This window comes from Cupressus sempervirens, chromosome 9 (genome assembly GCF_028749045.1).
Source record: "Cupressus sempervirens isolate cs-2001-9-10 chromosome 9, ASM2874904v1, whole genome shotgun sequence".
NCBI lineage: Eukaryota > Viridiplantae > Streptophyta > Pinopsida > Cupressales > Cupressaceae > Cupressus > Cupressus sempervirens.
In genome coordinates this window covers 27,302,247-27,374,335 of record NC_143126.1, presented here as the reverse complement: position 1 = coordinate 27,374,335, position 72,089 = coordinate 27,302,247, and the positions used below count along the sequence as shown (strand labels likewise).

At 33.2% G+C, this 72,089-nt stretch overlaps 2 pseudogenes; both read left to right on the top strand.

Annotated features, from left to right (window-relative positions):
* Nucleotides 1–31,249: 31,249 nt before the first annotated feature.
* LOC149537458 (L-type lectin-domain containing receptor kinase IX.1-like) lies at nucleotides 31,250–46,443 on the top strand (annotated as a pseudogene).
* Nucleotides 46,444–66,423: 19,980 nt separating this feature from the next.
* The window catches only part of LOC149537457 (L-type lectin-domain containing receptor kinase IX.1-like), an 11,379-nt pseudogene continuing 5,713 nt past the window's right edge, over nucleotides 66,424–72,089 (top strand).

The following is a 72,089-nucleotide window of genomic DNA, read 5'->3' as shown; positions in this document are numbered from 1 at the left end:
CTCGTAAAAAATCACAGTAAGATAGAACAATTTCTCAGTATGAATATTAGGATTGTAGTCTTTCAAACTAGGGCTAAAACTTTCAACCTTTCGAGACGAAAGAACAAGGTTTGAATGCTATGACCAATCAAGACAAAGAAACTACCAAGAATACATTAGGTAAATCACATTGAAACTATTTTAAGCACTACACACATTGATGACTTACAGTGTTAAAAACACTTGTCCAAAAGTAAAGGAAAATATTGCAAAACACACACAATATTGAACAGAAAATGACAACATAAAGAAAGCCCTAAAAATTACATACCTTTTGTTGTGATTGATTGTGCAATGTGCCTATCAATGCCTCTATGAGGCAATGAACAACCATTGCATAGTCTTCAACCATCAATTTTTTTTTTATCAAATATTATTTGTTGATATTGTAACATGATGCATTACAGATCACAAAATATACAATTGCTGAAAATTTCAAAATAAATTATTATGTTATCATTTTTTTGAAATTTATTCAATGGTGCAATTTTTAGGGAGGATAGCCACGTCCATAAACTAAAAGGAATTATTTCTTAGAATTTGATTTTAAAAATATTTGCATCAAAACTTTAGAATAGAAATTATACTTGTCATCTCAATTAATTAGAAGGGTGTCTAATGAAAACATTAGTTCCCTCAAGGGACTACTAAAGTTAAGTTCCAATATAAATGATTATTACAATGACTTCATATTGTTAGTTTCTCCCTCCCCTAAAAAGCTAACAAGACCTTTTCACTAGCCAATAAAGGTCCTAATTTTTATGAAGTTCTAAAATTTTCTATATTTATTAAAATATAAATATACTATTTATTTAGAAACTTATTAGTTATCGTGAAAAATAGTTAGAGAAAAAATTATTATTATTATAATATAATGTGCCAAGACCTGGATGAAGCAACTTGATTTAGCAAAAGATTTTCGAACGTCTCTGCACTTTGACTTTCCCCTAACTTCAATTTCTTTCTTGTTTCATTTTTATTTTTTTCTTGTTTCATTTTTTGAGGGATGGAAAAACTAAAGATTCAGATATCCATAACTAAAATTTGACCTTGAAATCAAAATAAAACATTTTCCTAAAAAAATTTGATGATTTCTACTAAATTTTCCTTATTACTCTAAGACTTGAAAAAAAATATAACTTTTCCCTAAATTTTTCTGCAACAAATACCAAATTTTGAACCATCAAATGGGCTCTTATAATACACAACATTACGTTGAAAGCATCCTATTGCTGACCACTCATGAGGTACCATTATACAAGTCTTGATATGCCCCAGTTAACCAGATGTCTTCGTAGCTCTATTGCCTTGGGCATTTTTAAGTTAATATTAAAGTTAATGATAATGCCTCGTTGGGGTTTGAAAATTTGCAACATTTCTTTTGCTAAGAATTCATTACATTTTGAAACATCTTTGTGAATATGCTTAAAATCCCCTTTATGCCTTTACATTCATGTAATTTCTAGGAGCACTATTTTCTTCCATGATGAGTAGAAATCTTGCTACATTGAAATTGACTCTCCTTATATTTTGCACTTTTTCATGGCTTTATTTTAATGAATTTAGATCTTTCCACAGGTAGAGCTTCACATATAAGCTTTGAACATCGTAGTTCAACTGACATGACAAATCCAAGCCATTTATGGGAGATCTCAAGAAATAGAGATGGCGTGTAAAAAAAGGTTGCAAATCTGCCAGATTTTATTTGGAGCATGTCTGGAATTTGATGGCAGCAATGACGGTCTTTCGCTTTTGTATTGTATATGATTTTTCTCAAAATTTGTATTAACATGGAGAAGAGTGCAGAAAGTAGACACACGTTAGGATGTGGACAAATGAAAACAGTGACAAGCAATCTAACGGTACACAACCCCTCTATGGTGATAAGTATTGAACAGGGAAGAATTTCACAAGGAAAAGGTGGTAATCAAATTTGTGAGGTTGTGATGTGTAAAGGAGAATTTCTTTTGAATGCATCAGATCCTTTCCATGGTCGTCATTTTCTTAACAAGGTTGGTGATTGTTGGATTGAACAATCAGCTTCTCAACTTCATATAGGAAATGCCTACAGCATAAATATTGCAACTGGCAAATATACATGGTTTGAAAATATTATATTCTTAATGAGATGTGATTAAAGTATAATGTGACGATCTTGTAGTGGTGGACATTTCTTCGAGTATGCAAGCATGTAATTCAAGGTTGGGTACCATTGAAGGGGGCTTCTTATAAAACACAACAGAAGTAGCTTGTTTTTTTTGGGGAATATTTTTAAGCTAGTGGTACCATGATTTATGCTGCTTAAAATTTGAGCTCCAAAATTAAGGAAGGTGTGCATTAAAAATAAGTTTAAAAGTTAAATTTCCTTTAAAACTACATTTTAATTAAAAATCTAAAATCTAGATATTTGACAAGTAGAAAAAAGCATTCCTAAGCTGCTAACTCTACCCCCTTTTCACCTGCATCCTAAAAATTAGGGGCTTCTACTTTTTAGGAGAAGATTCTAAATAATCTCATAGCAAAATTATATTTTTCTCATGGGACTAGGCCCTGCATGGGACCACAGCCTAATTGTTTAACATAAGCACCACAATCAATTATACTTTTTTGACATGTAAATAAATTTATGTTTTTGTAATGTTGGTTTAAGTAGAAAAACAATATTATAGTTAAGCTATATTTTTATATTAAAAAATGGCTAAAATGGGGGCTCACTCATAGACCAAAAATAGGCTGAAAATCAGCTAGAAGTCATTTCCATCAGATTAACCAACCCCCTTAATAAAAAAAATCTAGAAGCTAACATATTTCTATATCTAAAACTTGTCCTCAAGGTCCTTGTTCTTCTTGTTAAGATCAGTGATGGTTTCCTCTAACCTGGATAAATCATCCTTAACTAGAGGATGTTTATAAATAATTTCATGAGGCACAAAATTATACCCCACCTAGTTATCACCTCCCATAGGATTCTCAACATGAGTGTCCATATTTTTCTCAATCCCCTAGCTTTAAGTTTCCATGTTCAAGTTCCTAATAGGAGAGGTGACCATCCCCTAATCTTCGATTTTATGTCCCATATTAGACTCAGGGGTATTGGTCTCAATATTAAATGTATTTGACATACAGGATGGCATAAGACTATCTTGACCCCCGACCCTAGCATCTTGAACTTTTTCTTCACTACCCATATCCTCTTCTTCCTATTCCCCAAAATTTCTCCTTGTAGCTTTCCTTTTAGGTCTAGGATGACCTTTTATCTTGGTGTTCTTAGTAGATTATGAACTAATGGATTTCTCTTGGCTTGGAGGGGTAGAAGGCTTCTTGTCTCTCAATCTCTTGTTAGACCTATGGGATCCCAAGTTATTAGTAGCTCCAAAAATTCCAAAATCAAGGACATCTAACTGTTCCATTTTAATCTTCTTAATAGTGGCAGAGGGCTCCTTATAATCAAGGGTTTTATCAAAAAGGAAAGAATTTTGGGGAGCAATAGTGATTTTGAGAGGGGATGGGGCAAGAATTTGCACCCAAGGGTTAAGGCCTTTGTGAAATTGAAAGAGCTGAAATATTAGGGCTTCCTAGTAAATGATATACTTCTTACCCACTTCTCTTTTCTTATGCACATTCTAAATATATTCTTCAATGGAGTGTAATAATAGGTAGCGAAAATAAATATTTTACCTATTCCTAAAGTGGTTGAGGATACAAAAATGATAATAGTATATCACCTTAAACCTATCTTTATGACTAATGTACCTCATAATCACATGATAGACCATATCCCAAGGATTTAGAAGTTTCAAACGAGCAACCCCACCACAAATGCATTCAGGAGCCTCATAAGGTCTAAAGAATTTCCTCCACCTTGCTTCATTTGTAACCCTTGCATATTTTCTCTATTTTTTTCCTTCCAAGATGAGCCCAATGCCATTCAAAATGAATTCCTCATTGAGTTCAAATGAAATTCCATTCATAGTCACCCATCAATCCTTCCAAGAATCAACAAACTTCCTAGAGATCCTCTCATCATGACCTTGAATGCATTCCATAATAGGAATCAAACCCCCTTTTCGTGGACAAGTCCATGCAACTTATTCCTTTCTAATTACTTCCTCAATTCTTGGTGGATAAATATGAGCATTTTTGCTCTCCATGGCTTTGTCATCTCCAAGCTCGATCACCAAATCTTCCAAAACTTCCATCATATCCTCAACTAAGTAACCACAAAAATTAGGTGAAATGCATAGAGACTTGAGAAAAACACCTTTTCTCAAATGAGAGAAAACCAAAATGATATTAAGGTCCTTAATCTTATGGTAACATTTGGGTTTTTCATAATAAAAAAATGAATAAATAATATTCTCTACTAGACACGTCATAACCTTTCCATATCTATGCAAAAAATAATATATAAAAGGCCATTAAAAATTAGAAAGTCCCATCCTTTGGAATTGTAAAATATCCCTCCATATCATACCTTGGGTTATGAACCTTCCCTTACCACAAATAAGCATAATTAGAGTACTTATAGAAAAGATAACCCAGTTCGGAATCATAATAATAGCATCTTCCTTGTAAGGCACCAAAGTAATCCCATCACCCACAATCCACTCATTTGAATTGATCATCATTATATTTAATGCTTTTCCTTTTACACAAGTGATAAAATCATCATCCAAAGACTATACTCTCTTTCCCAAAATTGGTGGTTTATGACCCCATGCACATACACTACTAGGCTATCAGCTGCTTAGTTACCCTTGCAGTACTCATGCTAGATAGTGGTATCAATAAATATATTTAGTAATATTTGAGAACATCTATTTAATCTATGTTTGTCTTGTTATTAAAAGCTCAATTTTTTGACATATTATTTAATATTTATATTTAAATGAAACTTCTCTATGTGACCTTCATCTCATTCAAAAAATAAGATAACTTATTCATTCATTACTACATCTTATAAATATATCTCTTCATATTTTATTTATAAGAATTGTGTATTATTTAGTTATAAACTTTAATTAAAATACATTTTAAAACACAATTCTATTAGACATTTTCTTTTACACCATGTTTTCATCAATAACATCCCACAAATAATGGTCAATTAGCAAATCTTTCATCTTTAGTTTCTACCCCTTAAAATCCTCAAAAAAAAGTTCTCTACCTTTGTGTCTCCTTAGTGATTTTTCCATCTCCATTATTTTCTTAAATTTCAAATTTCTCTTTTTGCATGTTCCATGCAATATATATTAGCACAAAAACCCTTCTCCAAAAAAACTAGAACTAAAAGCATGAAATTCTAATACTACTTGTAAAGAGTAAACATGTGAAATATGCTTCCTAAACTAATCATAAGAGAGAGATTATGAAAATCCATAGTCTTTACATAGGAAATGTCTTTTGGAAGAAAAAAATCATCTACTAAAATCTATGCATTATATATATGATTACAACAAACTTATAGGTCTTTACTAGATCATGATATCAACAATCTTTAAGGAGTGATTTTAACAACATTATAGTAACAACTACATACCTAAAAAATCAATATAGTAAAATTTAATATCTCTTAACCTTGATATATAATGAAGACCAATACAAGATATCACAAGTATTATTGTAAACAAACTAATGATACCATGGGCTTAAATTGGATGTCTCATTTGATTTTTTATTTTTATAAATTTATGTTGGATGTTGCAATCACATTTTTTTAATTTGTAAATGAAAATATTTTAAGTTACCAAATACTCCACAAATCCAAATCAATGAACAAAATGAGTTATCAAAGGCACATGACTTATGTGCAAATGGTCTAACAAGTGTATGAACATTAGTGGAAATCTCACCCATGAAGTGTTTTGATGTTTTATCTAAAATAGTTTCCCATGTTATAATCACTTCAATTATTTTAGATCTCATAATCTCAAATTTAGGTTTGCATTTTAATAAATAAGTTAATATTACAAAATTTATTCACCTTATTTTTAATACTACTCCATACAATCTATGGAAGGGAATAGATGATATAATAGAAGGGGGTTAAAGGTCCTATTTGTAACTTCTTCATTACTAGGATGTGTGAGATCAATTAGTCGATTAAGAAATTGATGTAATATGAATTCTCCAAATTCATCTCTTGAAAAATATTTAAATTTATAAAAAATACAAGATGATGATTCTATTGTAAAGAATTATGATACAATTATTCTATTTTGAGGTATTTTTTCATTCAAGTAGATATTAAATTAGAAGAGTGAGACAAATTAATCTCATTACTTTAGTATTTACCAAATAAAGAAATTTAATCATTATCATTAATGATAGTTATATAGAAATAAAAATTAAAAAACAAATTTCTACCACTCCTTAAGAGGAAATGAAAATAACTTTTATAGAAAATGGTTTTAGATATGACTATTATGTACAAATAAGGTTTTAAATAAGGAGGGCCTAAAGGAAAAATGGAAACCAAATCCATTTTCAAAGATTTTTTTCCAATTCCTATAAAAAAAGTGTAATAAAGCTTTGGCTTATCGAATAATGTTGCATGTGGAGTATATAAATAGGAAAAAGGGTTAAGATTCCACTAGAAGCAACTGTCTTTTCTCTACAATCTATAAAATAATCCTTGAAAAAAAAAACATACCCCATAATTTTCAACCAATGAATCCATAAAAAAGTTATTATGATATATCCATATATTAAACTATCTTTCATCCTTAGTGAGAAAGTTTGAAATATGTTCTCTAGAAGTGGTAGGCAGAAAAACAAGGTAGGGAAAATCTTTTTGTGAATTTGACCACCAAGCACTCATTTCAAGTTATATTTTTCATTAAAGATAGTAATGTAGAAGGGAATATGTATTTTAACCAGGTGGATGTTGACTCCTCTAATTGTGGGATCAGCCCACTGCTATTTCTAGGGATTGTAAGTCCATAAAATGGTGTGACAAAAATAAAAAAATGTGGAGATGTCCAAGGTGAGTGGGTCTTCTTCTTTGAATTCTTCTTAGATAGGTGAAGTTGTGATGCCCTAATGAAATATTTTTTGTGAAGAATGCTCCTATTCCTAGGGGTGGGGTGGTTGTTGTTAAAATGGAAGAAGGTACCTCTAGTAATGTTTAGGACCCTTTTATGGATTGTTCCCATTCTAAAATGAAAAATATCTTTCTTGAAAAATAATCTTTGGGAAGGTTGGAGGTTGTAGACATGGTATTATCCTTCTCAAAAGTAGGTTTTGACCTCCTAGGCTCTAAAATTTTTAGTTGTTGTTTCTTATCTACATAAATGGTGCATTTGTTTAAAATTTTCTCTTAGGAAAGACTGTTTATGTATTCTTTCCTCTAATCCTTGGTTTTATTGGAAAGTCCTTCTCTAACTCTATAAATGAAATCTTGATTTTGACCTAGTGATCCATCTTAATTGTATAGTTCATACCCAGGTTTGTCTCCCAAGCCTTCCCCTTGAATTCAAGGATGAGGGTGTTATTGAAGGAATTTCTATCTTTTTTGATGAATTATTTGGTGTGGATTATTGGTCCAGACAATGCTAGTTATACAAAGAGGGGGGTGAATCAATATAACACTGGTCTATTTAAATTTTACCTTTTACCTTTCCATGATATGCTTACCTATAGTTTAACCATTTAAAAGATGAATGTAATGAAATGACAAAAAAATGGCATTCACATATAACACCGATATATCACATGGAAAGCTAATTTGGGCAAAAACCACAGTGTGAGAAGATGTTTACAATTTTATTTGCCTTTCTAGAGTGCACCAAGTCAAGAGCTTATCCTTGTAACAAGATCACAATGACACTATCATTTGTCACTCGATTAAGGGATTTAAGAAAGACCTATTAGAGAATTTTCTCTATTAAAGGTAGCCTATTTAGAGGACTTAGAACATAAATGAACATATACTCAGTTTAGGAATTTAATAATAAAATATTTTTAGAGTCCACCCTCAACATGATTTACTATTGTAATTGTAACATAAAAAAATAAAGATTGATCTATGACAAATTATTACTTATCTTAGCTTTTTCAGATCAATTTTATGCCCATACACTAGTGTGAAATTTTCTCATCTCTCTTCATCACTACAAATCAAACTTTATCACTCGTGTGCTCAACTCTTCTTATCTTGAACACCTCTACTAACTATGTGTTAGGATTGCTATGCTTCATTCAATACACTTTTATTTAACTCTTTATACCTTTACCTTTCTCTTCTTCTTTTCTTCTTTGATTAAAATAATTTAATACCTTCTCAAATGTGCAATCCTTTGTTTCATTAAAAAGTAAACAACTATATATGATTCATATTAAATCATCTTAAAACATTATTATGAGAAATAAAAAATTGAATTATCATTATCTCTATGATTTCTCTTACCTTCGTCATGCAATGTTCTTGTAGGTTGCATGTGTCAGGCACTCAGAACTAACAAATAAAATTTACAGGTTATTTTTAACTTCTCCAATCTTCCATTGAAAAGAATTAAAATTTGAATTATCTCACCTATATTTCTAAAGGATCTTGATGTAATGGATCCTTCTCCATTCTCCAAGGTTTCACATCAATTGTACATACCCTTGTGACATGTCTACTCATGTGTTGTCTACCTTGTCCTTTGACCTTGATGCTACCTCAATCTTACTAGTTATCCTTGTGGACTTCATTTCATCCTATCTTTTTTGGTAACCAATATCTATCACATACCTATCTACCTATTTAAACTTCTACTTAAACTCACTTTAAACTTATCTTATCTTGTCTAAATATGTTGTAACTAGACCATTTATCTTCATCTATCCACTTTCTCTATACTCTAGGCCTTCTTTGAATGAGAAAACCCTTCCTTATTTCACTAGTTTCCTTTCCCATACCAATTGATACTTCAGTTATTCATTGACATCAATGACAAATACATTCTAACTAGTCTTATCAATAAGCTCCATTGGTCTCTAATCTCATTAGGAGGTTCCTTTGGTTGATAATCCCTATTTAGGAGGCTCCTTTGGTTGATAATCCTTCCTTGGAGATTGATATTTTGACAAGCTCAAGGGTCTAGGAAGTTCTAATAATAGATGTTGAAGAAGGAGATGTTAGGAAGATTGGTCTCGAGGAAGTTCAAAGTTCTATCCACATGGTGCTACCAAGTCTAGTTTCTTCAATGTAGGGGCAATGACTAAGAAAGTTGCTATGTCTTTTTGAAAGGGGTTAGAGAATTTTTACTTATATTTTCAGGAGCCTCTACCTTCATTCATAATGAAAACCAATTTGTTTTTATTTTTGAGAAAAGCTTGAAAATGGTAGATAGAGCTCAAAGTCAATGGCTAGATGTTAATAGGATAGAGAAGAAATTCATGGCCTCCAATTTTAATATGGTCTCTAAGATTAAGGCCAAACCTAATGTGGGAGGGAAGAAGTTGTTGGAGTTGATGAAAGCCAACTCCGAAAATGCCCAAGATCACCTACATGCGAAAACCTGTCAAAGAGAAGCCAAGAAGAGGAAGAGCATGGAGCAAGGGAAAAATCCTAAACGGACATGAAAGACAATATGTGCAAACAAAAGAAGAAAATGTATTTACAATATGCACAATGCCTTATGATATGGTATTATACAATGAGAGAGAGGTCACGTATAAAGACCTCAAGGAAGCTTGTAGAACAAGCTGGAAGGTGGAAGAAGATAAGGATGACAACTCAGCACATATCCACAAAAAGTGGAACATGCTAGAAGGGAACAAACTCCCATGTTGTTAACAACTAACCACTACATGCATTAAATACAAAATATTAAATAAATGCATTTACCTAAGTAAGCTTAAGTAATAGAATAAATAATTAATAAATTAATTATTTACTCTAACACCCCCCCTTAAGTGCAACTTAGGGAAATGCCTTAAGCTCACAAAACTAAGATGAAATGAAAAATGGGTCCCGACAACGAGGCCATGTTAGGTACCCATGAACAATGCAACCTCTGTAAATGGGGAAAGAGAGAAAACCACGTGGGAAAAACCCTTCCCCAAAAGAGGTAAGAACCTAGTGAAGAACTGAAGAAGCCTCCAACTAGGGAAAAGTCCCCTAAAATAGGAACGAGGAGTCATCATGAAGAGCATCACTGAAGCATGAAGAAGCCACAAATCTGCCAAACTACTGATGTAAAGAACCTCCATGGAAGAAGAAGGCATGAACTGAGCATGTCTATATGGTAGATGATCCATCTCACCAAAATGCATAGGTAGCCAGCCACTGCAATCGCCTTGTATATAGGATCAACCACTGAATACATAGTTCACACTATTGAACCATCGAACCATGGATGCATTAGAACAACTGCATAAACCCCCCTTAATGCATATGGGGTGTGATGATAGGCAACTGAGAAGGTGGGCCAAAGTCTCCTGTAGACGAACCAAGAATGACGAGAGAGGGAAAGAGGTACAGACACCTATAAAGACACGATCAAACTGACTCTACATGGGGCTAATGTCATGGAAGGGACACTCACTTGAAAAAGGGAGAATGCCTAAAATAGCAAACAACTAGCCCCCCCATGGTGCTTTATGAAAATAGTGCATGTACAACTGACTCAAAACAACGTTCATGACTCCTAGAATGCAAAAGTGGTACTTTATCTCAGTGGGATAAAAAAAGTGCTTCAAAATGATAGCTACAATGACTAGAACTAAAAACAAGCTGATACAAAGCATAGTACATCCTAAAACAAAGGAAACCATGCTAGGAAAATGATCCTCGGGCCTAAAACACTCAAGATATCCACCATATAGAAAAAATACCAAAACTATGATAGAAAGAGCATGGGTTAAAAACTAAGAAAATGACTATATTTTTGAAAAGGTGATAGAACCAGCTTTCCAAAAATATAAAGTTTTCAAAAAATTGACATGGGATGCAAAAGATATGCTTGCTGGAGTCAAAAACATAACTTCAAACATTAACTTAAAAAAAGTCAATAAAAAAGCATCACAACTTAAAAATACCTACACCAAATTCTCCGTCTTGGAACTAGCTTTCCAGTGCTTCTTTTAGATCAGAAAAATACCTTCGTATGCTCAAGTTATGGCAAAAAAACCACAAGTAGCTCCAAAACAAAATCAGGAGAGGTGCATGCAAGGTCTGATGACATCATGCTGACATCATGATGATGTCAAAAAAATACTACAAAAAATTTGACGGCCTGTCAGCCATCACAGCACAAAAAGGTGCCACGTGGCATATGTCTAACGTGGTAGGTTCCACGTGGCAAAGTGTCGTGTGGTAGCCCTATCACACGTCTCATGTGAAATGGGCAAAAGGGCCATGTGGGCTGTGACTGTACTACAGACACAGACTGGGCAGTTGACCTATTGGGTGGCAGACTGGATAGGTGGAGGTGGCCGTAGTGGCGGAGGGACTAGGGTGTGGCGGTGGGTTGGAGAGGAGGCTAAGCGACGAAAACTAGCAGACCGGTAGAGACAATGAACACAGGCAGAGACCTAGCGGAGGCTGCCAGAGACGAGCAACGCGAACAGGCGGGGAGCCGACGGATGTGAAACCATCGATCGAGTAGGGCACCATGTGTAGAAGAAGCGACGTTGCAACTGTTGGGATGCTCTGTTAGTGATGGAGCGCTGGAGGCGCATAGGTGGTGTCAGGGTGGCCCGTCGGTGGTGTCCTGGTGGAGCACCCTGAATTATATTTTTTTAAAATTTTGATGATGTCAAATTGTCCATAAAGTTGTATGGAACCTCTCGAAATGAAAATTTTTTGGCCTCTCGGAGCTCTGTCTCCAAAAACGAAAAGCTTTATATGAATCCTGACTACAAATGACCTTTTGAATCTAATGGTGATGTCTATTTGGCCCTAATGTGCTCTAAAAATTCACTGATCCCCTAATTTAAAGAAAAAATGCAGAAACAAATTAGGGTTTGTGACTTCAAATCACGGCTTCAAAAATCTTCAACCAAGTAGCAGCAGGAAGGCTCTGATACCATGTTGGAGTTGATGAAAGCCAACTCTAAAGACACCCAAGATCACCTGCATGCGAAAACCTATCAAAGAGAAGCCAAGAAGAGGAAGAGCATGGAGCAAGGGAAAAACTCTAAACGGACATGAGAGAAAATATGTGCAAACACAAGAAGAAAATGTATTTACAATATGCACAATGCCTTATGATATGTTATTATACAATGAGAGAGAGGTCACTTATAAAGACCTCAAGGAAGCTTGTAGAACAAGCTAGAAGGTGGTAGAAGATAAGGATGACAACTCATCACATATCCACAAAAAGTGTAACATGCTAGAAGGGAACAAACTTCCGTGTTGTCAACAACTAACCACTACATGCATGAAATAAATGCATTTACCTAAGTAAGCTTAAGTAATAGAATAAATAATTAATAAATTAATTATTTACTCTAATAGAAGCCTGGCTTGGGAAGGGGAAAAAATAAACTAGATAAATGGAAAGTAAAACTAATATTATGGATGGAAAACAATTCGTCATCTAGGAGAGCTTTACTATATGTTATAAATGAAGATTATGTCTTGGAACATAGGAGGCTTGAGTGCTTATCGCAAGAAAGACATTATAAGAAATATGGTTCAAGATCATACACCAGGTATAAATCTAGTTCAAGAAACAAGGATGCCAAGTAAAAACATGGAAATACTTTCTTTTTCCAAAAATGATAAAGTGTTGTGTTGTAGTTCCTAAAGAAGTTCAAAAGGAGTAGCTTTCTTTTGGAACAAGGCTATTGATTAAATGACCCACTCCCACCATGCTAAGGAGATAGTCTCAAGTCCCAAACAAGATATCAATCGAACATCAAAAATACTCTCTAAGTCTAGGAAGTCCTAAAAGTAATCTGACTCAAAGGTTCCTAGATACAATTGACATCTAGACCCAAAGGCACACAAAGACATGTAGGGAATCTACTATGTAAGAAGGCAAGTGTCATCACACGAATCATGCTAGAGTCACCCTGGTAGTCTCTTAGGACCTCGGCCCCTTAGTGATCCCTATGCGGCCACTAGCATCCTCCCATATTGACAAGGCATACTATGAATGTAAGGTGACAACTAAGCGTTCTCTCTACTCCCACCCTAGTATGTACTAGCACTCAAGGCATGGGCGAGAAAATACAAAGACTCTTATTAGGTTCATTTTATTCCCATTTATTGTAGTGTTCTCACTTATTAAACAACTTATAATGGGTTACCCTAGGAACCACTTAGGGCCCTAACCTCCATTGCGAGCCACTTCTTGACATTACATATAGATAACCTACCCTAAGCTCATGAAATCACAAATTAAAGAATCATATAAAATCACCTCAGTCCTATACAAGTGACTGGAAAGCATCAAAAGATAATTCACAATAACACATCAGTTATCTACGAGCAATTGGAAAGCATCCCAAAAATAACTAATCAAAGACTCAAAATGGTTAAGTTGAATATGTCATACCATGACATCACCAAGAACAAATCATACCAAACACCTTAGTCCTATAAAAGTGACTGGAAAGCAATCCAATTACAACTAATCAAAGACTTAAAAAGGTTATATTAGATAGGTCACAACATTCACCTCAGTTTCACAAAGAACACTAGAAAGCAATAACAATTAATAGATCAACACACATCATAGAGCATACCAAACACATTACCATAGTTGAGTATAAAAGATTGAGATCAAACATCATCATGACATCACAAACACACAACTCCCAAGCCTCTGGTAACATCCTAAGACTAGTTAGAGCTAAGTCAACCCAAACCCAAAACATAGACAACATACAGATAACAAAGTGTAGGTTTCATAGCTTGGTTTGATTTTGAAGACACATGGTTGAGTTAAAAGTAAGGTTTTTGTTTTTGTTTTCAATGTATGTTTCCAATAGATAAAACTCACAGTTTACCCTTATAAATTAACCCATTCTTATATTCGAATAAAAAGCATGATTATCTCTGTTTAATTTTAAGTCAATCTTTCAAAAATAATATGACGGTAATTATTTATTTAAATTATTAAAATAATAATTATTTGAATTTTAAATAAATAAATTATAATTTAATTTAAAACCAATATCATTAATTAATAATAAAATAAATTCAACACTTCATTACATAATTTTCATTATTAATTAAACTTAATTAAACCAAATTTAATTAAATTAATTAATAATTTATATTAAAAGAACTATATTACATGTATCAATAATTTATTAAATGATTAAATATTAATAAAATTTATTAATAAAAGTATTAATAAATAATGATATAAATTTAATAAAAATTAAATACAATTAACTTTTATTAAAAAAAAACAATTTTAAAATAAAAATTGTAATGCATTAATCCTTGTGTTTAAGGCCTGCACGACTGACAAGCTTTCTGTCGTAGTAGGGTACTATGGCGTCAACAGTACCTACTGTTGCAGTAGTACTGTTGTCATGGTAGTACATCATCATCACAGAAGGGGAGAAGGGAAAACGGGGGGTGGGAGGTGGTGGCCTCCGCCCACCCAAAAATTATTATTATTTTTATTTTATTTTATATTAAAACAAAACCATGCCCCACCCCCCTTTCAAATTTGATTTTAATAAAATGTATTAATATAATTACATAGTGATTATAAATTACTATATAATTATATTATATTATTATTATTATAATACATATTTCTTTTTACAGAATTTCTTATCAATATTCTGATAGGAAAATTATGGTAAACCATTCAAATTCTCAAACTAAAAGTTCTATTTATTTCAAACCCTTGATTCAATACAAATTCATTTCATCTACGGATCGAGGATTTCTAAGATATTTTGATCTCTACGTATACAGAAGATATTGACATGCATATCAATAATTTACAATATTTGAAATATTCAAGGATTCATCATAGAGAAATTCGAATTTACAATCCACAATCATGAAGAAGACATGAAAAGAAATAGCATAATTAAATGTGCGAATGACTCACAAGAATATACCTGGATTTTGATGCTAACATGCAACACCCAAAAAGATTTGTAAGAGAAAATCTCTAAAATCTTTTCTCTCCAAAACCTTCTCTTTCCCAAAATTCTCCTTCTAAAATTCATGGTCCTTTCGAAAACTCCCATCCTTGAAAATGAACCTTCAATTGGTGATAAGGATTTCTCTCCTAAGTGTGGGGCACTAATTGTGCAATCACCCGAGAGGACTCCTTGCTCACCAAAAATTAATTCTTTATTATCTTTTCTTTATCTTTCCTTTTTCTTTCCCATGCACATTTATTGAATTATTAAAATTACCTTGTTTAATTTTTACTTGACTTCCTTTTTAATTAATTTATCAAATTTAATCTCATGCACACATCATGCAATCATGAAACTTTTAATAAATTAATTTCCTTTCCCACTTCTTAAATTATTTTCAATGTTTAATTGATAAAATATTTATAAACTTAAATAATAATAATATGTTAGCATGTATTTAAAAATGAACTCTAAATATATTATTATTAATTTAAATAAATATTATCACATTCTAAAATTAAAATTGTATATTTAAATTTAATTCTTTTTTTATTTAATTGAGTTTCCAATTAATTAAATATTAAAATATTGTAATAATTTCCCATTAAATTAAATCATTAATTTAATCTTTTAATTAGATTTAATTAATAGAAAATTCACCAAGGACTCATAAGAAAAAGTACGAAAACCCATCACAGAAAAACACATACAAAATTAGACTAAAGGGTTATAATCACAAATTAACATCATTCAACACATTCAGAAGGTAGTCAACTTCGATACTTGTCCTAATTTTCTAGGACAAATGGCTTAAAGGTTTAGGATTTGGACTTAAGAATTTATCTCCCCTCTCTTACCATTGAGATAATGTGATAGGGTATGCTCATCCTAGCAATTTCTGAAAGTCAATACCTAGGACCTGCAACCTACATAAAATCTTCGCATGTACAAACACAATATTCTAAGCTAAACAGGAAATGGTAGGAAGTGATGCATCATGTAGATCCCGACTAGCAGGTGACTAAGACTCCCTTCCTTAACCACGTCAAAAATGCCATACATAAAGAAAACACACACACACACACACACACACACACACACACACACACACACACACACACACACACACACACACACACACAATGTAGTATGGGGTAAGTATCCATAAGAAAACACATGATAATCCATCTAACTAATTATCATCAAATAACTGAAATCATGGTAATAATCATCATGCATACATGAAGTATAGAGTACCAAGTAATCTCATCATAAATCAACTGAATCTAAAACAATATCGGATAATATCAAAACAATGCTACTAATCATCAAGCATAAACTGGCCTAAAAGAGTTCAACAATAATAATAAAATGCAAACTAGGGGCAGGTACTACACAAGGGGTTGGATGAAGTATGGATTGTTTGTGTACAAAATGTATAGCAGTATTACAGTGACAATTTAGTGTTTTTCAAGTTTTGTAAGTTTTATTGGATCGGAGGAAGTGTGGTAACCATTAGTAATTCTAGTTAAACTTCTTTCTAGATTCTATTCAGTGTTCGATTGCAATATTTAGTTTTGGTAGATTGTTAGTTAAATTATTTTAGTTTTTGCTAGTTTGTTGTCCTGAACTAGGAAATTGGCCAAGATGGAGTCATAGGGCCTCTTCCTACCATAGAATTTATGGAAAATCACTCCACATGTAAATATTTCTCAGCGAAGGAGGAGCCCTAGGAAGCAAGGATGGAGTTTTTAAAGTGATGCCCTAGGTGAGCCACAGTTACATGGCTAGGGATCACAGTAGATTACAGAGGTGATAGCATGGATTGAATATTTGAATTTCTTCAATCAAAGCTTGGAGTATCTTAGAGGAATGTGTGGTGAAGCCCCAACTGCAATGGGAGGAAAAAGGTAAAGGTTCCACAAAGGGGAAAACTTCCTTTTATCAATCAAGCTTCAAATGCCTTGTAAACCCTAATTTTTAGGCTTAATTATAGGTCATACTATACTTATTGGTTGGAAATCCAAGGCCACCAAAATCTATTAGTACTCTAAAAAGGATGTCTAGATCAAGGATTTTTTCACCCCCTTGTTAAAGATTTTTGCAAGATATTTGGGATGTTTATCAAATGGAGGGCTAATTGCTTGTATCGATATTTGCAAGCAATTTTGTATGGTTCTTGGAACTTGCTTAGGGTTTCAATGCAACATTTGTTTGTAAGACTTGGAAAATATTCTAATGTCTTCTTGGATGTCAAAATTTACTTTTGGAATGGAAGTTGAGAGGTTGTGGATGATTTAGTAGTTGTTCTGAAGAAAGAAAGATGGGTCGTAACAAGCCTAAAAAGTAGTGGAAGAGTTTATGTTTTACCTAATTTGTATTCACTAGTTGAAGTGACTCGGACCTCATAGTTAGGTCCCTAAGGAGAATACAATAGCTGGAAACCCTATTAGGTCAAGAGAAAGACTGAAGGAGACCCTAGGAGAAATTAGGGAAGGACAAAGACTAGTTGTTACATCACATATTTAGGGGACACTTATATGGAAGAGTGTGGGTTTTATATGGCAGGAAATCCTTGTCTATCAATAGCACATTACACTATATAATTAACATTTAAATTATATTAAATATTAGTCTTAGCATATTTTAGTATTTATGAAAAGAAATACATTTTTTTGGATATTCAAAAAACAAATGATTTGAGCTATTATAAATTAAAAGAGAAACAAGACATCAATTGGTATTCAGTGGTACCTATTATTTATATATTATTATTTAGATTAGGTTGCTCCTCTAAGAATTACTTTTTATATATAGCTTTGAAGGGTAAAAGAAAAATATTTAACTGCCAATTTTTTAAAATATAAACATCGTGACTATATAATATACCCTATTCTATGATCTTTTAGGCATATGCCCTTTTCTACAATCTATTGTTCTACTATATAATATAATAATAGTCATTCATATTTTTGAATAGATCAAGTATATCATTTAGTGGTTATTTAATTACCAAGTCTTGAAGGGCATTAGGTATTCAAGAGTGCCAAGTCGCAACATAGTGTGTGCAATGTACAAAGTGTAGTCATGTGGTAGATAGACGTGTGCATGAAGTTCTATTAGCATACTGAGGGGACATTGGTATAGAAGAGTGTATGTGTCACATGGTAGGGAGGCTTAATTTTTCCTTCATTCAATACACTATATATAATTAACATTTCAATTATGTTAAATATTAGTCTTAAAACATGTTGATATCTATGAAAATAAAAATAGGTCTTAGATATGCAAAAAAAAAATTCATTTTAATTATAAAATTATAAATTAAAAGTGAAAGAAGACTTCAATTGGTATCAAGTGGTAAATATTATTATCTTTCTTAACTTGTCACTGTGAAAATTTAGTTTATATTTATAGGTTTGAAAGGTGAACACAAAATATTTAATTGTGAAGCTTCTCTAATATAAAAAACAAGTGTCATGTAGTGGCTAGCATTTGCCCTTTATTTCAAATATAATATTAAATATAGTTAGGCATAGTAGGAATTTTTTTAATAAAAGGATAAAACTAAAAAATAAATTAATAAGAAAAATTAAAAGTTAAATTGTAGTAATTATGAAAAATAATTTTAAATTTAATTAGATGAATTCTAATATTAAATATAATTAGGTATAGTAGGAATATTAAAAAATAAAAATTGAATAATTGAATATTTTAAATATAGTATACCAACAAGAATAAGAGTTTCATCCATTTATCTAAATAATATTTTTAAATCTAAATTAACACTATTTAGATAAAATTTGAAAGTAGGTAAGCATTTCTTATTGTACTTGTCGTAGGCTAGTACGAGTGTATTTAGTTTACATGGCTAGTGAATTAGTTCTGCACAAATGAACCAATTATAGTGAAGTATTTTCATTTCATTTCAATATGTCTAAAGTTTCAATTTTTTAATTAATTAAATATGTTCTTAAAAATAATTTATCTCAAATATAATTGCTCAAGTTATTTGATCTTTTAAGAGCCTTTTTTTGGAACTCCATCATGGTGCATTTTTAAAGGCAAAATTTTAGGAGATTATTTATAAATATAAATATGTAGTTCATTGTAAATAAACATAATTGCATTTACCTATTATTTAAAAGCATGACGTATTTGGTTTTGCAAAGATGTATTGAAAATGTATACTTTATTGAAGAAAATATAAGTTAAACATCTAAATCTAGGGCAACAAATATTTCAAATATTTATTTTAATAGTTATGATTCTAACTAATTATAAATTTGTTTAAAATGTACTCTCATTAACTCAATACAATTATTATTTTTAAACATATATTTTGATAGCTACAAAACCTATTTTAACAGTTCTATGATTGAATGTAAAACTTTAAATTTGTAAAATATACAACTACATAATTTCAAATAAAATATTCTTAGTAATTCTACTTACACAAATTAAGATATAAATTCATTTTTTCTCAAAACGCATACACTAATAATAATAATATGACTTGACACAAACAATTTAAATTTTTTTAAAAAAATTTTAAAAAATTATTTTAACAACTTATTAATGAATCTAAACAAGCCTATTTATATACAATAAAAGAAAATAAAAATTATATTATATATAATTTTAAATTGATGACAAGTACACACCACTACATGACACTTGTTGTATTTGTTATTATTATTCTCTAATTCACTTATTCTATAGTTTTTTAAAATTTATTTGTGCAATTTATATTTTATAAAAAATATTTATTTCAAACATTATTGGTTGAATTGCTTTAATGTTATAAGGGCCCTTTTTGTGGAGTCTATTTCCATATTACCTTTTTAGCCCAAATTTTTGGAATGCGTTAAAATAATACCTTTTTTACTTTTTAATAATAAGGTTTCAACATTAGAAATATTGATAGAGAATGGTGTTAGAAATGCTTTAGAATAACTGAGCGGGGGGTGAATTAGTTATTAAAGGTCCAACTTGTCCAATTTAAACTTTTTCACTAAGTGTAGTGAGCCCATTCAACCATTCATTCATCCAAGCTTTAACATTCCTATTTAGCAAGTTACTGTAAATCAACATGCAAGCTTAACACATAAAAGATCAACACATAACACAATGATTTACATGGAAACCCTATTTGGGAAAAACCACCAATAACATGCTACTCGATTCTCACTCTTCTGAAGTGATGCCCTGTGAAAGGCCTACCCTATTAAAGGATTACAGCACACTATTAAATGTGACCTTGTTAGAGGATTTAACCACCCTATTAAAAGTGGGCCTAGTTAGAGGACTTTAGAACATTCACTTGGAATGCCACCCTATTAAAATATTTATAAATGGTTGTTATGCCAACCTAAGTCCATAGGATTTTTCTTCTATCCTAACTCATACAATTGCTAGAGAGTAACAATTAGGGATTTTGACCTAATTATAGAATACAACTCAACTTGTAGATCTTAGATCACTTCTTAGCTCATAACATTTCCTAGCTTTCAGTCTCTGCAACTATTGATAGCTTGCCCTCCTTTCAAGCTTAGTCTCCTTAAGTCTCTATACTCAATGTACCAGTGCAATCATCTCCTTCTGACTACTTGTAGAAGAAAAGTCTTTGTGCTCTGTTCTTCCTTCTCCTAGATATCTTCTCCTTGACACCCTTCTAACCACTTTCTAATTTGGCACTCTAGTAGCCCTCGCTTCTTAGTCTACGACTTCTTAAATAAAAGTTTGGAACTCTTTTTTCGGCTCGATTCTTCCCTCCTTTAATTTCAATTCATATGGATTAGGTAGGATTCATTGTATCTAACCCATATTATGTTTCTTCTAGAAACATCATGAAGAATCCTCTTGAATTTGCTACAAAATGGTTTATATAGAATTCTGTGCCACCGGCACATCATCCTTATCCTCTAAACAGTTCACAAAATTTTAGGTAATAACTATGTCATCTTAGATTTGAAAAATCTTCAAATTTTTAATAATGCAATAGCTCAGTAGTATTGAGATCTTGATGCTCAGCACACACTATGTTACTTGGCATCAACTATATTTTTATTGATGCTCAGCACCTAAAGTTCACTTAACACTGACTAAGATTTTTTGATGCTCGACAACTAATACTTTTCTTAGTGCTTGAACTTCACTTAGCGCCTAAAGATCACTCAGCACGCACTAGATTTTCCTTTTTCTTAGCTCCAAGTGAAAATTTTCTCAGCTTAAACTAGCTTGCTCAACTTAAACTAGCTTGCTCAGCACCGACTAATGAACTTAGCTTAAGCTTTGTAGTCAATGATGTTACAACTTATTCCTTCAATGTTTCTAAGTGTGACCAACCTCTGTGTCTTTGAGTATGTTATCAATACATCATTTAAAAATTGTCTTAACTAATCCTTGTACTTCATTACAATATCATAACTCAACCTTTCCCTTCGGTGCTTTTGTTATATCTTGTTGATCAAATCCTCTCTTCATCAATCAACTAAGTGATAGTACTTGGATCTTATAAGAAAATGCCATTCCTACAAATAGCAGGTTTGACATCAATGACAAAAAAATGATTGAAAACATTGTGTTAACCACAATCTCCCTCTTTGATCTTGAATTTTCTTCATCAGTGATCTTTTCAATCAAATTTCCAATAATCTCCCTCTTTGGCATTGATGGCAAACCAAACTGATCAACCATCTAACTAAACTATTTAACTAAATGCTAACTAGGTTAGAATAAAGTCAAATGCCAAAAATTAATTGTGTTACCATCAGTTTTAACATCTCCCTCTTAGCTATTGTACCCTTGTTCTTTTCTTCTCTCCCTCTGTATGCATTGCTCATCTTCTATTATTCTCTATTCTGATCAACTTCTTCTTCCTCCCTTGTCAACTATTGACCAGTTCTGCTATTTCTCCCTCAATCTCTATTTGATTAGTTTCTGTTTTAACTCTCTTTCTCCATTCTTTATCTTCTCAATAGTTATTGATTAGTTTTTTCAACAATCTCTCTCTTTGACAACAATGCGAAAGACATATTAGCATCTTATCATGCAAGTGTAGCATTTGTAGATTCATTCAATTTCTCCCTCTGTCACCTTGCTTGTGACTGATTTAGAACTTCATCACCTCAATTACCTTAGGAATAATCCTAAAGTAGGTATCCTCTACATCAATGTGTAATATATCAACAATTAGCTCATTTGATGTAGGGTAGTCCTTGCTTTTACCTCAAGTAGCCTTGGTTAGGGGTATCACCCCTAACTTACCTCTAAGATACTCAAAAGAATCTTTAGGTAGTGCTTTTTTGAATATGTTCGCAATCTATTCCTTTGAGCTAATATATTCCATCTTCACTTGTTTGTCTTCCACCAATTCTCTTACATAGTGATACTTGATTGCAATATACTTGGTTTTAGCATGCATTATAGGGTTCTTTGATATGTTGATAGCACTTGTATTATCACAATAAATTATCATAAGCTCATTCACCTCTTCATTCATAACTTGTAACAAATGTTTAATCCATACAATATTAGTGCAATTGATGGCAGCTACAACATATTCAGCTTCTATAGTGGACTATGAGGTACAACTTTTCTTTTTGCTGGTCCATGTAATCAATCTTTTTGCCAAGAAAAATGCTCATCCACTTTTGTTTTTCTATCATCAATATTACCTCCCCAATCTACATCAGTGTAAGCTCTTAGTTCAAACTTTTCACTCCTCTTGTAGTACGAACCATAGTCATCAGTTCCTTTTAAATACCTCATTATTCTCTTTACTGCCATCAGATGATTTTCTGTTGGATTTGTAGAAAATCTTTCCATTATTCCAGTAGCTAATGCAACGTCTAGTCTACTATGTAGAATATATTGCAACTTTCCAATCATTGATCTATACAATGTCTGATTCACTTCAGCAAACTCATCATTCTTGGATAGCTTATGTCCTATTGCCATTGGTGTGCTAACTATTTTTGAGTCTTCTAACTAAAATTTTTTGAGTATCTCTTTGATGTATTTTGATTGGGTCACAAATATGCCATACTTCAATTGATGTACTTGCAAACCAACAAAGAATTTGATTTTTCCAAATGTTGACATCTCAAACTCATGCTTCATTTGATCAAAAAAATCTTCGCATAGAACATCTTTTCCTCCAAATATTATATCATCAACAAAGATTTCTGATATCAAAATGGCTTTACCTTTTTCAGCCTTGATATACAAGTTGTTGTTGTCATTTGTTCTCTCAAATTCTATCTTCACAAGATATTTGTGTAGTCTCTCATACCATGCTTTAGGTGCTTGCTTCAAAACATAAAATGCCTTATGTAGTTTGCAAACAATATCTTTATTCTTGTCATCAACAAATCCCTCTAGTTGTTCTATATAAACTTTCTCTTCTAGTATACCATTCAGAAAAATAGACTTCACATCCATCTGGTAGACTTTGAAACCTTTATGTGCAGCATATGCAAGTAATGTTCTTACTCCTTCCATTCCTACAACAAGGGCAATTTTTTCCAATAATCCATTCCTTCTTCTTATGCATAGGCTTTGCAAACTAGTTTGGCTTTGTTTCTAGTTATCTCACCATTCTCATCAAGTTTTTTCCTAAACACCCATTTGGTACCAATTACATTCTTATCAGCCAGTCTAGGAACTAAGGTCTATATTTTGTTCTTCTAAATCTAATCTATCTCCTCTTCCATAGCTTTATACCAGTCATCATCTTGTAGTGTATCTTTAACTATTTTGGGCTCAACCTTGCTCAGTAGACATGATTCATTTATGAGTCTATTTCTTATCATTGTTTTGGCATCCTTGTCACTAATGATTTGATCTACACGGTGATTTCTTCTTACATACTTGGCTAATCTTAGTTCTATCCTTCTTTCCATGTTTGATCCTTTAGCTTCAGAGTCATTTTGTTCTTCTCCATCTGCTATTTCATCATTTCTTTCATGTATACTATTTTTAAAGTCAAAATGTGCATTTTCTATATTCTGTAACTCATCTTTTAAATGCAGCTTGGCATTCATTAGTTGTGACTTAGCTGATATTGAGAATTGTTGATGATTCCCAACTTGATTAGTAGCATTGTCTTCAACATTCATTCCTTCATAGAAGTATACAAAGGATCTATAATCCTTTGATTGTTTGGACTCATCAACTTGGACTTCTACATGCTCATCAAAATTTATAGTTACACTCTCCACAATTTTATTAGTGTTAGTATTTAAACACTTATATGCTTTGCTTCTAGTGGAGTATCCAAGGGATATGCCTTCATCACTTTTTGCATCAAACTTGCCATTTTTAGAGTCTTTAAGAATATAGCATTTACAACCAAAGATTTTGAAATGTCTAACATTAGGTGAGTGACCATACCACAATTCAAAAGGAGTTACATTTGTACCTTTTTTGACTTGGACTCTATTCAATGTGTAGATTGTAGTGCCTACAGCTTCTCTCCAATATTTTAGAGTAACATTTTTCTCCATCATCAAGGTTCTAGCACAGTCTATCACTAATCTATTCCTTCTTTCAGCAATTCCATTCTGTGGGGGAGTTCTTGGTGTTGATGCTTGCCTCTTGATACCTTTATCATTGTAGAATACTTCAAATTCTTTTGATGTAAACTCAACTCCTCTATCTAATATTAGGCATTTTAGACTCTTTCCTATTTCATTCTTAGCTCTGGCCAAATACCACTTAAACATTTGAAGAACATCATATTTTTTCTTCAAAAACATAGCATTCATCATCCTAGAATAGTCATCTACAAATAGAATTATGTATCTATCTCCTAGGTAACTCTACACTTTTATTGGACCACATAAGTCTATATACACTAACTCTAGTACTTCTTTGGAATTGTATGTTTTGCTTTTGAAACTAGATTTAGTCATCTTCCCTAGTTGACATTGTTTGCACATTGTGTTTTCAAGTTTCTTCAATTTGGGCAAACCTCTAACTTTATTCTTTCTGCTAATGCTAATCAGATTGTCAAAGTTAACATGACACAACCTTTTATGCCATCACCACACATCATCAAATCTAACAACAAAATAAGTTGCATCTTCCATATCTAGGTAGAAAAAGTTACTCCTAGTTTGTTCACCTTTTCCTATCAGATTTTCATCAAAGGCATAGATCTTAGCAATTTTGTTTCCAAACTCTACTTTGCAACCTACATTGCCTAATTGATACACTCAACAAGTTGTAGTTCAGTCCTTCAACATAGTATGCATTATCACATGAAATTTTCTCTGTAAGTTTAATTGAGCCTTTTCCTTTGATTTGACATGGAGCATCATTTTCAAATCTAACACTATTTCTATCATATTGAGTAAAGGTAATAAACTTACTTTTATCTCCTATCATGTGATGTGAGCATCCACTGTCTATGATCCACTTGTCATTCTTGTTCACACAGGTAACCAATGTAGTTGCTTCAGCTTCATCTTTATCTAATTTATCCTTCATGACCACATAGACTACTTCATCATCATTCTCATTAGAGTCTTCTTCAACAACATAGCATCTTTTGCCTTTTTCTTTGTAATCTCTACTATCATCTTCTTTCTTGTTCTTGTACTTGTTTCCTTCTTTGTAGTTCTTCTTCTATGTACATCTTGCAGCAATATGACCTACTTCATTACAATTGAAACATATGATAGGAAGCTTACCTTTGAATTTGCCTTTACCTCTATGGAATCTCCTAGCTAGTAGTGCTTCTAACTGTTCCACATCTTCCTCATCTATGTTGCTATCACTGGATACATGCTTTCTTTTTTTTCTCATCTTGTTTGATGTCTCCTCCTTAGAGTCTTTTATTATCATCTTGGCCTTGAAGGTAGATTCAAAGTTCTCAGGTCTATAGTTATCAAAGTTGGACAATTCAAATGTAGTAAGTCTTCCCACTATACCTTCAAAGGTTAGTGTATTTCCTTGTACACACCTTAACTCTTGGATAGTTGAAACACTAATAGCATAGATAGGGAGTAAAGTTCTTAAGTATTTGTTGTTGACAGTTTCTTCTTCCAATTGACCACCTAGAGTTCTTATTGCACTTACCACTTCTTTCACTCTAGATCCATATTGAGCAACATTTTCTCCTTCCTCCATTTTCATGTCATCAAACTTTCCTCTAAGACTTTCTTTCTTTTCTCTCTCAAAATTTTGATCTCCTCCATAGATATCTATTAGGGCTTTCCACATCTTGAATGCAATGTCACAGTCTTTGATGTCAACATATTCTGCATAGCTAAGTGCAAAGGCAATCTCTAGCATTGCCTAATTGTGCTCCTTCTTTTTGTTAAAATCATATTCAATAAGAGGTCTAACTAGGTCCACATGTTATGTTCCAATTGAGGTTTTTGCATAATCACCTATTGATCCAAGGTGTAATTTCATCAGACTCTACCATGCAACAAAGTTATCTTTGTTGAGCTTGGGAACTTCTCTCTTGGACATCTTGATCTTCCTACTTCTAGTACCTTGAAACTAAATCAACAGATGGCTCTGATAACAATTGTTAGAAATGCTTTAGAATAACTAAGAGGGGGCCGAATCAATTATTCAAGGTCTAACTCGTCCAATTCAAACTTTTTCACTAAGTGTAGTGAGCCCATTCAACCATTCATTCATCCAAATTTTAACATTCTTATTTAGCAAGTTACTGTAAATCAACATGCAAACTCGAAACATAAGAGATCAACACATAACACAGTGATTTACGTAGAAACCCAAATTGGGAAAAACCATGAGTAACATGCTACTCAATTCTCACTCTTCTGAAGTGATGTCATGTGAAAGGCCTATCCAATTAAAGGCTTACAACACACTATTAAATGTGACCTTTTTAGAGTATTTAACCATCCTATTAAAAGTGGGCCTACTTAGAGGACTTTAGAACATTCACTTAGAATGTCACCCTGTTAAAGGATTTATAAATGGCTGTTAGGCCAACCTAAGTCCATAGGATTCTCCTTCTATCCTAACTGAAACAATTACTAGAGAGTAACAATTAGGGATTTTGACAAGATTATAGAATACAACTCAACTTGCAGATCTTATATCACTTCTCAGCTCATACCATTGCATGGTTATCATTCTCTGCAACTCTTCATAGCTTGCCTTCCTTTCAAGCTTAGCCTCCTTGAGTCTCCATACTCAATATGCTAGTGAAATCATCTCTTTCTAACTACTTGTAAAAGCAGAGTCTATGTTCTCTATTCTTCCTTCTCCTAGAAGTCTTCTCCTTGACACCTTTCTAACCACTTTGCAATTTTGTATTCCAATAACCCTTGCTTCTTGGTCTATGACTTCTTAAATAGAAGTCTGGAACTCCTTTTTCCTGCTTGATTCTTCCCTCCTTTAATTTCAATTCATATGGATTAGGTAGGATTTAATGTATCTAACCCATATTATGTTTCTTCTAGAAACATCATGAAGAATCCTCTTGAATTTGCTCCAAAATGGTTTACATAGAATTCTATGCCACTAGCTCATCATCCTTATCCTCCAAATAGTTGACAAAATTCTAGGTGACAACTATGTTGGCTCAGATTCGGCGAATCTTTTATTTTTCAATAATGTAGCAGCTCAGCACTATTGAAATCCTAATGCTTGGCACACACTATGTTCCTTGGCATTAACTACATTTTTATTGATGCTTAACACCTAAAGTTCACTCATCACCAACTAAGATTTTTTGATGCTCAGCACTTGATACTTTGCTCAGCACTTGAACTTCACTCGGCACCTAAAGATCACTCGGCACATACTAGATTTTCCTTTTACTCAACTCTAATTGAAAATTTTCTCAGCTTTAACTAGCTTGTTTGGCACCCATTAATGAACTTAGTTTAAGCTTTGTAGTCAACCTTGTTACAATGTATTCCTCCAATGTTTCTAAGTGTGACCAACCTCTGTATCTTTGAGTATGTTATCATTACATCATTTAACCATTTTCTTAACTAATTCTTGTACTTCATTACAACATCATAACTCAACCTTTCCCTTAGGTGCTTTTGTTACATCTTGTTGATCAAATCCCCTTCATCAATCAATTAAGTGATAGTACTTGGATCTTATAAGAAAATGTCATTCTAACAAATAATAGGTTTGACATCAATGACAAAACAATGATTAAAAATATTCTATTAACAACAATCTCCCTCTTTGATCTTCAATCTTCTTCATTAATGATCATTTCAATCAGATTTCCAACAAATGGAGATCGATCTCCAATCTTAATCAAATGTGAAATAGTCATATATTTAAAATGTACTTAATATTTTTTTTATAAAATATTTTAATTTTTAATTATCATTTTTAAGTTTTGAATGTTTAAATTTAAAAACTTAATTTTTACTTGTATGTGATGGCATATTAATCACATTTAAAAATATTCCAATTTTACAATCTCATTTCTTCTCATTCTTAATTGGTTGATGAAATATTTAATTTTATAAATAAGAATAAAAATGTTAAAACTATCTATTTTATATTATAAATGATAATAATTTCAAAATGGATATTGATACAATTCTGATATGTATAGTCACTTTTCAACAATATCATTAAACAAATTATGATTTGTTTATCTCTATTTACTAATTTCTTAAAATTGTTCACTATATTTTAACCTTCATCTAATATTTGTGAGACATTAATATATCTATACTATTTCTAAAAGATTAATTAATTTTATAATTCAATTGACACATCATAATTTAAATCAACTCATATATATATATATCTATTGAGAGAGAGAGAGAGAGAGAGAGAGAGAGAGAGAGAGAGAGAGAGAGAGAGAGATTTCTAATTTAATTTAATTTATTAATTATTATTATCAACTATATAATTTAATTTGATTGTAACTAGTCTAATATTATTAACAATAATATTTTTAACAATACTTTAATCATTTTTAATATCTCAAATTTTATTGGATCAAACAAAACTAAAATTAGACACAATATTTTTTTAAATTACTATTGTATTAGGTAAAAATTTTAGGTACATTTTACATTAAATATAGATATTAATTATATTTTATTTTTTATTTTTTCTAAGTATTTAGAACATATTTTATCTTTTAACTATTTTATTATTTATACACCTACTTGATATTACAAACATCATTTATTATTTAATTTTTGAACATGATTATTATAATAGATTTCATTATTAAACATTGAATAGATGGAAAGCAAAAAAAACATAAATTATTAGAGGGTATATTTAAATGACTTAAAAATAAAATACATTTATCTAAATATTTTTTTCTTCATAGTACAGTAATAATTTTAATGAACTTTTATTTATATAATAATAGTCATTCATATTTCACAATAGATCAAGTATATCATTTAGTAGTTAGAAGGTTATTGGGTATTGAAGAGTGCCAAGTTGCAACATTGTGTGTGCATTGTACAAGGTGCAATCATACATGCTACGGTGGAACTATGCAGGAAGTTCTATTACCATACTCACACTAGTATAGAAGAGTGCATGTGTCGTATGGTAGGTAGGCCTAGTCTATCATTCATACAATACACTATATATAATTAACATTTTAGTTATGTTAAATATTAGTCTTAAAATATTTTGATATCTATGAAAAAAAGAAAAAGGTCTTAGATATATGAAAAAGTAAATCATTTTAATTATAAATTATAAATTAAAACTGAAAGAAGATTTCAGTTGGTATCAAGTGGTAAATATTATTGTCTTTGTTAACTTGTCATTGTGAAAGTTTAGGTTTGAAAGATAAACACAAATTAATCAATTGTCTAGCATTTCTAATATAAAAACAAGTATCATCTAGTGGCTAGCATTTTCCCTTTACTTGAATTATAATATTAAATATAGTTAGGTACAGTAGGAATGTATTTTTATAAAAGAATAATAATAATAAATAAATTTAATAATTATGAAATTTAAATTTAAAATTTAATTATATGAATTCTAATATTAAATATAATTAGATATAGTAGGAATATTAAAAGATAAAAAGTTAATAATTGAATATTTCAAATATAGTATAATAATAATAATAGTAGAAATAGTCTACAACTAATAATAATAATAAGAGTACCATCCATTTATCTATATAATATTTTTATATTATAAATCGTGGGATCAAAAAGGTACATCAAAATTAACATTATTTAGATAAAATTTGAAAGTAAGTAAGCATTTATTATTTCTTTCTTTAAAATTGCCCATCACCATAAACCAACATAAATATATTTTTTAATTACATATTTAGTGGGTGAAGTTTTTAGGTACCTTTTTTTCTAGGTATTTAGAACATATTTATCTTTTAACTATTCTATTATCTATATACACCCACTTCATATTATAAAAAAGATTTATTATTTAATTTTTGAATATGATTAGTATAATACATTTCATTATTAAATATTGAATAGATGGCAAACAAAAAATATAAATCGTTAGATGGTATATGTAAACGAATTAAAATTAAAATACATTTATCTAAATAAATATTTTTCCTTCATAGTAGAATAATATATTTTTGAGTGAAATTTGTAGATATATAATCATTTTTAAAAAATTATTTAGCCTTCATTATAGACAAACACATTAATTAAAATTTAATAAATTTTTACATTTTTTTTATTTTTATTATATACAATATTATTTTGAAATATCACGTGAACAATATTTTATATCATGTTGTTAGTAAAAATAACAAGAAAGTGTCAATTTGTATTAGTCAATAATAATATTTATGTCTACAGTTAAATAATTTGTTATAAATTTTAAAATTAAACATAATAATATACCCTTAAAAAAAAAGCCTCAATCAAAAAGAGGTAGTGATTCCTTAAAAGACCCCAAATAAATACAATGAATTTTGAGAATTTTTGAATTAAAAAATTTACATATATGCTATACAAAAATTTGAATAAAAGTTATAAAAGAAAACTTCTTCTTAATCATTGATTCTACTTAAATACAAGTGATTGCAATACTAATGTTGTCTACGATCAAATACTACTAACGATACTCTGCTAGATGATATATAAAATTGCCCTTGTTTAATCGTTGAAGAAGATCAAAACTAGAGGAGAAATAATTTCTGGTGACTGTTCTGCTTGAACCATCTGGTAGCATGTCTGCTCTAGCAAGAATCATATGCATCTCTCTGACAATTCAATGTACTCTTGTTTCGGAGGCCCATAAAGGTCAGCAATTCAATTTCCCTTCCTCTGATAATAGTTTCATTGAAGTACTTGAAAATGCTACAAAGTCCGCGGAGGGCATTGACCTTACGAGCAGTCTGTACGGTGAAAATTTAAATTGGAGCCGGGGTTGGGCCATTTACAAAGAACCCATTGAAATATGGCGTAAATCTTCAGCTGGGACCCTTGCAAGCTTTGAATCCTATTTTCGGTTCAAAATATACCCTGAAAAACAAACCAGCCAAGGTGCTGATGGTCTTGCCTTCTTCATGGCTCCTTGGGGTGTAGAGCCCCCGCTGAACGGATCAGGTATGTGGCTTGGACTGTTCAACATTACAACCAATGGTAAATCATCGACCCAAACAATTGCTATTGAATTAGATATGTTTATAAACGATAACATTGATGAACACTATGGCGTCAATCCGCATGATCCGGATGATAATAATGTGGGTATTGACATCAGTAATATCACATCTGTGAAGACTGTTTCTCTGTCTGAGAGGCTTAACAGCGGACAAACTTGGGAAGTGTGGATTGATTATTCTGAGCAACCTAAGGAGCTCAAGGTGTTTATATTGGCTAATAACAGATCAGACTTCACTTCTCCTCGTCCTACAAATGCTACGCTGACTTCTCCTCTGAATCTCTCGGATTTTCTACCTGCAGAGGTCAAAGTTGGTTTCTCTGCTTCAACTGGACTTTCCAACCAGAGGCACACTATCATCGCATGGAATTTTTCAAGCGAAACCAGTAGGGGGCATAATAAAGTACAACATCTTTCTGTGATAATTGCTCCCCCGGTAGCCGTGGTCGCGGTTATACTTATCCTTATCGCTGCAATGTACAGGCTAAGGAGTAAGAAAGGAGTAAAATCAGTTAGACACGTGCAAATTACCGACGGACAAATTTCGGATCCCAACGGCCTCAACAATGAATAAGTTGCTGAAAGACTCGACGATGAAATAAGTCTCAATGGAAGCCCTAGTGTGTACAGGTACAATGGCAAATATTCATCTGAAGAAGTTTTTATGTTTTCGATGGATTAATGACTTTCAATTAATTTTTATTTTACTTCGAATTTTCTTAGTAATATTTTAATTTATCATGCTATGGAAAACATTTCTTATTTTTATTTAATGGGTTTTTCAATAAATTGTTCATAAGACACAAGACTTGCTTAAACTTTTACACTAAAGGGTTTGTTTGGTTGCTGGAATTTAATTGGAATAGGAATTCAAAATTAAAATTTATTTTTAATTCTTCGATTGGAATAGGGAATAGGAATGTGTATTCCTATTTTGTGTCCATTCTCAAAAATATTTGTTATTGGAATTGCTATTTTTATTCTCATTTTGACTTTCTCAAATTTGATTAAATGTTTGAATTCTTTTTGAACATTGAGAGCCTGTTGAAAGACTGAAAAACTCGACCACCCCTAAATGTCACACACTAAGGAAGAAATTAAGGTTGTAAAAATAAGTCAACTTTGACTATTTAACACTTGAAGTAAGTCTTATTGTGTGATGTTTAAATTGTAGACCACCCTTAAACATCACAATAAATCTTGTCTCTTGTCCCTCAACATGTCAAATAAGGGCAGTTGGGGTCTTTCTTAGTTTAGTGTGAACTACTCCCCTCCCTCCCACCAACTAGCCTAGAATAATAGAGGGGAAACATAGTCTATTATTGGCAAGGGTCAAAATCTATATCCTTCTCCCAGCTCAGAAGAAATTAAGCTTGATAAAATAAGTCAACTTAGACTATTTAACAATTTTAGCCTAGGAAGAAGTCTTAGTGTGTAATTTTTAGAGCATGGGAAAAAATTGTCACAATTTTTTAAATAGTAGACTAAATTGCAGAAAATTTAGACTTAGACAAAGAGTCTAATTTGGATAGGGACACAACCCCCTCTGTACACAAGCATGCCCATGATAGGAGAAGCCCAGATAGATTAATTCAGAAATTCTCTTTCACCAACACTACTAGTACGTACATATTACATATATTTAATGTTGTAGTTCTGATTTGAAAGACATTATTTAAGAGTAAAAATGTTGGAATAGTAATGTTTGGTGTCAATTATTTATTTTACTAGTTTTATACTATTAAGTATGCAATTAGATTTGATGCATTTATTCTGATTTGAAAAGGTTTATTCTAGTTTTAAAAAGTGTTGCAAATGATATGATCTTATATTTTGCCATTGATATACTAATTTTTATTCAGTTTGCCTTGCACTTGCCAAGCTTCACATATGACTTGTTGCAAATAATAAATGAACAAAAAGAGTTTTTCTATATCAATTCACGCTTTTCTTGATTGGGTTATAATTTGCAGCTTGTCTGTTAGTATGGCAATTGTATCAATGCCGCAGAAGATCATCTTCTGTATGTGACCAATAATCCCAAATATCAATTTTATTGGGGCATGATTTATTGATCTATGTAAGCCAAGATCTTACCCAAAGAATAACGATGATATCGTCATCGTTGAGCTTGTGAGAACCTTGAAGGGAACGAAGCACATCAACCAAATTTATATCGGCTGGTCCCTATCCAAATTCTAATTTATATTTTGTCTAATCAAACAGAGAATAAATTCTTATTTTAGAATAATAGTTCTAGAATAGCAATTCTACAATAGCAGTTCCAATTTTTCAATTTCTATTCCCACAACCAAATGAGCTCTAAATGTTTAGTTTTTCATTCTTTCTCATGAAAAAATGAGTTCTATTGACCCAATTCTCATAAAACATGTATTGATAGATTTCTGATTAAAAAAAAGTATTACTTTAAATTCTCATACTAATATTATAATTTATCTTGTAATGGAAAATATTTCTTATTTATCAATTGATAAACTAAAGGAACTTTCTAAAGAATAGTTCATAAAACACAAAACTTGTTTAAGATTTTACAATAATTTTTAATTTTTTCATTCTTTCTCATGAAAGACAAGTTCTAGTGAATCAATTCTCATGAGACATTGATTAATGGGTTTCTGTTTAAAAAATAAATTGTAAGTGTGAATTCACATAGTAATATTATAATTTATTTTGTCAAGGAAAATATCTTCTACTTATCAATTGATCAACTTAAGAGGCTTTCAAATGAATGGTTTGTAACACAAAAAACTTTCTTAAGGTTTTCCAATGAACTAATTCTCACGAAACATAGGTCAATAAATTTGGACTGCTTGAACATCACACACTAATGCTTGATTCCTAGACTAAAAGTAAATAGTCAAAGATGACTTATTTCTCCAAGCTTAATTTCTTCCCTAGTACGTGATGTTTAAGGATGGTCCAATAAATCCATTCAAATCTAAGATGTAACTGGATGTTTTATAATATCTTTTAAATTGTTCCCTATTGAGACAATTTTGAAGAGCTAAGTAGAGCGACCGCTGAGTTTAGCGAAGTTTTACTACTCAAAAGGGGAGGATTCGAAAGTGTTTACAGAGGAGATTTAGACGATGGAGAAACAGTGGCGGTGAAAAGAATGATCTCAAAGAACTCTGATGGGCTTAAGCAATACAAATCAAAAATTGCAATACTTGACAGCTTATCCCATCCCAATTTGGTTCCTGTTTTGGGATGGTGCCAGGAAAATAGTGGCGAACTTCTTTTGGTTTACCAGTACATGTCGAATGGCAGTTTGGACAGGTATTTATATATGTAATTTTGAGCTTCTAGATTCTATTGTGTATACTTATATTAACATTTCGGATCAGTTTTATGATTATGTATATCTTTTTTAACATTAACATTTCGGATCAGTTCTATGATTATGTATATCCATTTTCACATCAACATTTCAAATCACACTCTATGATCCATCATTAGGTATCTGATTGTTATTTTGAGCTTTTAAATTTGATTGTGTATATATTTTTTAACATCTACCTTCTAATCACACTCTATGTTCCATCATCAGATATTTATTAGACGGACGAACCCACATTTGAAATTTGAGTTGGAGTGAGAGATTCAGAATAGTGAGCAGCTTGGCTTTGGCTCTTCACCATCTCCACGTGGAATCGAGCCCGCGTGTTCTGCACAGAGACATCAAATCTGAAAACATAATGTTGGACTGCAACTTTGTGGCACGCCTTGGAGACTATGGTTTGGCCCGCTTGATGGAGCACAAAAATAGCTCATACTACACAAACATTGGTGGAACCCGGATTTATATCACACCGGAGTGCTTTGAAACATGCAGAGCCAGCTCTGAATTGGAATATTTCAGCTTTGGCATCGTCGCTTTGGAAATTGCTTGTGGGAGGCGGGAGTTGGATAGTGAGCTTTGTTGGAATATTTAATGCAATCAGTCATTTCTCCCTGGAGCCAAATGCCCACATACCTCCCTGACAGCTTGCAGAACAATCAATTGAATTTATTGCATGGTAGGTGGAAATTTTTTGAATTTAGAAATGAGGGGGAAAACTTTTTGGTAGAAGACAAAAGGAATGATCAGTTTCATTTGACCCAGTAGAAGGAGAAGATGTTGAAGAGCTCAGAAGTTGCAGAGTAGAGAAAGTGATCAACAGATCCAGTTTGTTGCAGGAACAGAGGAAGTTCATTTCGTGCCTGTAGTTGCACGTGTTTCTTCTCTGATCATTCTGTAAGTTGAATAGTTTATTGTTTTCATTCGTCCTATTGAAGCAGTGATTGCTCCAAGTGCTATTGTATGCAGCCTTCAGAGCTGCAAGTTTGAAGTTTTATCAGTTTAAAGTTTTAGGGTTATTTTAGGGTTTTCTAGTTGAAGCCGAATGCTCCCAGTTTTGTAATAGTTTGAATCAGAGTTGAATAGAAAGAAAATAGGCACACTTGAATCCATTATTATCCTTCTTCTATTCATTAAAATTTTGGAAAGTTTATTTGAAAGTTTGAAGCTTTGAGTCTCTGATTTTAATGGTGGAAATATTCACGTTATAAGTTTGCACTCGGTATTGTCTTTGGTAGAAGTCATTCTCCTATGGCTACTAAGTACACTCGGTGCCTTCTTCTACCGAGCTCCATTCTCCTATGGCTACCGAGTACACTCGGTGTCTTCTTCTACCAAGTTCACTCAGTAATCACTTTGCCTATCGAGTTCACTCGGTAATCTCTTCTACCGAGTTCACTCGGTAATCACTTTGGTTACCGAGTTGTGTGTTCTTTCATTTGCCGAGCTAACTCGGTAAACTCTCCTACCGCCTATTTTCTTTGGTTACTGAGAAAAATTTATCACTCGGTAATAGTTGTTCTTTTTCATGTCCCCTTTTCAAATAATTAAAAATAATAATCTTTTCTAAGGCAGGCAGGCCCAAAAAAGGTGAAGTTTCAGAAAAGGGGATAATCTTTGGAAGCTAATGGACTAATAAATGAAAATTATTATTAAAATATGTTTCATTAACCCCTCTTGGACGTGAGTTAGGATTATGCCCTCTTTTAAGGGGTTTGGAGGCATTTTGGGCTCATTCCAGAACTTGATTTTGCTCATTTCTTTGTTATTCTTCAAAGGCTGCCAAACCTATGGAGAAGGAGACCCAAGAACAGGATTTTGCAGGTTTCCAAGAAGGCTAAGGATGGGAGTTTGAAGCCATTCCATGTGCATGCTCATGTAGAGTTTTCCTTTGTGCTGAACAGTGCAGATTTGTGAGTTTTCGAGTGTATTTTTTATAAGAGTTTGGTGTTTCCGGTTGAGTATTTCATATCAGTTTGGGTTACTGCTATATATCAGACTTTTAAATGTTAAAATAGAGCTCAAAATATGTATTTGGATATGATTATACTTTTTTGATAGATTATTAAGTTTTTGTGGTGATTCCGAGCTATTTTGTGCTAATTTCAAGAGTCCGATGAGCATTGTTTTTGTCCTCCGTTTGGGAGCTATTGTGTGCATGTTATATAGATCTAAAAATGTCATTTTATAGGCTTTTATGCTGCTCAAATTTTTGTAAAAATTTTGACTTTCAGATTTATTAATAATAGGTGAAGCTATGAAGCTTTTGGCACTATTTTTGACATACCCGATTTGGGGTTTCTTGAGAAATTTGGTGGATCTTTGTGATATTAGTTGTCTGATTTTGAAAATCTGATTAGAGGCATGAAATATCATTTAAAATTAGTAAAGGTACATTTCAGTGGTATCAGAGCCATGATCTTGACAGCCTGAGGGTTTGTAGAAGTTTGCATGTCAGTTTTGACAACTACCCAGATCTTGCATGTCAGTTTTGACAACTACCCAGATCTTGCATGTCATAATTTATGGTTGCATGTTGCTTCTAATCAGTTGCATGTAAAAATCTATAGTTGCATGCTACTTCTAATCATTTGCATGTTAGTTCTTGGTGAATTTGGTGGTTGCATGTTGCTTCTAATCAGCTGCATGTCGAAATCTATGGTTGCATACTACTTCTAATCAATTGCATGTTAGTTTTTGGTGTTTGAAGAAGTTATATCCTATTGGGGTTACACTCTACTTTATTCAAAATGGACAGGTATAGTATAGAGTCTCAGAGGACACGATCTTGGACAATTGATATCCAGAGTCAGAACAGTAGAAAGGATGGTTATTTAGACATTCGAGATAAACTTAAGAAAATAAACCATGACATGTCTGAACAGTTGGTTGAGCACCACCGTATAATAAATGACATGTTGTCCGACCTAGCTAAGGTGGATAAGTTGACTAGATTTCTATTTGGCAAATTTTCTCATAGGGTAGATGACACAATTACCAAGAACTTGCATGAGGAGTTGGAGAAACTAGCTTATAGCCAGGCTGAAGTCTCAAATTCTACTCCACCACAGGAGGTAGTGAGAAAGGATATTACGCAGATTGATAGTAATGGTCAACTTGATACTGAAATTGAGACAATTGTATACAGGTCATTAAAGGGTGATATCACAGGTATTCAGGATGGTATAGTTAGAACAGATAGTGACTACAGCGTAGTGGGTTAAGATGATGATTATGAGGATGTTGTTGTACATGATGGTGAGATACCTGGTAGAGATGAGCAAACATTGAGCATTCATGACTTTGCTGAGAAAGAGTACCAGGCACAGTTAGATGCTTTGTCACATGAGGTTGAGGTTGGTAGTACTTCACATGATTTGTCCAACTAGCTGAAAGTGAACAAAGACAGTATTGTGACTTCATTATCTCATCATGACAGGTATGTGGAGTTAGTTGGTATTGGTCATATTACTCAAGTGAGGATTTTTCTTGAGTTACCAACTGATTCTAGTTTACAAATATGGACTCGAGATTGTTATATTGGCATTTGGGATTCAGTTGACTGGAGATCTTTAACACTTTTTGGTAGCAGTGTTCGTCTGGGTGCTATCATGGATTTGATTAGCAAATTGCACGGTGTTGTCTTTTCTTGTGCTAGCAACTTGTTCGATGTTGGTATTAGTTTTTATACACCAGTTTTGGGCTTTGTTCATATATCCAGTCAACCATACTTGTTGGAATGCATTGATGATCTTTCATATTTGGCAGTGTGTACAGATGAGTCCCAGGATCATATTGGCATTGATGACATCCAGAAAGATGCAGTGGGCAGTTTTGAAGACTTAGTTTCTTTGGGTACAAAGGAGTTGGACAGCAGTGCTATATTTTTTGATACTTTATTTGTTGATATGAGCTTTAGAGTTGATTCACAGGATATGGATGGTAATAATCTAGAGACTAGTAACTTTGAGGATACTCCTTTAGACAGTACATCAGAGGAGGTTTGTAGGAGACAGTCAAGCCAATGCCATCATGTGTCTAATCAGATGAGAGTTAGTGAGCGAGACATTGCTATCGCTTGCCAACATTTTGATACTGCTCGTCAATTGTTAGCAGTTTATGGATGGGGTTCTCCTACTAGTGATGAGCAGGGAGGCAGTTATCTTTCCTTGATAGAGTTCCACTCTTTATGGGAGGCTATCCAGATTCTAAGATAGGATTATATGTAGTTGGTAGCCGATAGAGATTATCTTATGGAGTGGGGCAGTACAGCATATGATGCATTGTTGGCCAAGGAAGATGAGGTGAGTGAGCTTACTGAGCAACTTGAGGTGACTTCTGAGATTCTTGAGAGTACATAGTTGACTTTCAAGGAGTCACAATTTCATTTGGCTAAGGTGACCATGGAGTTAGAGAAACTACAGTCTTTACTAGATTCTGTATAGTCACAAGCTGTGGTGTCTGATGTTCCGAGGATGTCCATGGTCGAGATTGTTAAAGATAGTGGAGATGAGGATGCATCCATCCTTGATACTAACATTGGCATATCAGGTTCATCCCCACTAGAGTCAAGTTCAGTTGAGTTGGGTGCTGTAGCAGATTGTTGTGGTATGCCTAACATGGTGGTGACCTCTAGAACTAATGGCACGAAGACTAGAGATGTTGTATCAAAGACCATGTGTGATGTTGGTGAGCCGATGGTTGGCATGGTTCCTGCTAGTAATACTACTCCCTTAGTGATGACTTCAGAGGTAATAGTCAGTTCCAACTTGGTTAGTGCTCAATTACAATTAGTTACATCTAGACTACAGTCTAAGCCACTGATTGAGATTGGCGCATTCTATCAGTATTACATTGTGAGGTATGCTCATCAATTTACCTTTGATGACCATGTTGATGAGATGATGATACAGAGATGTACTTTGGTTCCTAGTGCTTATCATCAGTTATGGGATAGTTTGACACCTCAGGATGAGAGTCGTGATGGGCATGACATGGTGATAGGTTCTATAGTTTACAACTTGATAATACATGACTTAGAACAGGAGTTTTGGAGTGATTCTTCAGCGGGTGTTGTTATTGATTCTACTCCTTTGGCTATGACATCTCCTGACTTAGCTGGTGATCAGTCATAGTGGGTTGTATCACTTGTTCATGACGAGTTATTGACTAAGGTTGGTTTTCTTTATCAACATTATATTGCAGGGTATGTACATCAGTTAGCATTTGATCCTTGTGTTGAGGAGTTGATGGCAGCCAAATTTTGTTTGGGTTCCATTTCTTACTGTTTATCTTGTGATGGATTTTCACCATTAGGGGTATATGGGAGTTATGGTTATGAGACTATGGCTAGTGATCTGTAGAGTTGTGTTGATTGCAGGAGTTGTACAATGTGTGGATTCTCCATACTTGGTACAGTTTCATTCAGGAGCATTCACCATTGTTGCAGAGTTGGATTGTACATTTCGTATAGGCCAATGGGATGCGTTGATGGTATTTACTATGTTGGTAGTTTGATTCGTCCACTTTACTTGGGTTTTGATGTTCTAAGAGTTTGTGTCTCGTGGGTTTCTGACTATGGAAGTTGTGGCTTTGGAGTTTGGTTGAGCAGTAATTGTCAGTTTGATTATAGATTCCTCTTGGTTATATTGCAGAGGATATTGTAGGAGCCTGTGTTAATTGACAATAGTATAGTTCATGACTACATTTGGGATCTAGGTGGATTGATTGGTTTATTGTTCAGCCATTTCTTGAGGACAAGCAATATTTGGAAGGGAAGGACTTGCCATGTCCCCTTTTCAAATAATTAAAAATAATAATCTTTTCTAAGGCAGGCAGACCCAAAAAAGGTGAAGTTACAGAAAAAGGGGATAATCTTTGGAAGCTAATGGACTAATAAATGAAAATTATTATTAAAATATGTTTCATTAACCCCTCTTGGACGTGAGTTAGGATTATGCCCTCTTTTAAGGGGTTTGGAGGCATTTTGGGCTCATTCCAGAACATGATTTTGCTCATTTCTTTGTTATTCTTCAAAGACTTCCAAACCTGTGGAGAAGGAGACCCAAGAACGGGAGTTTGTAGGTTTCCAGGAAGGCTAAGGATGGGAGTTTGAAGCCATTCCATGTGCATGCTCATGTAGAGTTTGCCTTTGTGCTGAACAGTGCAGATTTGTGAGTTTTCAGGTATATTTTTTGTAAGAGTTTGGTGTTTCCGGTTGAGTATTTCACATCAATTTGGGTTGCTACTATATATCAGACTTTTAAATGTTAAAATAGAGCTGAAAATATGTATTTGGATATGATTATACTTTGTGATAGATTATTAAGTTTTTTGGTGATTCTGGGCTATTTTGTGCTATTTTCAGGAGCCCGATGAGCATTGTTTTTGTCCTCCATTTGGGAGCTATTGTGTGCATGTTATACAGATCTAGAAATTCCATTTTATAGGCTGTTATGCTGCTCAAATTTTTGTAAAAATGTCAACTTTCAGATTTATTAATAATAGGTGAAGCTGTGAATCTTTTGGCACTCTTTCTGGCATACCCGATTTGGAGTTTCTTGAGAAATTTGGTGGATCTTTGTGATATTAGTTGTCTGATTTTGAAAATCTGATTAGAGGCATGAAATATCATTTAAAATCAGTAAAGGGACATTTAATTCTTGAGCAGATTTTAGGGTTAGGTTGTGAGTTTTTTTTTTTTTTTTTTAAAATATTTCTCACATAGTATCAGAGCTTTGAGGCCCCACATCCACAGTGAGTTAGTGCAAAGTTTTTTCTTGGAATATTTATCATGGCAGAAGATGCAAGAAAGATATGGCAACAGCCACCATCATTTAATGGATAGAATTATGATACATTTGCAAAGAAAATGAAAACCATTATGGTTGCAAATTATTTGTGGGAGTTTATAGTTAATGGGTTCAATGATGTGACAGACCTAGCTCAGTATGCTACCCTCAAAAATGCACAAAAGACTCATTTGAAAGAGTCAAGGAGGAAGGATTCTAAGCCATTAAGTTTGATTGAAGCAGCAATGACAGAGACTGTATTCACAAAGATTGTAGCAGCAAATTATACAAAACAAGCTTGGGATATCCTTGAGACAAACCTCAAAGGGACTTATAAAGTCCGTACACTAAAGCTACAAAACATAAGGAGGGAGTTTGAGAACCATTAGATGAAGGATAATGAATCAGTTAAAAATTTAGTTCAAGGACCTTCAATGTGATTAACCAGTTGAAGTCAAATGGAGAAGACTATCAAGAGCAGAGGATAGTATAAAAGATATTGAGGAGTTTACCTCATAAATATGACCATTTGGTCATGACAATGGATGAATTGATGGGTTCTCTTCAAACCCATGAGCATAGGATCAATAGATCTACATCTTCATCTTCTCAAGAGAAAGCATTCAAGGCTCAGTCAAATTCAAGAGGAAGGGGGAGAGGAAGAAATGGCTCAGGCAGAAACTCCAGAGGCAGAGGCCGAGGTAATGGAGGACAAAAGAATGTTGTGGCAGAAAGCTCAGGAAGAGAAGATGGAGCAAGTAGCTCTCAAAATACTTCAAGAGGGGGTAAGAAGAACTACAACTCAAATATGAGTAATTTAGAATGCTACTACTGTCATAAATATGGGCATTATGCAAGTGAATGCTGGAAGAAGCAGAATGATCAGTCAGGACAAGCAAATGTGGCTGATGTGAACATGGGAAGTGGACCCAATGCTGCCACCTTCATCATGTGTAATGTTGGTGAAGAAAGAAGCCCTGAGGTTTGGTACCTCGACAGTGGATGTAGCAACCACATGAGTGGTAATGAAGCCTTGTTTTTATTCATTGACAAGAGTTTCAAATCAGAAATTAAGATGGGTAACAATGGAACCCTACCAGTTGTGGGCAAAGGATCTATTATGGTCCGCACCAAGAAATGTGAGAAAAGAAAAATACAAAATGTGTATTTCGCCCCTGGTATGAAGCACAATTTGATGAGCATTGGTAAGCATTCAAAATTAATACAAAGTGCTGATGGAGAATGACATGTGTGTCATTCAAGAAAAGGATGAGAGCAAAAATTTACTTGCAGCAGTTCAAATGACCAAGAACATAATGTTTCCCTTGAGGAATGAGACATATTTCTCATCTCAAGTTAGTGTTGCACCTCCCACACAATCAGCTCTAAGGAGTGTGATTGAAGACCCCTCATGGCTATGGCACCTCAGGTATGGTCATCTTGTCTATACTAGTTTAAATTTGTTATCAAATAAAAGAATGGTAGAAGGTTTGCCACATATAGGAAATTCATTTGACAAGTGTGAGGCTTATATTTTGGGTAAGCAACATAGGCTTCCCTTTAATTTTGAAAATTCTAGAAGAGCTAGATATCCATTAGAGTTAGTGCATACTGACCTAGTCGGTCCTATGCAAGTTACTTCCATTGGGGGGAGTACTTACTTTATGACATTCATTGATGATTTCAGTCGTAGGACATGGGTGTATTTCTTAAAGAACAAATCTGAAGCATTGGATAAAGTTGTAAAATTTAAAGCCTAGGCTGAAAGAGAATGTGGACACTATATTAAAGTCCTAAGATCAAATAGAGGAGGGGAGTATACCTCTAATTCTTTTGTAAATTTTTGTAGGAAACATGGCATAAAGAAAGAGCTCATAGCCAGCTATACACCACAACAAAATGGAGTGGCTAAAAGAAAGAATAAGAACATTGTTGAAATGGCAAAGAGCATGATGAAAGAGAAAGGTCTCCCAACTAAATTTTGGAGAGAGGTTGTAGCAACAATAGTTTACCTAATCAATAGGTGTCCTACAAAGACAGTCTGTGATAGAATTCCAATGGAAGCATGGTCATGAAAAAGATGGATAGTTGAACACTTAAGGGTGTTTGGATGTGTAGCATATGCACATGTGCCTAAAGAGCAAAGGCAAAAATTGGATGACAAAGGTGTGAAATGCATTTTCACAGGGTACAGCCCAGAATCAAAGGCATATAGATTGTATGACCCATTGAACAACAAGATGATGCTTTCAAGAGATGTGGAATTTCTTGAAAATCAGTCTTGATATGGTTCAATTGATGAGTCACTAAGCACTTCAAGTAAAGTGCCAATTATGACTAAAGAGGATGCTGATGAACAACAAGAAGAAGGAGTAGATAGAAGAAAAGGCAAGCAGCCTCAAACATTACCAAGCTCCTCTAAGCATGACCGAGTGTCAGGGCCATGCAGCAGCAACGAAGATTCTAATCCCACACTCTCCTCCTTGTTACCAAGAAAGACCAAGAGTCTTAGGGAGATATACCAAAATGAAAGGTATGAAGAGTATGATGAGAGTGTTAATTTTGCATTATTTTATGATAAAATATGATGAAGGTAAAATATTTTATGAACTTCTTTACGTGCAACCACAATTTATTGTGACAACATGATGAAGAATAGCAGTAAGTCTGATTTTCAGATTTATGAAAACACCAAGGCATTCCCATTGGCAAGCGAGAAAGAGGATCTTAAGGTATGTGAAAGGTACTAAGGGATTTGGAATTTTGTATACTGCAAATGATGAATTCAAATTAGTTGGTTACACTGATAGTAACTGGGTTGGAAGTTTAGATGATAGGAAGAGCACTTTTAGATACATGTTTCATATGAGATCAGGTGCAATTTCATGGGCATCCAAGAAGCAACCTATTGTTGCTCAATCTACAACAGTGGCTGAGTATATAGCAGCAAATGCAACAACATGTTAGGCTATTTGGCTAAGGAGGATCTTGATAGATTTGAATGAAAGGCAAGAGGATGGAACCACAATTTATTGTGACAAAATCTCATCTATTACATTGTCCAAGAATCCAGTCTTCCATGGGAGAAGCAAACACATTGAGATCAGATATCACTTCATCAGAGAGTTGGTGGAAAATGGGGATATCAAGATTGAATATTGCAAGTCTGAGTAGCAGCTAGTAGACATTTTTACCAAGCCATTGGAACTTTTGTACACCTAAGAGAGAGTCTTGGTGTGTAGTTGATTTGGATCAGCAGTGATCCTTGTTTGTTTAGCTCAGGACAAAGGGGGAGTGTTGGAATATTTAATGCAAACAGTCGTTTCTCCCTAGAGCCAAACGCCCACCTACCTCCCTGACAGCTTGTAGAATGATCAATTGAATTTATTGCATGGTAGATGGAAATTTTTTGAATTTAGAAATGAGGAGGAAAACTTTTTGTTAGAAAACAAAAGGAATGGTTAGTTTCATTCGACCCAGTAGAAGGAGAAGATGTTGAACAGCTCAGAAGTTGCAAAGTAGAGAAAGTGATCAGCAGATCTAGTTTGTTGCAAGGACAAAGGAAGTTCATTTCATGCCTGTAGTTGCACGTAATTCTTCTCTGATCATTCTATAAGTTGAATAATTTATTATTGTCATTCGTCTTGTTGAAGTAGTGATTGCTCCAGGCACTATTGTATGCAGCCTTCAGAGCTACAAGTTTGAAGTTTTATCAGTTTAAAGTTTTAGGGTTATTTTAGGGTTTTCTGGTTGAAGCTTAATGCTCCCAATTTTGTAATAGTTTGAATCAGAGTTGAATAGAAAGAAAGCAGGCACACTTGAATCCATTATTATCCTTCTTCTATTCATTGCAATTTTGTAAAGTTTATTTGAAAGTTTGAAGCTTTGAGTCTTTGGTTTTAATGGTGGAAATATTCACGTTATAAGTTTGCACCCAGTATTTTCTTTGGTAGAATTCATTCTTCTATGGCTACCGAGTACACTCGGTGCCTTCTTCTAACGAGCTCCATTCTCCTGTGGCTACCAAGTACACTTGATGTCTTCTTCTACCGAGTTCACTCGGTAATCACTTTGCCTACCGAGTTCACTCAGTAATCTCTTCTACCAAGTTCACTCTGTAATCACTTTGGTTACCGAGTTGTGTGTTCTTTCATTTCCCAAGCTAACTTGATAAACTCTCCTACCACCTATTTTCTTTGGTTACCGAGCAAAATTTATCACTCGGTAATAGTTGTTCTCGAACAGATTTTAGGATTAGGTTGTGAGTTTTTTGTTTTGTTTTGTTTTAATATTTCTCACAAGCTTGATGCCTCTAATATGGTTTTGGTTGGGTGGGTTCACAGTATGAACAAAGTGGGATGCATACTTGAGGTAGCTGACCCAATGCTTGATAAGGAAAATGATGGTAAGCAAATTGAACGCTTGATGCTCATTGGATTGTGGTGCTCTGGTCATGACTACAGGAAGAGACCAAGAATACGGTGACTTCTTGAAGCCCTCAACTTTGAAGTCCAAGTACCCAAGCTTCCTCGCAGAATATTTGGAGAAACTTATTGGCGACTTCGAAAGAGGTTCATGTTTATCAGTTCTGCCAACTGTATTTAATGATAATGATAGGTAGTGTGTTAAGGTTTAGGTTTACAAGAAATAAAATTGAAACAGTAAAAAACCAAATGGATTTGTGGATACGATAGAGTTTGATGTTCACTTTGCTTTGGAAATGGTAGAGCCGACAAAATAGAATTTGTTCAAAATCTGCACTTTTATAGTAGCCTTTACTTTTTCCAAGCATAGAGTTTGTTGGAAATCTTCACTTTTACCACATTTTTTCCATTCATATAATGTTATGTGTAGAAATATAATTAGATTATTGAATTTGTTAAGTGTAAAAATATAATTAGATTATTAAATTTGTTTTGTCAATAAATGCTATAGGTTAGTGACTTGAAACTAATAAATCTTTCTTCTAGTTATTCCTTAAATTCATAAATCATTTTTTAAATTGTGCATATGCTGTTAACTATAGAAATAGATTAGATTATTAATTTGATTTATTAGTAATTGCTATTGGTTGGTGATGCAGGGGCACCTCCCTCTATTAATTTTATATTGTTTAAATTCATCTCCGAAATGATTTATTTATTAAGTCATTGGAACCATAATGTGAAATGGTCTATTTATTATGTTATTGTAATCGAGATCATATGAAATTTGTAATGAAAATCTAAATATGCATAGGAAGGGACACGAGAAGGTAAATGGTTGCAACCGTTTCAGGTTGTCTTTAAAAGAAAGACATTATTGTAATAACATGGAGAGATCGATAGAGTAGTTAGAGGAATAAGGAATAGGTCGTGAGAGGAAATTGGGCTCTTTGGTTTTAACCAGAGAGCCATTGATGTTTTGTTGACTTTGACATTAAATGAAATGTATTTTTATTAAGTCTTTATGTTTCCTTCTGTTGTCTTTTGATCTTATAACAGTGAACATGAATCAGTTTCTCTCTATTGTTATTTGCAAGAAATGTAAATGATTTGTTTTATGTTATGATAGTCTGAAAGAAAGGTAATGGAAATGGTTTTATATAAAAAGATAATAAGATCAACAAATTTGAAGATTACAATATGCCGTCTCCTCATCAGTTGGTGACTTGAAAGTAATAGATCTTTCTTTAAGTCATTCCTTCAACTCATCAAAACATTTTTTTTAATTGTGCATATAATGTTGTGTAGAAATATACTTAGATTATTAAATTTGATTTATCAGTAAATACTATTGGTTCATGACTTGAAAGTAGTAGATCATTCTTTCAGTTATTCCTTCAACTTATCAAAACATTTTTTTTAATTGTGATGTATATATATATACACACACTTTGACTTTGATTCACTAAATGTTAACTTGCTGCTTTTTAGAAAGTAAATTCTAATCATTTGAAAATCTCACCAGTTTCATTTTCCCACCATTGTTCTCCACACTTCTTTTAGTGACATACTTCTGCAACATTTAGTTTTCTTGAAACATCTGGGTACCAATTTAACATGGAATGGGTTTGAATTGAAGATTTTGGCTATCTTTGCCCAGCACATTCCCACTTTAAAATCAGAATTTCATGGTCAATAAAAAGCTTCATATAATGCCATGTATTCTACCATAATTAAATCAATTCATGCAGCCCAAGCAATAGAATTTTTGGTGCCCAAAGAAAAGTTAAGACCATTCCATCACATGCAACCCGATAACCGTACTTTGAATTTATTATTTGCAGCCAAAGTAACTAAATGCCCATGCCTATTTCAGATTTATTCAAACAGATTTTTGTCCCCAAAACATATAGTCTTTACTTGACCAAGAATGTTTAGGAAGGATGGTAAGATGCAGCCTGATCCAGGAAACATTTTAGCTTTATTAAAACAGATTTTTATTGCAGCCAAAAACTTTAACTTTGAATATTATGAAAGGGCTAAGTGAAACGATTATATAACCTTAAACGTTATGAAAAATTAAATGTAAAAAGAGAAAATTTTCATTTCTCGTCTGCTCTGTATGAAACTACATGAAACTACAGCCAAGATTGTCTTTTTCACTCCCTACCACAAAAATCTATTACCACAAAACCTTTCAACCAAGAATGCACCATCCGTTGTTGGTAGTTATTAAAATATTAAAACTAAAACCAACTATCTTGTCCGTCCATTCTTTTTGGGAATGTAGTTCTCACTTTCTTTCGTTTGGAATACTTTCTGAATTACATATTTTCATTTTTTTCCCCATTGTGATCTTGAGATGATTCTTTGTAGATCTTAGAGTCTTGATGTGCTCCAAATACAACAAGGCAATTGTCAATTTGTAATATCGTCTTTCATTATATTAAGGGCATATAGAGAAAGTCTAGCTATAGCAACAAAGAAAAATAATATTGGCATACTTTTTCACATCCATTTTTTGATAAATTGAAATTCTTTGGTTAATATATCGGTCTTTTGAATAATACAACTCAAGCCCTCAAAAAAGCTCTCTATTTACAGCAATTAAACAAATTGTCAAACAATTTAATTTCTAAATTACAAGGTACAACTCCCTAAAATAGATATGTAATGAATATATTTTTTTTACTTTTAAAATAAATGGCTTATGCTCTTAAGAAGAAAGCAAAAGAGACATCTAATGAACAATCATCCCTATAAAGTATTAACGAATTGGATGTAAACTCATATGCTAAACTATACAAATTATATCTATGTTTTCATTTCGACAACCATGAAAATTGAACACAATGTACGACCATAAGAAGGATAGAATGATCAAAAGTATAAAAAAGAAAAGAACAAAACCAATAGTGTCACACTGAACACCATATAACTAAAAATTAAAACACAGTTAATATGTTGAATTAATTCATTGTTTTTCATCTTTCATTCATCCATTCACCATGACAAATAGTGAAAAGTAAATTAATGAAAAACAACAACAATGATTCCTACCTTTCTATTATGAAAATTAAGGTTGGAACATGTGGTCTACGGGGAAATTTTTTTTAATTTGGATGCTTCAAAGCCGGGAAAGAATGGTTGTCTAGAGGTTTCCATAGGCTCTTCTACTACTAGCTAGGATGTAGGTGTCCTAGTTGGAAGTTTGGGGGACCAAGTGTATTGATTCCTCACAAGGTTTCTCCTATCATCTTTCCATAGTCAGAGAATGTTTCAAACTCTATTCCTATGTCAGTTGGATTTCTTTCTAAGAAAGATTTATTTCTAAGAAAGAAGATTGTGGCTCTCCAAAGGAATGTAACAATAAGGAAGAGGTTCCCAAGAAACAACAGGAGGTGGCCAACAATCCAAAAAATAGGTCAAGATTGTTTATAGATTCAAAAGGTAAGAACTCTTTTCCTCATTCCAAGGATTTGATTAGGATGGGTTGTGAGGATGGACAATATTGTATTTTTTCCCTGACCCCATCCTAGATCACTCAACAACATTGATGACATTGACTCTAATAGGGTAATTTCTTGGTCCTCTCTCAAATATGGAAACTAGTCATAACTTTGTAAAAATGAAATGACATCTGAAAAGCCATGTGGAAATAGAAACCGTTCTAAGGGGCTTTATATCCTTTGAGTTTTCCAATAAAGAAGACTATAATTATGCCATGTATGGTGGATCATGGTGTTTGGAAATATGGCTCTTTCTTTCTAGAAATGGTCGTCCAAGTTAAACTATGATGATTCATTCTTCTGAGATCTAGCTTGGGTTAGGTTTCCAGGCCTTCCTCTAGAGTTCTAGAACTTGGATGTCCTTAAAGGGTTGGCAACTTGCTTTGGGGAACTCATCTCTATTGACCTAATACTTTAGCTAAATCTAGACTACTTTATGCTAGGGTCTGTGTGATCATTGGGAGAATAGAGAATATTTCCTTGGCTATTAAGATTAAATCAAAGTAAGGGGTTTTTAAGCAAGAAGTGGAGTTTGAACCCCTCCCTTTCTCCTATTTTGTTTGTAACAAAGCCAGCCATTGGGAAAAAAATTGCACCATGAAGAAGAAGAAAGTTTCTTAGCAAGGGGTTCCTACTTCTTTGACTCCTCCCTCCTATTTCCCCTTTTTCAATCACATTTGGAAACTATTGGTGGAGAAAGAGGAAGATATTTATGCTTTGGTAGAATTCCAAACTCAAAGATAAAGTCTTGTTCCTTTGCATCCTATAGATCCATAGCTAGTTGCGATGGTTTCCCCAGTTTCCCATCTAGTTACTGGGAAAATGGATCCACTACCTCTTTCCCCTAAGGACCCAAATCAAGAGTAGGGTTTACTTTAGTGGCAAATACACACCAAATGGAGAATCTCACTCATTGACGACCCTAAATTTGGTAAATTTCTTTGTACTTTTCAAATGGTGACATCACCCGCACTCTATGCAAATGGGGTAGCATGCTTCGTCCAATTGCCATTAATGATACATAATTATGTTTATTTTAGTGATGACTTCGCCAATAGAATCTAATCTTTTCACATGACAAATTAAATATTATCACCTACAATTTTCAAGGCTTTCCTCAATCAATGGTCATATTTGCAAAAATGTGGTAGAAATTAAAAGCTCAATTATAGTCTAAGTACATACATTTGATAGGTGTCTCTTTTCCAGAGAGTTTCCATGGGACTTTTTATCATTTCTCACTTTGGCCCAAATCAAATTTTATTATGGACACATCTCTTTATTTTGGGAACTTTCTCTAAAACTTCATGTCCTTAAAAAGTTTGTTCTCGAAATAGGATTTGGGTTAATTATTAAGAACCATCCAATGGTTAAATAAAAATGTGGTTTCTATATTTTGTATGATATAATATTAAATTAGGACATGTTAATAAAATATTAAATATTATTTGAGATGTCAAGGGTGCTACCCCTGAAAACCCCCATGGGGGAGCTCTCCCTCAACCCTTCCCTATACTGCAACAAGGAGTGCACTAGATTCACCAATATTTTATAGAATTTCAATATGATTGAAAAAAAAAAATCCAAAAGCATTAATGTTTTTCTACTTAAAGAAAAAAAATATCACCAATAAAAAATAAATTCCGCACCCACCCCTCGCCCCCCCCCCCCCCGAAATAATGTTATATCTACTGAAGTTTTAGAATTTTTTACAAAAGGGAGATTGCTTAAGGTTACCCCTGATGAGGAGGTTCCTTTGGTTGATAATCCTTCCTTTGAGATTGGAGTTTTAAAAGGCTCAAGGGTCTAGGATGTTTTGATAGTAGATGTTGAAGAAAAAGACCTCTGGTAGATTAGTCTTGAGGAAGGCCAAAGTTCTATCCATGTGGTGCTGCCAGGTTTAGTTACTTCAATGTAGGGAGGATGATTGAGGGATTTTTTATGTCTTTTTGAAAGGGGTTAGAGAAGCTTTCCTTAGATTTGCAGGAGCCTCTACCTTTGTTCATTCTACAAACCCTTTTTTTTTTAATGAGAAAAGCTTGGAAATAGTCGATAGAGATCAAAGTAAATGGGTAGAGGTTAATAGGATGAAGAATAAATTCTTGACCTCCAATTTCAACATGGTCTCTAAGATAAAGTCCAAACCTCACGTGGTAAGGAAAAAGCCTAGCTTGGGAAGGAAAAACAAAAAGGAAACTAGATAAATGGAAAGTAAAGCTAATATTATGGATGGAAAATAATTGAGCATCTAGGGGAGCTTTGCTATATGTTCTAAATGAAGATTTTATCTTGGAACATAAGAGGCTTGAGTACTCCTCACAAGAAATACATTATGAAAAATATGGCTCAACATCATACACCAAGTATAACTCAAGTTCAAGAAACAAGGATGCCAAGTGAAAACGTAGAACTACGTTCTTTTTTCAAAAAATGGTAAAGTTTTGCGTTGTAGTTCCCAAGGACCATCACGAGGAGTAGCTTTCTTTTGGAACAAGGTTATTGATCAAGGTAAGTTGATCTTGTCTGAGAACAACCTTTTGTGTATTTATTTTTTTCATATTAGGAATAAATTCTCTTGGATTCTCTCTGATGTTTATTCCTCCCAACACAAATGTAGGTAGATTGGGCTTCTAGGAGAAATTGGATGCCTCTAGAGATCCTGCTCCTATGGAAACTTGGCTTATTTTTGGGGACTTCAATACTAGCATAAGAGATTTAGAGAAGGTTGGAAGAGTTTTGATCCAAAGCCATATAGAGGACAGGTTGGATCTGATGAGCTTCATTAGCTCTCAATCCCTAGTGGATGTTTATCTTCAATTTACTTAATTTTATGTGATCTAAGCATAGAACAAAGGAAAACATGATTCAAGTTAAGTTGGATAGGGCTCTTCTCTTGGTTAACTAGCTAAACTTGTTCTATTTCACCCTAGTGACCCTTCCTACAACAAGTTTAGTTCATTTTCCTATTTCTCTAGTATCAAATGCTTAAACTATTAAAATAAATTCCCCTTTTAAATTTGAAAAAATGTGGTTAAAACATTGTAATTTAAGAGGAAAAATTCAAGATTAATGGGATATATAGATAGATATGTCTATTATGTTAAAGTTGGAAAAATAATTGATTTTTAATAAAGGTAAGGTGAAAGTTTGGAACAAAGAGGTCTTTAAGGATATATTCCACCGAAAAAATGATATAAAATTGGAACTATATGTGAGTTAGAAGAATATACAAGATTCAAGGGATTTTCAAGGATTGGGGGATAAAGACAAGGTTACCTTGTTGAAATACCATGACATTATTACAAAATAAGAGAATTTTTGGAATAGAGATCTATAGCATTGTGGTTGAACTTAGGGGGTAGAAACTCTAAATTCTTTCATATTACTATATCTAAACACAAGGTTGCTAGAAGAATCTCTAGAATTATTTTTGACTCTAGAGTGAAAGTTTCTAGTAAAAAGATCTTGGAAGTGTTTCTATTCTTTTTCTCTTCCCTCCTTTCTAAAATCTTGAAACCTTCTTTGAAGGATCTAGTGTGCTCTCACAAGTAGTTTATTGTTGACAAGGTGATTATGGGAGAATCAACTATAAAGGATACTATTAAGTGTAAAAAATTCTTCATTCATACACTTTTTCCTCAGATCATCTTATTAACTATGAAAACAACTATGTTTTCATCTTAAATACTCTAGGTAAAAGACAAGGAAGAATAGCTGGAACCTTGGATTGCTAGATTAGGAACTTTCCTATGACTTATCTTGGTTTGCCTCTTGAAACTAAACCCCCTTATTCCTTCACATATTACTTCATGGATGGATGTCAAAGAAATTTCTCTAGATGTGAAGGTTCATTTCTTAGCCAAGATGGAAAATTAAAAATTTGATAATGTCAACTCTTCAAAGTATTTCAGCATATGTCTTAAGTTTGTTCAAAATTCTAGGATAGTTTCAAGAATCCAAAAAATAAACCTTAGCATGAAAATGGAAGAAATTAAAAGAAGTGGATACATTGAAAATATTTAATTTTAATTAGTAGCAAGAATTTTCACTAGGATCCTAACACACAATTGAGAAGTCTTCTTAACAAGAGGAGCACCCTTAAGCACCTTCTCAATGGGTATCTTTAACTCCCTCCAAAAATTCAAATGGTGGTGATTAGTTAATGAGTCATTCTATAAATAGAGAGTGAAGTTATCATATTCCAAACTTTGAGAGATGGAACCAAGATGCAACTTCAATTATCTCCTTATCCTAGAATTCAAGAGGAAGACCTAGGATATGGACCCATGTAGGAATTGCAACATTAAGATGGGCCATTGGGTAAAACCTAGGGTACTATTTATAGAGCTAGATATGATCTTTCCTATAGGAACATGGACCCAAGGCCAAAATATGGATATAGTGTGAACCTCGAGAGGAACAGAAAATCCAAAGAAACCTTTAGGAAAAGAAGACGCGGTAACAAGAAAACCCTTTAGGGCCCAAGAATTTTTTTAAAAAAATTAGGCTAGTACAATATCTGGTCAACAACCTTCAAACTTTCTAGCTAGTGCATTCTATATTTTAGAAAGGGAGTGTTCTAGGGAAGGTTCCACAACATTAACACAAGTTCCTTTTGCATATTTAACAACTACCATTCCACCTCTTGAGAGGAAGGAATCCTTAATAAATAGATTTTCCGAAGACCCCATAGACTCATCTTTTTGAGAAGATAGGAGAGTACCCATTTTCCTTGGTAGCCTCCACCTTTTAAGTACCTATCACACTAAAGTTTGTGTCTATGATCCTTAGGAAAAGGAATGAGATGGTCCCACATTAGACATCATGAATGAAACTCCTATGACAATCTAAAATACCATCATCTCCAAGCTTTCCAAGATCAAGAGATGCCACCAAACTTCTTCTATTATCAATCTTTGACCCTATTAGGGAGTCCTCACTAGTACTTGTAGGGCCCATATTTAGGCTTTCCTTGAAGATGTAATCAATGATTTGATATTCCTTATATATCTTTATGAATATGCAGAGGTGTATGATGCAGATGTTATTTATAAAGATATATTATTTAAATAAGATAGGGGTTAAAATTTATTCAAATAGCCACACATATAACATAGGAATTTAACCCTATCAAGATCCCCTAAATGGTAGAAATACTAAGAAAAACAAAGAGGTAATTATCTTATCCAAATATTCCAATTTTGGATCTGAATAGAAGCCTAGATTTGACAAACAATCTACTTCTCTATTCTATTCCATATAGATATGATTAAAAATAACAAAATCCAATGAAGTACATGATTTAATAATGTAGTTAACAGCCATAACTAATTTCCAACTTACATCTTTATAATGTTATCAAGTCAATAGATGCATAACCACCTATCAATCAAATTTACAAATTAGCATGCTCCATCTAAGAGCACAAGTGCACTCCACACCATACAAAATAGAAATGGCCTTCATTGAATTGTTATTTATTTTTCAAAGAATTTAACCATAGGTATTATTGGCTTCAACCTCCAAAAACAAATTAGTTACTAGATAGAAGCTATTCTTGTTTCAAAAATTGAGCCTATATCATCTTCTAAGCTTTCCTTGCCTTCATGTCTTTTGAAGGTAGAACATTTGTCTAGACTTAAATACTTCTATGAGCACCTTGCAGCATGTAGGAAAATATTGAATCAATTTTGCAAAGAGAGTTCTTAGGTGGAGTGGCATTAAGCTTCACAACAAGATCATATTAGTGATATTACCCTCAAAATAAGATTTATATAATTATTAAATAAAAATTTGTAAATAAGAATAATATAAATATTGATATAGTTATAATATAATATTTTAATTATGTTATAATATCATATAATATTTGTATTATAATTTTTATATTAAAGTATGAAAATGAATCAATAATAGATTTTTTATTATAAATATTTATTAATATTCTATAATAAAAATAAAAATATATATTATAAATCAAATATGTTATATCAAGATATAAATTAATGCAAAAAATAATTATATGTATATAATTAAAATTAATAAATATTTTATAGATTAGGAGTACATATAACTAATAAACAAAAAGTCACAACCCCTCACTTCCAAATGACACAATAGTTTGAAATAGCAATATAAAAACTTATCATCTTTTGAATAAGATAAGGAATACAAAGGGTATATGAAACTAATCCACAAAGCATAACTGAGAAATGCACAATAAATTAAAATCCCTATGGTGGACATTACAATATTCCTTACCAAAGTGCTGAATAAGACAAGGTATAGAAGGAAGAAAAAGTTAAGAAGGTAAAAGATAAAAAGTTAGAACAAATGTTAAATAAGATGAATTTTTAATTTTTAATTATATACATGTCATAAACTATCTTATAACAAGTCTAATTTGATTTAGTTGTTTTGAATATAGCTTTAGTAGTATCTAGGATGTCTACTTTGATTTTTAACACCTTGTACAACAATCGTTTATTTGATATGAGATTGAGGAACAAAAGGGTAAAGATACACAATAAGCTTAAGTTTTTAGGTTCAATGTTATGATCAGAAACATATAGATCATGTTTGGTTTTAAAATTCAAAGCAGCAAAAAATGGGGGCCAATTGGGAAAACTTAAATGTTGTAGAATACCTTTAAGTCAAATATTGTACATTCTAACCTACCCCTCCTTTTAATTTTAAAAACACCAACATTGGAGTGTCCCAAAACATAACTATCATTAAGTACCTATGAGAAATGTTAAACATCATATATACATAGCCCTCAATAAAAGAGAGTCCAAAGAAGCACCATGAATAGAAACCACATGGGCCAAGTGCCATAGTAAACAACATAACAAATACTAGGAGTTTATATATTCTTATGAGTTTTCATGTACACAACATGGTAGTTTGCACTCCAATTGAGCACATGTTGTCCACTACATCTCTTTATGAGATGCACCTTTTTATTCTTACCCTATCATTGTTGCACGTACATTTATACACAATGGAGGGTAATCTACTCTTGGTGGACATCTGTTTAGTTGTTATCTCTTGCATGACTCCTTGTCATCTTAAATACCTTTATATACAATGAACTTCTATGATGTATTCATCCAATTGTTTGATAAATCCATTCTCATTTGATCATCTTTTGTCTCTCTTGTGCTATCTTTTGTGCTTCTTGATCTCTGCATTTTATTCTTGTCTTAGGCAAATCCCTATATTGTATAAGACCTTGAGGTAGTTTCCTATACAAATAATGCCTCAGATATTTCATTACATACTTCAAATTTGTGAAGCTTTTTTGCAAGGAAACATTTGCGCATATAGATATATTTTAAGAATATAATTCTCCAATCGATAGAAATTCATTTATGTGGTTTTCATATAACATATGATCTATTGTGTTTCTTTGGATTACACCAATAGTTATTCATATTTGAAAATGGATTGATTATACTATTTAGGCATCAATTACCAAGTGTTTCAAAGGCTAAGTGTTGAAGGGTATCAAGTGTTTAAAGGTACCAAATTGTAGTGGGGGGTGTGTGATGTGTAAAGTATAGTTATGTGACAGCGAGACATGTAGAGTGCACAACATAGTGGAAGTGTACATGATACAATATAAGTGTGGATAGTATGGTTGTAGTCAGTAAGATGTATCATTAGCATATGTAGGGGACACTTAAATAGAAGAGTGTGGGTTCTATATGGTAGGGAACCCTTGTCTATCAGGAGTCCATTACACTATATAATTAACATTTAAATTATGTTAAATATTAGTCTTAATATATTTTGGTATCTATGAAAAGAAAGACATGTTTTTGGATATTCAAAAAGACAAATAATTTGAGTTAATTATAAACTAAAAGAGAAACAAGACATCAATTGGTATTCAGTGGTACATATTATTAATATATTATTATTTATGTTAGCTTGCTACTCTAAGAATTTTTCTTTATATAGGTTTGAAGAGTAAAGGAAAAATATTTAACTGCCAATTTTTTTAAATATAAATATGTCGATTGTTTGTTGGACAATATACTATAATCTATGATCTATTGTGCATATACCCTTTTCTACAATCTATTTTTCTACTCTATAATATAATAGATATCATTCAGTGGTTATTTAATGTAATGTTCCATTCGTGATGTGTTCCCAATTAAACAATTTACACACACTAAATGGCAATCCAAATATGTAGTGGGAAGGTGCAGGAGTGGGAATAGAGTCGTACGGTAGATTTCTGTATGGTGAAGCAAGATTACCACCATACATGAGGGGTGATTTCTGTATAGGAAGTATATGGAAGGATTTGATGGCATACGATGGGGTGAGGACTGGCAAGGGTGTTTTGGGTTTTGCCATATGGATAAGATGTCCATACAGTACAATTAGGAGGACTATGCAGAGGAAGTATGGAGGTAATCACCAATGCTACGAATAATGTTTCCACACACAGATCATGCACCAAGTTTCCAGATTCCTAGTTAAGTCATACACAAGTGATCACTTTCACTGGAGATACTGGTAAAAGTCAAAAGAATAATAATCACAGATTGATATAAATATTTTCCAAACAATGATGACAGTCCAATTTTCCATATTTGACCTAAATAATACATAGATATAATAGTGTGAGGGTTGAATCCCACCAAAACTCAAAAATAGCCAAGTAGGGAAGGTCTTCCATTTCCGAAATGGTGAACAACAAAACTCCAACCAAAATTCTCAGTACAGAAAATTAATCCAAATTGCATGCCTAAAACAACCTACAAGAAGGCCTTATAAAGGGCTTTGGAAAAACTTCCTAAAGGATTACAAAAATAGCAATAAGCCAAAAAGTACAAAAAATAACCAATGGGCCCAAGAGATTAAAAACATTGATTCTTAGCCACATAACAAAATATTATTATTTAATAATATTGGGGACATTATAGTCCTTTGTGCCCAAAAATTTCTTGCCCTTAAACAATTGCAAACTTGGATGCTCTAAAATTTGCTTTCCTTCCTAGGTGGCATCCTCAATAGGAAGATCCTTCCATTGCACAAGAAACTCCTTAATGGTACAGAACCTGAGCTTCTTCTCTCAAACATCTATGATCTATGCTGCTTCTAAAATTAATTTCACTTTTTCATCATTGGGAGGAAATTCCTTTGATACTATGACACATTGTCCAATAGCCTTCTTCAATGATGAAACATGAAAAACATTGTGGATTTGACTCCCTTCAAGAAGCTCCAATTTGTAGGCAACTTCTCCTACCTTTCAAACCACTCTGTAGGGTCCATAGAAGCATAGTTTTAGTTTCTCCTTACCAGATGACTTTAGGGAGGATTTTTTATACAGCTGAAGTTGAAGGTATACCAGATCACCCACCTAAAAAAAATTCTCAATTTGATGTCAGTCCACAAATATCTACTATTGATTTTGAGCCCGTTATAGATTTTCCTTGAGAGATCTTATGATATCTAAATTCTCCTATAGCCAATCTTTAGCCCTCACTGCATGACTATCTCCTAATGCCAAATCCATGAATGATGAAGGTTCATAACCATACAATGCTTTGAAGGGTGGCATGTCTATTGACATGTGATAGGTAGTGTTGTAACAATCCTCACCTAAATTCAACTGGCTCAACCATGCCTTTTGTTCTACTAAAACATAATTCCTAAGATAGCCCTCCAACCATTTGTTCACAATCTAAGTCTGTCCATCTAACTGTGGATGGTAGCTTGTATTGGGTGACAACTCTATTCTTGCTAGCCTAAATAACTCCATCCAAAAATTTCTAAGGAAATGACTATCTTTGTCACTTACTATATTTTGTGGAAGACTATGTAAATAGAAAACCTTATGAAAGAACAACTCGGCCACTTGTGATGCTTGGTACCTGGTGGAAATGGATAAGAAATGGGCATACTTGGTCAAACAATCAACCACAACAAAAATGTAGTCCTTCCCTTAAACTTTGGGTAGCCCGGTGATGAAATCCATTGAAATGCTTTCTCGCTTTTGACCAGGGATCAACAATGGTTGGAGAAGTCTCGTAGGTAGGGTACGCTCAAATTTGTTTTGCTCACAGGTAGAGCATTCTCATACATACTATAAGATGTCATTCTTGAGGCCCTTCCATGTAAAATGTTCATAGATTTTCCTATAGGTTTTCAAATATCTTAGGTGTCCAGCCAACTATGAATCATGCATCTTCTTTAAAATTCTTTCCTCCATTTTGGACTCAGGTACTAGATAAATCCTACCCTTGTAGTAAATAATACCATCAACTAGCTTATACCTACCATCTTGTACTTGATCATCCATCAACTAGCAAGAAAATGTGTTCTTGGAGTATTTAACCAATAGGTGTTCCTTCCAATCTACTGAAATTTTAGACAATGAACATATTGTAGGCCTCCTTGATAGAGCATCAACCATTACATTATGTTTTCCTTTCACATACTCAATATCAAAGTCAAAAGCTTGGATTTTACTCACCCACTTCTATTGTCATTCATTTAAATCTTTCTGCTCTAAAAAATACCCCAAGCTATTATGATCTATTCACACCACAAATTTAGCCCCAATAAGATATTGTTGAAACTTTGTTAGTGCATGCATGATTAAAAGCATCTCTTTATCATAGATGGAGTAAAATCATTCTTCTTCTGAGAGTTTTTGACTCTCGAATGCAATAGGATGATGGTTTTGCATCAACACCACCCCAATACCTTCTCCTGAAACATCACACTCCAAGATGAAGGGTAAATTGAAATTGAGAAGTGCGAGCACTGGGCATGAACTCATAACTTCCTTCAACTTGTCAAAAGTGTGTTGTGCCTTTATATCCCAATGAAAAGATCCTTTTTTTATCATCTCAGTCAATGGTGCACTGAGTTGTGAGAACCCCTTCATGAACCTTCTATACTAACTACACAAACCAAGAAATCCACATAGATTAGAGAGAGTCTTAGGAGGTGGCCAATCCAAGATGGCTTGAATCTTTTCCTGGTGTACCTGAACCCCTTGAGCACTGATTATATGCCCTAGATACAATATTTGTGTCATTCCAAACTTGCATTTAGACCTCTTAGAAAATAGTGATTGTGACTCCATAATTTCAAGTACTTCATCCAAATGCCTCAAATGTTCCTCCCATGTCTTACTATAAATAAGTATGTCATCAAAAAACACCAATAGGTACTTTCACAGTTGCTTGTTGAAGATGTGGTTCATGCATGACTAGAAAGTAGCTAAAGCATTGGTTAGACCAAATGGCATAACTAGGAACTCATAATGTCTATAGTGGCAACATAAGGTGGTCTTCTCCACATCATTGTCCCTCATTTGGATTTTATGGTATCTCAAACAAAGATCTATTTTGGAAAAATAGAGTGCACCATGTAACTCATCCAATAGTTCATCGATCCTAGGGATGGGGTACCTATTTCTAATGGTTTTCTTATTTAGTGCACAATAGTACACACACATTTGGAGGGTTTCATCCTTCTTCTTAACCAAAACTACTAATGATGCAAGGGATTAGAACTAGGCCTAATCCATCCTTTCTCTAGGAGTTCTTGGATCATTTTTCTATCTCCTCCTTAAACCTTTTTGGATGGTAGTGTGTAGTGATGACAGGTTTGGCTCCTTCCTCCAACTTAATGATGTGCTCAAATCCTCTATGTGGAGGGATGTTTGGAGGGATATTGATGAAGACTATATTATGCTTATCCAACACTATGTGAAGCTCATCATCTTAGTGGTTGATTTTTTGTCCTTTCATTAGTTTTGTTGATATCAAACATTGTGCTGCCCAAACAATGTCATCATGTCAAAGAATAGCTTTCATCCATTGTGCTAAGATTTCATTCAGCCCTCCATTTGAAATTCCCTTGAGGAGCACATTCTTTCCATCCACTTTGAATGAGAATTCCATTCGTTTTAAGCTTTGTGTGTACTCGTCCAATATTTTCATCCACTAGATCCAAGAATTACTTCCATGTCATCTAGATCTACTACAAAGAAATCTTCGGTCACCATATTATTTCCCATGGTAATGCTAAGTTGTGGGACCAAATGGGTACATGATAGGAGGTTTCCTCTAGCTACCTTGACTTGGAATCCCACATGTGTCTCTATACTTAAACCTCTTCATTCCACAATTGATGAATTAATGAAATTAAGTGTGGCCCCACTATCTAGCATAACTATGACCCGTTGTCCTTGGAGAGTCCCTAGTACCCAAAAAATAGTACACCTTGGAGTGCCCATGAAAGAAATGATTCCTCATCGACATACTAGTGCAGCAATCCTCTCTACATTATTTATGTTTCCCTCTTTTGTAATTCGTTGATCATCTTCTTTGACTCATGGTTCCTCATCCTCTTCATTGTCTGACATCACTTCTATGTAATGGATCTTCCCCTTCCCTAAGCATCAATGTCCTAGTTCCCATGATTCCTTACAATTGAAACATAGCTTCCTTCTCCTCAGATCTTGTCTCGTAGCTTCATCTATTGACTACTTCTTTAGAGGGGGATTGTTGTTCAGAACAATAGGTGGCCTAGCATGTGACTAACGTTTAGATGAAGAAGTGGATGTTGCCATGTCCCATGCTTTCTTGATTGCTACCAAAAGTGTGTCAGGATTAAAACCCTTCATCCAACCCTTTAAGGATTTGATCAACCCATCCATGAATAAAACAACAAGTCTTTTCTCTGAAATGTCTATCACTAGTATGGATAGCCTCTGAAATTCTATAATGTAGCTCTCTACTAATTCAGTTTTCATTAGTTGTGCCAACTCCTTGAAGTTAAGTTCTGGATCCCTTTCGTCAAAGCGGTCAATAAGTCTCTCTATGAAGTTGGTATATAAAGTGGTTCAATTATGACTGAGGGTGACCATCCCATGGTACCACCATTCATGGGTGATTCCCTCCAAGAAAAGTGTTGCAAACTTGATAGCCTCTTCCTCAGGCATGGGTTTGAGCTAGAAGTATCTATCAACCTTTTTAACCCATGCTCGTGCTAATGTATGCCCAGATCCATCATAGCATGATAAGTTTATCTTTCCAATCTTTTGTCTAATGTCATCATTGTAATTGCCTTGCTTCCTAGAATACCTCATCCACAAATCCACATAATCCTTGAAAGAAAATTATGCACCAAATTTGGCATCAAACCAGTCTTGAGGGAATTGATCTTGCATTTCAAGGAAAGTAGGCTCTTGTTCCCTAATTTGTTCCAACTATCGGGGAAATTTTGGAATCATTGATCATGTGTGAGATCTCTCTGTGTGAAGCCTTTCATTGATAGAATTGTCACCATGCCCATTGTGTCCTCCATTTGACCTTCCTTGTGCCAAAAGTCAGAGGGTCTCACCAATTTGATCTTACCCCTTTGCCAAGGTCACATAGAGCTGTCATTGTCCATTTAACATGGTTTCACTGAGTTGTTGTTGTCCACTTGTTAGCTCCCTTAGAAGTTGCATCATTCTAGCACTCGATTCACCCATTCTTCCTATTGATTGGGATCTTGGTGGCATCCAATATCATTGATAGGTTGGCAAGATCACTAGCTCTGATACCACTATAATGTTCCATTCGTGGGGGGGTTTTGATTAAATAATTTACACACACTAAATGACAATCCAAACATACAGCAAGAAGGTTGTACGAAAACTGGGGAGATAGTACAGGTGCAAGAGTGGGAATAGAGCTGTATGGTAGAATTCCATACAGTGAAGCAAGATTACCACCGTACATGAGGGTTGATTGTCATACATGGAGTATACTGAAGGGTTTGATAGCATATAGTGGTCTGAGGATTGGCAAGGGTGTTTTGGGTATGGCTATAGAAGAAATATGTTCGCATAGTGCAATTAGGAGGATTATCCTGAGGAAGTACGGAGATATTAAAAAATGTTACAAATAATGTTTCCACACATGGATCATGCACCAAGTTTCCATATTTCCAGTTAAACCATACACAAGTGATTGCCTTCACTAGAGATACCAATAAAAGTCAAAAGAATAATAATGACAGATTGATATAAATATTTGCCAAACAATGATGACACTCCAATTTTCTAGATTTGAGCCAAATAATACATAGACAGAATAGGGTGAGGGTTGAAGAAACCCAAAAATAGCCAAGTAGGGAAGGTCTTCCACTTTCGAAATGGTGAACAATAGAACTCCAACCAGAATTCACAGTATAGAAAATTAATCCAAATTGCATGCCTAAAAACACCTACAAGAAGGCCTTATAAAGGGCTTCAGGGAAACTTCCTGAAGGATTACAAAAATAGCAATAAGCTAACAAGTACAAAAATTAACCAATGGGCCCGAGAGATTAAAAACATTGATTCTCAGCAACATAACAAAATATTATTACTTAATAATATTGGGGACATTACATTTAATAACCAAATCATGAAGGGTATTGGATATTCAAGAGTGCCAAGTTGCAACATAGCACATGCACTCTATAAAGTGCAATCATGTGTTATGGTAGAAGTGTTCATGAAGTTCTAATAGAATACTGAGGGGCCATTGGTATAGAAGAGTGCATGTGCCATATGGTATGGAGGTGTAGTCTATCATTCATTTAATACACTATATATAATTAACACTTCAATTGTGTTAAATATTAGTCTTAAAATATTTTGATATCTACAAAAATAAAAAACAACTATTAGATATGTGAAAAAAATAAAAAATTTAATTATAAAATTATAAATTAAAAGTGAGAAGACTTCAATTGGCATCAAGTAGTAAATATTATTATCCTTCTTAACTTGTCACTATGAAAATTTACTTTATATTTATAGGTTTGAAAGGTATATGAAAAATATTTAATTTTCAAGCTTTTTAAATATAAAAACATGTGTCATGTAGTGGCTAGCATTTGTCATTTACTTGAAATATAATATTAAATATAGCTAGGTATAGTAGGAATGTTTTAATAAAAGGATAAAATAATAATAACAATAACAAAAATTAAAAGTTAATTTAATGGTTATGAAAAAATAAATTTAAATTTAATTAGAAGAATTATAATATTAAATATAATTAGGTATAATAGGAATATTAAAAGATTAAAAAATAATAATTGAATATTTCAAATAAAGTATATTAATAATAATAATAGAAATAGTACAACACTACTAATAATAATAAGAGTATCATCCATTTACCTAAATAATATTTTTTAATCTAGATTAACACTATTTAAATAAAATTTGAAAGTAGGTAAGCATTTCTTATTTTCCATAAAATTAGCCTTCACCATAAACCAACACAATTGATGCATCAACTTTTGGGAGTCATAACTTTTGACTCAAATGTGGGTTTTAGCTGAAATTTTACAAGCAGTTGTGCGAGGAGGTGTTATTTGGATTGTCGATCAAGCTTTGTTCAATAGGTGGCCATTTCAACATTTTTCTAAGAGCCTGAAATATCATCTTGGCCTTTGAAATTGGACTTTTGTGTTTTTCCAATTTTTTAGAAAGTTGCTTTTGTAATAAATCCAAAATCATATTCTTGATTTCATAGATTAGTTGGCAATTCATCTTGTCTTAGTTGGGGGATTTTCTTAGAAAGAATTAGGATTCATAAGATAGATTTTGAAAATTACCAAAATGAAAAAGTCTATTTTTCCTAAAAATCTGCCAAATATGGCAATTTTCAAAATTGTAATAAGTGGTTGTTTTCTTTCATTGTAGAGATAGAGTATAGTTGGAGAAGTTTAATGAAGAATCTAGTATTTTGAAAATCTCTGTTGTGTTAATATTTTCTAAGTTATTATTTTGAAGGTTTTGGGCTACATCATTTGGTATCAGAGTGGTAAGATGGTTGGGAGAAGAAGAGGAAGAGGGAGAGGAAGTGTCACTCCAATGCAAAGATTTATGTTGTATATGCAGAGGTAGATTGAATGGATGAATGAACAAATGGATAATCAAGGAATACTGATAGCACAAGGAGAGGATGAATTAGATGAAGAGGGAAATTGAAGAGGCGCTAATCAAAATGAAGAAAATGAAGAAAATTGCTTGGAAGAGTTGAGCTATGAAGATAAAGTGCTTCAAGCTTTAGAAGGTAAAAATGAAGGGATCAAGATCAAAGTTTGAGACTGGCTAAATGAGGTGGGTAATTTTTTTGAATGTGAGCCTATGGCTAAGGAAAAGAAGATGTAGTTTGCATGCACAAAATTCAAAGGATGTGCAAGGATATGGTGGGATCACCTGTAGAAGGAAAACATTAGAAAACAAAAGGAAAAGATCAAAACATGGAGCAAGATGGAGACAAAGCTTCATGAAAAGTTCTTACCCCTGGATTACTCACAAACCTTGTTTCGTAAGTTCCAGAATTTGAAGAATAATTTTTCTTTTGTACAAGAGTACATAAATGATTTCTATAAGTTATCCATGAGAATAGAGCATCAAGAAGATTATGAGAAGGTGGCTGCTAGATACATGAATGACCTCAAATTCTCTATCCAAGATGACCTGAGCATGCATCGTGTTAACAATATGGAGGAAGCCTACCAGTTAGCTCTAAATGCTCAAGAAAAGAAGAATCAATAGTACACTCAGAGGAATAGAGGAGGAAGAAGGGGTCCCTCAACATTGTTTTGAGGAGGTTCTAATTATGGCTAAGGAGAATCCTCCCAAGGATTTGAAAGAAATACAGATTCCAGACAGGATCATGTAAAATAGGAAAGAGGAAGGGAATTTCAGCGAGGATGAGGTTATGGTAGCAAAAAAGGATGGGAAAACCAATGGAGGCCCTTTACCTATTTTAGACGTGAAGAAGAAGGACATAGAGATTTTGAATGCTCAAATCATAACATGTCAGAATTAAATCAATGAAGACAACCTAGAGTGAAACTGGTTCAGCCAGAAGAGGATAAGCAAGAAGTTTCACCATATGTGAGAGAAATGCTCATGATGATGAGATCAATGATCATTACAGAGAAAAAATGAAGTTCCTACAAAGAACTCTGGCGACTCATGGCTCTGGACCAACATTTTAAGAACTAGATGCAATTCTAGTGGAAAGGTATGTCAATTTGTATTTGATGGGGGTAGTTGTGAGAATATGGTATCTAGAGAAATGGTAGAGAAATTAAATTTACAATGTGAGAAGTATCCTTGTCCTTATCATATTGCATGGTTTAAGAAAGGAAATGAAGTAACGGTTGATAAAAGATGTTTAGTTAGATTTACCATAGGAAAATTTTATAAGGATGAGATATGGTGTGATGTTACCCCTACAGATGCTTGCCATATGTTGTTGGGAAGACCATGGCAGTATGATAGGAAGGTCATACATGATGGGGAGAAAAACACTTATACATTTGGAAGGTTGGCTCTAAAGTGGCTCTATTGACACATAAGGATGAAAAGAAGAGTGAAACCATGTTGTCTAAAAAAAAGTTGTCAAAGAAATGAAAGTAACAAGTTGTTTTTATGCACTAGTTCTAAAAAGAGGACAAGAACAATAAAACTTGGTGCCACCTGAGGCAACAAAGGTGTTGGAGGAGTTTGTTGATGTTGCTCCTGATGAACTACTTGATGATCCCCAACTCAAAAGAGATACTCAACATCATATTGATCTTATTCTTGGAGCAACCATACCTAATCAAGAAGCCAATCGGTTGAATCCAACACAACATGTAGAGTTGAATAAAAAAGTGACAAAACTGATGCAAAAGGTTCTGGTTAGGGAAAGCATGAATCTATGTGTAGTACCTACATTGTTGACTCCAAAGAAGGATGGTACATGAAGGATGTACACTGATAGAGGATCAATCAATAAGATCACCATTATGTACCAATTTTCTATTCCTCAGATAGATGACATGATGGATGAATTAGTGGGGGATAAGAACTTCAACAAGATTGATCTCCAAAGTGGCTACCACCAAATCTACATTCGAGAGGGAGATGAATGGAAGACAACATTTAAGACAAGAGATGGTTTGTATGAATAGATGGTTATGCCTTTTGGGCTTTTGAACATACCTAGCACATTTATGTCCTTGATGAATATAGTGTTGCAACCTTACATTGGTAAGTTTGTTATAGTTTACTTTGATGATATTCTGATCTATAGTAGAAGCAAGGAAGAACACTTACAACACCTAAGGATCATCTTGAGTATCTTACAGAAGGAGAAGCTCTTTGCAAACTTGAAGAAGTGTAGGTTCACGCAAACTAGTTTGACCTTTCTAAGTTTTTTCATTTCTCAAGATGGTGTTCAAATGGATCCAAAAAAGGTAGGAGAAACCCTAGAATGGCCCAGTCCTTCTAGTATAACAGGTGTACAAAGTTTTCATGGGTTGGCAACTTTCTACTAAAAGTTTATCCAAAATTTTAGCAGTATAGTAGCACCCACAATAGACTATACCAGAGGAAGGGAGTTCACATGGACAATAGATGTTGAAGAGAGTTTTAAATTCTTGAAGTAAAAGGTAACTAAAGCTCCTATATTGACACTTCCAAATTTTGACAAAATTTTTGAAGTAGAGTGTGATGCTTCACATGTTGGGATAGGCATTGTTCTTATCCAAGTAGGTAAGCCTGTGGCCTTCTTTAGTGATAAATTGAATGAAGTAAGAAAGAATTATTCTACCTATGATCTAGCTTTTTATGCAATTGTTTAAGCATTAAGACATTGGAGGCACTATCTAGTCCCACATGAGTTTGTGCTATTTATTGATCATATTGCTTTGAAATATCTCAACACATGAAAGAAGTTGAATAGTCAACATGCCAAGTGGGTATCTATCTTACAAGGATATATCTTTGTCCTGAAACATAAGTCTCGAAAACAAAATCAGGTTGTTGATGCCTTGAATAGGCGTGGTACATTATTAACCATAATAGAAACTGAGGTTACTAGTTTTGATGCTATTAAGGCCTTGTATGAAACTAATGATGATTTTTGGGAAATTGTAGAATAGCTAAAGGCTTCTTCTTCTAGTAAGTTGGATCATGTGAAAGGTGACTATTTTATGTAGGATGATTACCTCTTTAGGAATAAACAACTACACATATCAGATGGATCCATGCGAGAAAATATTATCAGGGAATTTCATAGTGGTGGACTAGCTGGATAGTTTGGAAAGGACAAAACAATAAACTTGGTTGAAGATAAGTATTATTGGCCCAAGATAAAGAAGGACATCACTAAATATGTGGCAAGATGTAGAATTTGTCAAGTGGCTAGAGGACATTCACAGAATACAGGATTATACACGCCTTTACCATTACCCACCAAAGCATGGACTAACTTGAGTATGGATTTTGTATTGGGTCTCCCACACACTCAACAAGGTAATGATTCTATTTTCGTGGTTGTTGATTGATTTTTAAAATGGTCCATTTTATTGCTTGTAAAATGACCAACGATGCACAACTAAAGCAATAGAATTGTTCTTCTCAGATGTTGTTCATTTACATGGCTGAGTAAAAGTACAAACCTGTGTCACCTTTTTACAAAAGAAAAGACTAACAAAAATATAGTTCGATTATCTTGAATTTGAAAATGAAGTGATAATAGTTTCATTAAAAGACTTGAAAATGCTACCAAGTCTGAGGATGGCATTGAACTTACAAGTAGTTTGTACGGTGAAATTTTCAGTTGGAGCCTAAATTTACAAAACACCCATTGAAATTTGGCGTAAATCTTTTGAGACCCTTGCAAGCTTCCAATCCTATTTTAGGTTCAAAATACACCGTGCAACACAAACCATAGAGGACTATTATGCTGATGGTCTTGCATTGTTCATGGCTCCTTGTGTCGCAGAGCCCCCAGTAGACGGATCAGGTATGTGGCTTGGACTGTTCAACAGTTCAACCAATTGTAATCGTCAACCCAAACAATTGCTATTGAATTTGAGATGTTCAAAAATGATATAATTGATGAATACTTTAGCGTCAATGCGCATGATCCGGATGATAATCATGTGGGTACTGACATCAATAATGTCACTTCTATCAAGAATGTTTCTTTGTCTGAGAGGCTTAACAACGGACAAACTTGGGAAGTGTGGATTGATTATTCTGGGCAACCTAAAGAGCTCAAGGTGTTTATGGCTAATAACAGATCAGACTTCACTTCTCCTCGTCCTACAATTCCTACGCTGACTTATCCTCTGAATTCTTCGGATTATCTGCCCGAAGAGGTCAAAGTTGGTTTCTCTGCTTCAACTAGACTTTCCAACAAGAGGCGCACTATCATCGCATGGAAATTTTCAAGCGAAACCAGTTGGGGGCATAATAAAATACATCTTTCTGTGATAATTGCTCCTCCGGTGGCTGTGGTCGCGGTTATACTTATCCTTGGGGCAGCAATTTACAGGGTAAAGAGTAAGAAAGGAGTAAAATTTGTTAGAGACGTGCCAATTTCCGATCCCAACGGCCTGAAGAATGATGAAGTTACTGAAAAGCTCAACGATGAAATAAGTCTCAATGTAAGCCCACGGGTGTACAGGTACAATTTTTAATATTTATCTGATAATACTTCTAGGGAATATTTTTTTTTTTTAACTTATGTTTTCAATGGATTAACAAGTTTGAGTTTTTTTTTTTTTGGTGGTTAAAAATAAGTTTGAATTTTCTTAGTAACAGTATAATTTATCATGCTATGGATAATATTTCTTATTTATAAATTTGTTTCAGGTTTTAAAATAAGTGTTAAGTTTTTCATTCTATCTCATAAAAGATGAGTTCTAGTAAATCAATTCTCATAAAACATGGATTAATAGGTTTCTGTTAAAAATAAAATTGTAAGTTTGAATTCTTATAATAATATTATAACTTATCTTGTCAAGGAAAATATTTCTTACTTATCAATTGATAAAGTTAAGGTGCTTTCTAATGAATAGTTCATAAGACACAAAACTTACTAAGGATCTTACAATAAGTGTTTAGTTTTTCATTCATTCTTATGAAAGATGAGTTCTAGTGGACCATTTCTCACGAAACATATATTAATGGGTTTCTATTAAAAAAAAATATTATTTTGAACTCTCATGGTAATATTATAATTTATATTGCCGTAGATAATATTTCTTATTTATCAATTGATAAACTTAAGGGGCTTTCTAATGCATAGTTCATAAGACACAAAACTTATTTAAGATTTTATAATAAGTGTTAAGTTTTTCATTCTTCCTTATGAAAGATGATGAGTTCTAGTGAACCAATTCTCATGAAATATATATAAATAGGTTCTTGTTAAAAAAATTGATTAGTTTGAATTCTCATAGTAATATTATAATTTATCTTGTCATGGAAAACATTTCTTATTTATCAATTGATAAACTTAAGAGAGATTCTAATGAATAGTTCATAAGACACAAGACTTATTTAAGATTTTAGAAAAAGTGCTAAGTTTTTCATTCTTTCTCATGAAAGATGAGTTCTAGTGAACCAATTCTCATGAAACATAGATTGGTGAGTTTCTTTAAAAAATATTTGCATGTTTCAATTCTCATGGAGAATATCCGATACTTATCAATTAATGAACTTAAGAAGCTTTCAAATGAATAGTTCATAAGAAAAAAAAAATTGTTTAAGGTTTTCCATTACTTGTGAAGTAATTCTCATAAAACATAGGTTACCAAATCCAAATGCCTTAAACATCAAACATTAAGGATCGTTTCCTAGGCTAAAAGTGGTAATAGTCAAGGTTGACTTATTTTTCAAGCTTAATTTATTCCTTAGTATGTGATATTTAAAGGTGACCCCATAAATCCATTCAAATCTAAGACGTAAATGAATATTTTCTAAAATTATGTAATTGGATGTTCTATAAAATCTTTTAAATTGTTTCCTCTTGAGATAGTTTTGAAGAGCTAAGTAGCATGACTGCTAAGTTTAGTGAAGATTCAAAAGTGTTTATAGAGGAAATCTAGAGGATGAAAAAATAGTGGCAGTGCAAAGAATCTAAAAGAACTCAGCTGGGCTTAAGCAATACAAATCAAAAATTGCAATACTTAGCAGCTTGTCTCATCCCAATTTGGTTCCTCTTTTACAATGGTGCCACGAAAAAAGTGGCGAACTTCTTCTAGTTTACCAATAGATGTCAAATTGCAGCCTGGACAAGTATTTATATGTAATTTTGATCTTTTAGATATGATTGTGTATAGTTACATCAACATTCTTGATCACACTCTATGGTTATGTATAATATTTTTTACAACATTTTAGATCACACTCTATGATCTATCATCAAGTATTTGTTTGTCTTTTTGAGCTTCTAGATTTCATTGTGTATACCTTTTTTTATATCAACATTTCTGATTA